General features: G+C 35.8%; 1 protein-coding gene across 1 annotated transcript; it reads left to right on the top strand.

Annotated features, from left to right (window-relative positions):
* Positions 1–30,998: 30,998 nt before the first annotated feature.
* On the top strand, positions 30,999–36,265 carry LOC113271481 (DNA replication licensing factor MCM2-like). Its single transcript, XM_026521361.1, has 17 exons — positions 30,999–31,259; positions 31,378–31,580; positions 31,741–31,913; positions 32,008–32,197; positions 32,293–32,512; positions 32,610–32,817; positions 32,911–33,045; positions 33,142–33,333; positions 33,416–33,588; positions 33,683–33,871; positions 33,951–34,067; positions 34,491–34,575; positions 34,661–34,813; positions 35,014–35,139; positions 35,244–35,426; positions 35,629–35,790; positions 35,921–36,265. The coding sequence occupies exons 1-17, from the start codon at positions 31,063–31,065 to the stop codon at positions 36,035–36,037; spliced, it is 2,823 nt and encodes a 940-aa protein (XP_026377146.1). The 5' UTR covers positions 30,999–31,062; the 3' UTR covers positions 36,038–36,265.
* Positions 36,266–52,884: the final 16,619 nt, after the last annotated feature.

Genomic DNA, 52,884 nt, shown 5'->3' with positions numbered 1-52,884 from the left:
GAACTAGTAAACCGTCATGGCAGAATTGTGAAAGGGGGGCATCACTCTGTAGCTCTGCAGCTCGCAGGATCGTGAAGAGGAATTTTACCCCGTAGCCTTGCAGCCGGGACATGGAGTACGTGGCCCCATCACCGAAATGGTCGCGAATGCGTAATCCCATGGAAGTGAGGGACCACTACACCCTCTTTGCCGAAAACGAACAAGACACGGAAGGTGTCAAGGATTACTCTTACATTTGGGTAAGTTGCGTCTCGGCCCGCAGACAGCCGGTGTAAAAACTTCGTCGCACCCTTGGGGATACGGTCTTTCTGAGACAATATCCCTGCTCGACCCGGTACTTGCTACTGGAAAAGAGCTTAGGTTTTGGTCTTGGTTTTGGTCTTGGTTTTAGTTTATCTTCGCTTCGGTGGTCTTCAGTGGTCTTAAAATCCGGACTCACCTGGTTATTCAGACTCGTGAATCAAACATGAACAGAAACGTAGAAAATCAAACCAATTGAATGGAAATACTTCCCAAAAAAATCAAAAAGAAAAAAAGAAAACGAAATTTCGTGATATGAACTTTGAAATAGATTAAGACTTTGTGATGAGTGGTGTGTGATGATTTAACCAATCCCATGTACTTGTTTCTACCAGGGATAAGTTAATTAAACGTCCGTCTAATTGGGTGTTTGGATGTACCAGAAATCAGTTTGGAAAAGTTAGTTTTTTTTGTGTCAAAGTGAGGAATGAGGAATGTGTCAAAGTCAATGACTATCGACTTTGTCAATATGTCTTAGAGGTCAATGGTCATTGACAAAGTCATGTTATTTAGACAACATTAAATATGTCTGAATTCTATTGTTTGTGTATGTTAATCTTTACATTGAATACAATTTTTTTTTCTTTCATCTCTGATTTACAATTTTGTTTTCTTGTCTTGATTATCATGAGAACATATTAATTCCCATGGTATCAGACTACGTAACGATCCTACTTCAATCAATAATCAAAGTTTGGTAATTTTTCTCAACAATTTTTAGCTTCTATTAAAATTTGGGTAATACATATTCAGAAATATCCCCCAATTCGAATTTAGGGTTCATCCAAAAAATTTATGGTAACTACCAGATCTGGTACTTACAACAACAACATCATTAACAACAACAACGGCAATTACATTGAGATTCAAGCAAATTTGCAAAATAACTCATTCAATTACGAGATGTCGACTTCCGCTGGAAATGGTAATTCTTGCTCACCTCTCTTTACGAATACCACGAATTTTGTTTCTTTGGAATTAGATGGGTCAAATTATATGCTATGGCGTATCAATTTGAGGGAATTTTGGTTTCTACTAATCTTTTTGGTTATGTAAATGGTGAGTTAGTAGAACCACCACAAAAGATAACTGTTGATGGTGTTGAGATTGTAAATCAAGAATGGGTTTCATGGAGAAAGTTAGAACGATTTATCTCAACGTGTCTTAAAGAAACCTTTACTGCAATTGCGAGTGGTGATGTTCTTGGTCTTGCAACATCGAAAAAAATATGGGATTTTCTTGCAACAAGTTTCCAAACCCAATTTCTTGCTAGGAAAAATATGTTAAGAACACAATTGCATGGAATTAAAAAGGGAAATCAGTATATTGTAGTCTGCCTTCAAAAGATAAAAACTACAGTTGATTCATTAGCAGCAATTGGAGAAAAATTGAGTGATGCAGATTTAGTGATGTTTATCATGAATGGGTTAAGCAGTGACTGTGATATTTTTGTGATCTCTTTACAAAATAGAAAAAACCGTATAATTTTGTTGAATTAAAAGTAAAGTTACTTTCACATGAACAATTTCTGGTTGAAAGACAACAATAAAATATCAACATATATGATGGACAGAGAAGAAGCAGTTCAAATGGCTATAACAATAACATAAGAAATGGAAATGGTGGAAATTTCAAGGATAGTCAATATCAGCATGGATCTAGTTCAAATTGGTCTATTGGGTCTAACTCAAATTTTAATGGAAGACCTTATATAGAGTATTTTAAGACATTCTGTCAAATATGCAAGAAAAACGAACATTTGGAAACAAGGTGTTTCTTCATATATCATCCCCTATTAACCGATTATTCAAATAATAATACTCAAGCATACTTTGCAAATACTGATAATGGAACAATTTTTTCTACTGGAATAGTGAATAATTCAAATTATACTCAACATGCTTTTACAGGAATGAATGTTAATAATGTTGCAGTCAATGATGATCCTTCTTATTCTTCAAATACTATGTGGATTTATGATAGTGGTGCTTCAACTTATATGACTGGAGACAGGACATTGCTTAAGAATACTTCTAATTACAAAGGAAAGGAAAGTGCCATGATTGGCAACGGTAAGAAAGTATCAATTTATCTTACTGATAATATTGTACTTAATATACCAAAAACCAGTTTTAGGTTGGATAATATTTTACATGTGCCAGACATGAGACATAATTTATTATCAGTATCTAAGTTTACAAAAGGTAGTGCTTGTTATGTTGAGCTTTAGACTTCACGGCGTTCATCGACTGAAGACGAAGATCTACTGAGGAGATCTTGGAGGAACTTCATCAACAAAAAGTATGTGGAGACTAAAACTTGTCTATCACTCAAAAGCCTATTCTATTTTATCTTCTAATGAGACTAAATCGTATAGCTATATAGACTTTTATATTATACACATTTGATATTTCGAGCTGAGTTTATCTCGCTATCTATTTCTCGAAATGTGTGTTGGAAGCTTTTTGGTTTAACTATTGTTAGAGCACTGCTCGGTCGAACTCGCAAGCATTGTTATCACAAGTTTGTTTGTCAAGTTTAGTTGCCAAAACAATAAGTCTTGATTTCTAGTCTACTTATAGCTAAGTCTCGGATTAGGATAGTAAGTGTAATTGAGCTTTAGACTTCACGACGTTCATCGAATGAAGACGAAGAACTACTCAAAGGAACTTGTAGAACTTCATCAACAAAATGTATGTGGAGACTTGAACTCATATATCACTCAAAAGTCTATCTACTATATCTCCTATTTGAGACAAAAAGTCGTAGTGCTATATACACTTCTATTATACGCATTTGGTATTTCGAGTCGAGTTTATCTCGATTATCTATTTCTCGAAATATCTGTTGGTAAGATTTTGCTTTAACCAAGTTCATCTTTTATTCTTGATGAAAGTCAAAAGATGATCATGTGAAAATCGCCTTGGAATGTTTCGTATTGATCATTCAATCACTTGAAAATTGCTTCGAAGCTAATAGTATATGTGAGACAGATATCGTCGTCTTCCAATAATGTTTCACTGATTGAAATGAGGGTTTATAACATGTAACCATGATTGGATATAAACATAATGTGTATTCACATTTGTGTAAAGTTCAAAACCAGGAACCATGGTATGCGTACCCGTATGCATACTGGTTGGTTGTTGGAAGTCTGGGAACTAAGTATGTGTACCTGTACGCGTACTGGCGGAAGTTCAAGTTCCGTGAATTTTTGCTGGAGATTGGAAGTGTTATGGCGTAACCAAACTCAATCTGGTTACTTAGGTATGCGTACCCGTTTGCATACTTTAGTAGGTTGTGTTCTAAAATCAGTTTGTTCATTAACTAATACATTTATATAATAAGGAATGCAATCTTTTGCAAACTGTGGCTATAATGTTCATGAAATGATTCATTTGAATCAAAATCGATTTTGCTTCAATTGTGTCTTATATACTTCTATGATAATATAAACAATTGAACAACTCTCTAAATAGTTTCATTTGAGTCATTTGAACTAATTATGATAAAGATGAATAAGGTTGATATGAAAGTGCTCATATGACTAACCATTGGTTAACTATTGTTGAACCAACTAGGTGTACACGTTTAGGTACGGTGTACAAGCTAAGTTCGATCTAACATTATAAAGATATTAGCTTGAATCTAACCAGGTTTTCACCTAACGGTGATATTGAATGCTTTGTTACCAAGGTAACATTAATTACAAACCCTGATTTGAAGATTATATAAAGGAGAACTTTGGCAACTGGGAAACCTAATCCCCACACCTCTTGTGTGATACTAGTTGCGACTAGAGTTGATTCTCCTTTAACCTTAGGTTTTCACGAAACCCTTTAGGTTAGCGACTTGAAGACTTCATTGGGATTGTGAAGCCAGACCCAACTATTTTCTCTGTAGTTGCATGTTCTGATCTTGTTGTTTTCTATCGTGATTGAGTATTATCTTCTTTAAGATTTTCTCGAGATTTATTTTTCGATGGGAAAGATTGAAAAGTAGTTAAAAACATCTTCGTCTCATCGTTTGTGATTCCATAATATCTTGTTTCGTTAATCGATTAAGATTATTGTGAGGTGATTGATAATACTAGGCTGTCCTTCGGGAATATAAGTATGGTTTATCAGTTGGTTCATGTTCTCCTTGATTTATCAAAAGATGGAAAAAAACTCATGGGTATATCCGTGGAAGGCAGATTTATCTATTCAATAGACTTTTTTGTGTGGGACATATTTTTTTTATCAAGTCTTCGACTTTGGGTGGTAGCAAGTCTTAGTTGTGTGTAAGATCATCTAAGAGAATCAAGTGCATAGAATTCGGCGTGGTTCAAGAGGCGTAAGAAACGCAATTGTACCTTGATCAATGTGAGATTGGTTAGGGCTCAACTACATTCCAGTCCGAAGTTAACTTGGTAGTAAGCTAGTGTCTCTAATGGCTTAATACAGTGTGGTGTTCAAATCTGGACTAGGTCCCGAGATTTTTCTGCATTTGCGGTTTCCTCGTTAACAAAATTTCTAGTGTATGTCAGGACCCATCTTGGGCTGCCAAGTTCAGTTAAGGGCTGACCAATTATTATGGGGTATCTCAGTAGGTTAGTGGTAATTAGTAGTCACTGTGTGAGCCACACGTGCTGCTAGTTTATGTTAGTCTTTATATTACTGTAGTTCTACAGATTGTGGTTAATGAAAAAATAGTAATCAAAAAATATCTTTTCTCTTTAAAACTTTATGTTCTTCCCAATCTATCTCTATCCTTAGAGATCAAGAGTAGCTTCTGCGCTAATTTGTAAGGCAGGTCTTACAATTGGTATCAGAGCACTCGATTCTTTATGACCGAGTGACAATGAAAATCAACATAGTTGATTTTGAATCTGAAGTGAAGAATTCGATTGTTGAATTGAAGATTGTACTGGAGGCTTTCACTACTGGGTTAAGGGATGTGGCTGATTGTGTAAACAAGTTGAAATCAGATGAAGATTCACTCAGACCCTCATCTGATGATGTTGAATCAAACTCAGTGAGTGATTTTACTCTCCATTCTTCAACTCCTATAGATTCAAATCTAGCAGATGAAAGAAATTGTAAATCTACAACCAAAACTCAAATCTCTCATATGGATGAAGCTGTTTTTGAAGTTGAATCCAAGAAACACAATGGTGATTCAACGTTTCTAGCTTATCAGGAAGGTAAACCCTTCAATTCTACATATGAATTTCTTAATGTTTTTGTGGAATCTCAAGGTACAGAAATAGGGTTCATCAGTAGAGTAATTACAACACCTTGAATCTGCTTTCCAGTGAAAATTTTCGGCAGTTTGATGATTGGAAGTTCATTGGTGATAATCTTAAAAAATTTACTTCTTACTTATTCAAAATTCTCAAGGTATTTTCTATCCCACACATAATTCAAATTACTTATGTGATTGATGTTTCACCTAGTTATGAGTATGGTTGTATGATTTTTGATCGCGGTAAAGAGTTTGTAGTTGGTGAAATGTGTTCTAATTATGCTACTGCTAGAAGAGTTTTCAAATTCTGTCTTGAGATGCTTGCTTCTCGTTTGGCTATTCCAGTTGAGAAATATGATGAGAAATCTTTTTATGAGCTTATTCTTCAACATGGGTACCAATTGGATTCCAGATTTACGAATTTAGTAGTGTTCATATTGGTTAAAGACGTTGATAGCTGCTACCACATGAATCTGTTTGCGAAAATGTCACTCAGAAACAGTATCACATGTTATGCCTGTGATTGTATTTTGTTTGTTCCAGGAATGATCGAACTGGGGTATGTTCATATATTTGAAAGTAGTACAGACTGTTTTTATAGTAGCATGGATTTTTCTCAAAGGGTATTTGATCTGGGAAAAGAAATTGATGTACCGAGAAGTGGAAATTGTGTATATGATCTAATTCTAGGAGTCGGGTACCGTTTTGAAGTGTTATTTTAGTATTTGTATGTGTTTCTTTTTGGTATAAATGGTGATAGTGGAAACGCTAGTATGATGGTTGGTAAAATAACGCAGCTAGAGTGTGCTCCTATGGATAAATTGATACTCCAGTCGACAATGAACAACAAGTCTGGTAATGAATGGAGTTTAAGTGGCCAGGAATCCCTTGAAAGTGTAGTGGGAATCAAAAAGATGCTTGTAAAAACAAATGGTAGTGGTTTAAAATGGTTTTTAATGCTAATACTTGGATCATCAAGCCTTATCATTTGTGGCAGTAGTGCTAGGAGTTCCAACAAAGTGGAATCAGTGCTTCAAATGTCAAGGGAAACTGAGAATAGGCTTTCACAGGAATTCTTTGAGCAATTTTTGGTTAGAAAGGTTAGTTTTCCAACTCATATGGGAGAGGTTCAAAAAGGTTTGTTTTCAACAATTTCAAATTCAATTCAACATTTACTGAACTGCACAAGCATGAGTATTGGTGGGTTATTTCTTATATGTGCAAGATGTGGTAAATGTCTCTGCAATAGCCTGTTTATTGCTAGAACTCTATTTGATAGAGGGAAATTATTTGAAGCCATCAGTAGGGATTGTGCTGGAAGGGTGTTCTATTGAGGAAGGTGGTTAGGAACTGATTACAGGTTGATCCAAATGGTTCCAGGTGGTGGTATAATGGATACAGCTACAGCTTTTGTGAAGACTCCTCGAAGTTGTCGTGGATTTTATAACCCATTCCTTTTTGTGCTAGCAAAGTTGTTAGTGATTGCAAAACTGAGATGTGGTATATTAAAAATGCCTGAGAGTGTAATGGTGAATATGAGCAGTAGAGAATATGTTATCCTCTTTCCACACAAACATGGATTATTTGATACTGCAGAAGACATATACGCTGAGTTGATGAGGAGTAATGTGAATAAGCATCAACATAGAGAGGTACTACGCATTCTGGTGTTAAATCCTAAATATTTGACCATGCTTCATTGGGTGATTCTCACAAAGACGAAATTATATGTTTATCTCTTGTGGTCAGAATATAAAGTATTTTGTTTTTGTTTATGGAGAATGGGAAATGACAAGGGCTGTGTGTTGATTGTCAGTAAGTTACATAATGGCAGTGATTATGACTTGATCGTCATGGAGATGTTCGTAGTGTTTAAAGATGGTGAGAGCATAACAAAAGAGTTGCTGGAATAAATGTTTAAAGTATTGTGTTCTCTTACTCAGTTAGGAGTTGCAGTTTTGAAGTTAACTTGGATACGCAGACTTATTAAAGCCTTGGGAGCTATCTATAAAGAAGATGATGTGGTGAGTTTACAGCTCAAGGATGTTGTACTTATGGATAAATAAGTTATATGTAGGGGTTCAGGGAAGTAGGATGCCAATGATAATGTGAATGAGCCTGGCCATATATTAATGATTCAGTTAGAGGTTGTCGCGTTATCTTTAGACTCGGGGATTGTTAGTCAATTGTGGCAGGTGGTGTTTTGTACCATGACCAGTATGCTCAAGTTTGAAGAGTTATTCTCAACTGTCAGAAGAAAGAGTCTGGTCAAGTACATTGTGCTGGCAGATGAATACCTTCTTGAAAAGTGCCAACTTCTGAAGCAACTGAAGCTCTCCACATCCGATGCCACGGTACCACAAGGAAAAGAAGAGTCTTTCAACTCCATGTTAACAAATGAACTTCGGAAAAGCTCATTTTGTACTACAACCACACCTCCTAATTCAGTCTTGGATATGGGAATCTTACAAATGGGTCTAGATGGATATGACATTTTTTTATCCATTGAAGTGATGAAGGAACATAGATATGTGAATAATGGCCTCAAACAGTTGAGAATTCCATCCATTGTGAAAGATGAAAAGCTCGAGTCACGTGTCATCAATGAAATTTTTATCTCCTTCATAAGAGACGGGCTTGTTGTGTTGGTAGTGGGGGTATACTTACGACTGCGGATCTATATGCAAGCTAATACTCATTCCTCAACTGGTAATGAAGGAACATCTGCTGCGCGCAAAGGTGCTTCTACAGTTAATTGGAATGAAAGTTTTGAAGTTGTTGGTCATAGCTACGATGGGACCATAATTGAGACTGTTTTGGATGCAAGTGTTGTTCTTATTAGTACCCTTAGATCCAAGAATTACGAAGCTACTGAGTCTATTTTCTTTGGATAACTAAGCACAATAGATTTAACTGCATCAATCGCTTTTGAAGGAGGAGTACAACCAATATTGATGCCTATATTTCAGTTAAAGACCTTGGTGTTGAAGTTTGTGAAGTTCACACTTATTCGAGATAGAGCTACGAGTCGCCATCAGATGTACTCTTTATGGGTTGAGCTAATATCTTATCCTCGAGGACAAGGATGATCTGAAGGAGTGGGATTTGTCAGTACTCATCTTGGGATGCCAACTGCAGTTAAGGGCTAACCAATTATTATAGGGTATCTGAGTAGGTTAGTGGTAATTAATAGTCACTGTGTGAGCCACACGTGTTGCTAGTTTAGGTTAGTCTTTATATTCCTGTAGTTCTACGGATTGTGTTTCATGAAAAATTAGTAATCAAAAAATATCTTTTCTTACTAAAACTATTTGTTCTTCCCAATCTATCTCTATCCTTAGAGATCAAGATTAGCTTATGTGCTAATTTGTAAGGAAGGTCCTTACAGTGTCTGTGTTATTTCTTTTCCGCATTATATATGTTTATGTAATTGAAATATCACAGGTTGTGCGTAAGTTCAATCAATTGTGAATCCAACCTTTGGTTGTTGATTAAATTGATTGACACTTGGATATTGGTTTTTGATACCGTCCAAGTTGTTTCTTATATTAATCAGGCTCACGGATTTCTATCTGTTTGATTTGCTGATTACATTAAGAAGATATATAGCTCTTTGATATATTTCTTGATTGAGCTCGCTTTATTAGTTGGTGCTCTCATAATTATATCGGAGTTAGTCCATACAAATTGCTAAGCGAAATATTGATGGTAGTTGTTAAACCCCCGCTTTTTCAATTGGTATCAGAGCAGGCAAACATGTTTAAGACCTCATAAGTCCATGTTTGTAGCGACGTGACTCTATGGAAAAAGGTGTTATCTCTATAAACATACCACCAGTCTTCGATGACTCGAATTACTTATGGTGGAAAATTATTATGCGTGCCTTTCTTCAAGCACGTGATTTTCAATCATGGTTTACGTTGTTAATAGTTATGATCCTTTGGTTGTTACAATAGGCACTGTAACTGTTCTAGAGGATATTAGTGATTATGATGTTGTCGAGATTCTTGCTGCAAAGCAAAATTATGACGGATTGAATGCAATCATCCATGCCATTACCCCAGATCTTCAGCACCATGTGACTACGTGCACTCGGGTCTAAAGATGCTTGGGATATCTTAGAAACCGTATTTGAAGGGAATACCTGTGGAAAAGAAGTTAGGATTCAAAACCTAAATTCTGATCGGGAAACCTTTTTATGCAAGATGAAGATTCATTTGATGAGTTTAATCACAAAGTGTCTGAAATTGTTAATGCATCAGTTGCATTGAGTAAGACTATTCCTGAAAAGGACATTGTGATGAAAATTCTCAGATATTTTCCATCTAGGTACGATCCTAAGAAACATACCATCGTAGAAGGAAAAAACCTTGATGTACTTTCTAGAAATACTCTGGTTGGGAAGTTAAAGATCTTTGATCATGAGCATGTATCCAAATCTGGAAAGGATATTTCTTTTAAAGCACAAAAGAACACTAAATTACTTGATAAAAGTAAAAGTGTTGGCATCTCTGAAGATGATCATTCTGAGACTGATTCATCAGCTGAAGATCTTGACAAGTCAGTCTCTTTGATCACAAGACAGTTTAGAGATCTTCTTTTGAAGAGAAGTAAACGGTTCACTAGAGATAAACCTAAGTCATCAGCTAAACCTCATAATCATGTTCCTCCTAAAAAAAGGGATATTGACGATACCGATGACGAGGATATGCCACAGTGCTTCAAGTGTAAAGGCTTTGGTCATTTTGCAAATGAGTGTCCAAATCGTAGAAAATACAGTGGAAACAAAGGTCTTGCTGCAACTCTTGATGAAAAGTCTGATCACTATGATTCAAATGAAGATGAAAAATCAAGTGTTGCGCTCCTTGCTGAAAACATTAATTTTGATAATTGTAGCAATACTCACATCAATCTTGATATTTTTCCTGAAGAGACTTCTTCAACAGTTTTGGAGGATAAAATTTATTTTTCCCTATCTACTAGAGATTCTATGTCTAATGTTTCAGGTACCACAATTTGTTTTGCAGCCTGCTCCGCTATTGTGTCTGAACCATCCTCCACTTTGACATATTCTTACTGTACTCTTAAGGGTCACGCACTCTCAAATTGTTTCAAGTACAAGCATAAAGTAAGATATGTCAACAAACTTCAACGGAGAGAAAATCGATTAGCAAACAAGCTTAAGCTTGTTCAGAAATCGTCCGAGGTATGTAAACTAAATCCCTCTCCGAAAAGGTTAATTTCTAAAGAACCAGTTAGAGATCTCCGGAAAAAAACAAGGTCTAAGCATTTTGTGGAAGAAGTAGTTAGGAACTCTTTCCAAAAAGTTCATGGTGGACAAATCATTGTTCATCCCAACACAACTTAATTGTGTTGGTCGTGCATCTTGTCTCAAGTGCATGATTTCAAAGAGACAAGAGTGATGCACATTCAAGTCTTAAAAATTAAAAAAAAAATCCTCTTTCTTTGGTTGTTTACTTTGGGTTCAATAAAAAATTGGTTGATTTGTTCATATCACAAATTGGTATTGAAATGGTCTTTCCCTTTTCATCAAAAGAAGGGTTAAAATCGATAATTCTACCATCTTTAAGGCTGAGAATTGAGCGTACGTGAATCCTTAGTTTGTATAAAGGTTCTGTAACCCTACATTCATTTTTCCTTCTCAAAAACAAAAACTCTTTTCATCACAAGTTTGCTTGTAGAGCTTGTTCAGTGATTTTCTCTCACAAACCATTTTTATGGAGACTCCATGCATCACGACTTCTGATGGAAAAGATGTTAATATGATTACTAAGCCGTCAATCATGAAGGAAAAAGATAAATTGGTATCTCCCTTATACCCTCAATTTTGAAAAGAAAAAGGAGGAATGTGAGAAAACCAAGGGTTGTTCCTTTAAATCTTCATAATTTTTATGGTGTTCTTGAAGAGTTGAAGGAAATAAGAAAGGAGATGCAGCAAATAAAGGATTTTCTGTTTAAGTATCTTGAAATTCAGAAGGCCCTAGTTCGGCATCGGTCAATAAGGTTCGTTGAAATTGACTCTTATCTCCATGAACCTTATGTTCCAATGGCTGTTGACGACAAGGAGTTCGAGGACGATAAAGAAAATTTTAAAGGTCTTAATGTCTAGGAAACTTCTTATGAGAATTTATTCTTGTGTTTTAAGAAGAATAATTAGGGTTTGGAATAGCCATTATTGTGAGTACACATAGCTATTTCCAACAATTTTCATCTTGCAATGTTTTTAGATTTATTTATTTAAATTCTAAAGTTTATTTGGAAGATGATTTTGCAGTATTAATCTTTATGGTTTTATATATTGGAACTTGGTATGGGATATGTGTGTTTGCGTCCTTGAACTATGATTGTCCCATACATGGTCAAAAGTTAAGTCTTTCATATGTCATTATGCAAATATTGATAAAAGATTGAATGAACTTTTGACAAAAAAAGTTAAGCCTATTATGTCATTATGCAAATATTGATGGAAGATAGGAAGAATTTTTATTTACAAAGATTAAGTCTATTATATGTTTCTATGAAAAAGCGGGGGTCTAACAACCACACCCAATATTTCGCTTAGAAATCCGTATGGACTAACTCCAATATACTTTTAAGAGAATCAACTAGACAGTCATACTCAATCTTATAAAAAGTATATCCAAGAGTTATATCTTAATTTCTCGATTCAATACTTACTCAAGCAAATAGAAATTTGCTAGTCTAATTGAATACAAGAGAAATCACTTGAACGGTACCAAATACCAATGTTCAAGTATCAATCAACAACCAAAGGTTGGATTTACCAATTGATCGATTCAACGCACAACCTGTGATATTTCAATTATATAAAAAAATGTAATACGGAAAAGAAATAACACAGACACCATAAGTTTGTTAACGAGGAAACTGCAAATGCAGAAAAACCCCGGGAGCTAGTCCAGATTGAACACACATTATATTAAGTCGTTGCAGACACTAGCCTACTACAAACTAACTTCGGTCTGGACTGTACTTGAAACCCAATCAATCTCACACTGGTCCAAGATACATTTGCGCACCTTACGTCTCTGATCCTAGTAGGATACCACGCACTTGATTCTCTTAGCTGATCTCACCCACAACTAAGAGTTGCTACGACCCAAAGTCGAAGACTTTAATAAAAAAAATTGTATCACACAAAAAAGTCTACATGAATAGATAAATTTGTCTCCCACAGAAATACCTACGAGTTTTGTTCTGTCTTTTGATAAATCAAGATGAACAAGAACCAATCCATGACCCGTACTTATATTCCCGAAGAACAACCTAGAATTATCAATCACCTGACAATAATCTTAATCGACTAGCGAAACAAGATACTGCGGAATCACAAACGATGGGACGAAGAGTTTGTGACTACTTTTCTATCTCGCCTATCGTAGAAATCAATCTCAAGCCAATCTTATGATTGTACTCAAATACGATAGAAAAAACAAGATCAGATCACGCAACTACGGAGAAAATAGTTGGGTCTGGCTTCACAATCCCAATGAAGTCTTTAAGTCGTTAACCTACAGGGTATCGATAGAAACCCAAGGTTAAAGGAGAATCGACTCTAGCTTACAACTAGTATCACAATGAGGTGTGGGGATTAGGTTTCCCAGTTGTTAGAGTTCTCCTTTATATAGTCTTCAAATCAGGATTTGCAATCTAAGTTACTTTGGTAACAAAGCATTCAATATTCACCGTTACATGAAAACACGATTAGATTCAAGCTAATATCTTTCAACCGTTATATCGAACTTAGATTGTTATACACACATGAAATGTAACTTCATTTAGGTTTGAGTAATCGTACCTAAACATGTACAAGTCGTTGGTTCAACAGTAGTTAACCATAGGTTATCCATATGAGCACTTTCATATCCACCTTATTCTTCTTTACCACAACTAGTTCAAATGACTCAAATTAACTAGTTAGAAAGTTGTTCAATCGTTTAGATCTCATAGAAGTATACAAGATACAATCGAAACAAAAACAGTTTTGATTCACTCGAATTGATTCATGAACATTATAGCCACGGTTTGCAAAGATTGCATTCCTTAAAATATAAATGTCTTAGTTCACCTATTATGTGTACTTAAGTACCCGGATTAAATTCGTTTTTCAGTTCACAAAATCCAGCAGAAATTCACGGGATATGAACTTCCGGAAGTACATGTACTGGTACGAGGACTTTAGTTCCGGTTATCCTGAGCCGCAAAGTACGCATACTTTGGTTCAAGGATATTGGACTTACACGCATATGAGTTGTCTCACAATGTTTATATCCAACCATGCTTATGTATTCTAAACTCTCATTTCAATCATTGAAACATTCTTAGAGGACGTTATATAGTTGTTGTTCATAAACTATTTTTCGTCAAAGGGATTTTCAAGTTTTTGAAACTAATATGACTTTCGTCACTAGTAAAGATGAACTTGGCCAAAGCGAAAGCTTACCAACACATATTTTGAGAAATAGATAAGCGAGATAAACTCAGCTCGAAATAGTACATGTGTATAATCATAGTCTATATAGCAATACGATATTTGTCTCAAGATAGGAGATAAAGTAGGCTTTTGAGTGATAGATAAGTTCAAGTCTCCACATACCTTTTTGTCGATGAAGTTCCACCAGTTCCTTGAGTAGTTCTTCGTCTTTGCATGATGAACACCATGGAGTCTAGAGCTCAACTATATTTTATATCCTAGTCCGAGACTTAGCTATTAGTAGACTAGAAATCAAGAGTTAGTTTTGGCAACTAAACTTGACAAACAAGCTTGGGATAGCAACACTTGCGAGTTCGACCGAGCAGCGCTCTAACACTCTATGCAAATATTGATGAAAAATAAATTGAATCTTTGAATATTCCGCAATATTGGTTTTCATGATCCACATCTTTGTGTAAATATTGTGCGGCTCCATACGTTTTCTTACGTTGAGCATTTGCGATTAAATTAATCATGGGTTCCCTTTTGGTTAATTTAATCGAGTATTTTGGATATAAATTCATATTTCATGTGATTTGTTAGTGTCCAAAGAAATCCTCTTTTCTTGTGAAAGTAAGGTATCTCTTGTTGTTCTTTCGGGAATGACATTTTATGTGGGAGAGTTCTTATTTGAACTTGTGCTTAATTACCATATCTTTGTGGGGAGTACGGTTGTGGAATATTACAGGGGTTATCTTGTATCTTCCTAAACTCCTTGATGAATGCATTTATCTTCGGCTATATGATTGCATCTAAATAAAGTTGATATGTGGTTCTCTTTTGGTCATGAAGTATCTCTATGGAAATTTCATTAGGATCCCATTAGTTTTCGTACCTTTGCCAATTTATATTGACAAAAGGGGGGAGAATTAATGTGTAGTTCACATTACAAATATATATGGTTTACAAATCATTATATAAGGGGGGGTGATTTTCATGTGAGATGAGGTATTGACTAAGGGGGAGTGATACATATCACCATAGTATTGTTGTTAAAGTTGTGATACAATTGAACTTTGATGTTGTATAATAATACTATGACACTGTATAACAATGATTAAGAGTTATTGTTTTCTCATTGTTATAACTATGGATCTTCAACAACTATGATGCAGAGTTTAACACATTTATAATCATTGGAGTACCTGGAAGTGACGAAGATTTCGAGTAATGTTGAAGAACCAAGGAGATCAAGCATTTGGATGAAAATCTACAAAGTTTATTTATTTTGTAATCCATATGTACTGATAGTTTTGTCACTAAAATTGACAAATGGGGAGATTGTTAGAGCACTGCTCGGTCGAACTCGCAAGTGTTGCTATCTCAAGCTTGTTTTTCAAGTTCAGTTGCCAAAACTATAAGTCTTGATTTCTAGTCTACTTATAGCTAAGTCTCAGATTAGGATAGTAAGTGTAGCTGAGCTTTAGACTTCACGGCGTTCATTGAATGAAGACGAAATATTACTTAAGGGAACTTGTGGAACTTCATCAACAAAAGGTATGTGGAGACTTAAACTCATCTATCACTCAAAAGTCTATCTACTCCATCTCCTATTTGAGATAAAAAGTCGTATTGCTATACAGACTTCAATTATACACATTTGGTATTTCGAGACGAGTTTATCTCGCTTATATATTTCTCTAAATATGTGTTGGTAAGCTTTCAATTTAATCAAGTTCATCTTTTATTCTTGACGAAAGTCAAAAGATGATCATGTGAAAATCGCCTTGTAACATCTTACATGGTTTGTGTGAGACAATCATCTGATGTAAACTTAGAATGTTTTGAATTGATCATTCGATCACTTGAAAATTACTTTGAAGCTAATAGTTTGTGTGAGACAGTTATTGTCGTCTTCCAAGAATGTTTTAATGGTTGAAACGAGGGTTTAGAACATGTAACCATGATTGGATATAAACATAGTGTGTATTCATATTTGTGTAAAGTCAAAAACCGGGAACCGTGGTATGCGTACCCGTACACGTACTGGTTGGTTGTTGGAAGTCCGGGAACTAAGTATGCTTACCCGTACGCGTACTGGAGGAAGTTCAAGTTTCGTGATTTTCTGCTGGAGTTTGGAAGTGTAAAATGGTGTGCGCACCCGTACGCGTACTGGCGTAACCAAACTCAGTCCGGCTACTTAGGTATGCGTACCCGTTTGCATATTTAAGTAGGTTGTGTTCTAAAATCGGTTTGTTCATGAACTAATACATTTATATAATATAAGGAATGTAATCTTTTGAAAATCGTTACTATAATGTTCATCAAATGATTCAAGTGAATCAAAATCGATTTTGCTTCAATTGTGTTGTATACTTCTATGAGAATATAAACAATTGAACAACTCTCTAACTAGTTTTTTTTTGAGTCGTTTGAACTAGTTATGATAAAGATGAATAAGGTTGATATGAAAGTGCTCATATGACTAACCATTGATTAACTATTGTTGAACCAACTAGGTGTACACGTTTAGGTACGATTACCTTTATCTAAATGATGGTACATTTCATTTGTGTATAACAAGCTAAGTTCGATCTAACGGTAAAAAGATATTAGCTTGAATCTAACCAGGTTTTCATCTAACAGTGAATATTGAATGGTTTGTTACCAAGGTAACATTGATTGCAAACCCTGATTTGAAGACTATATAAAGGAGAACTCTAGCAATTGGGAAACCTAATCCCCACACCTCCTGTGTGATACTAGTTGCGACTAGAGTTGGTTCTCCTTTAACCTTAGGTTTTTCACGAAACCCTGTGGGTTAACGACTTGAAGACTTCATTGGGATTGTGAGGCCAGACCCAATTATTTTCTTTGTAGTTGCATGTTCTGATCTTGCTGTTTTCTATCGTGATTGAGTACTATCTTCTTTAAGATTTGCTCGAGATTTATTCTCCGATAGGCAAGATTTAAAAGTAGTCACAAACATCTTCGTCTCATTGTTTGTGATTCCACAATATCTTGTTTCGTTAATCGGTTAAGATTATTGTGAGGTGATTGATAATACTAGGTTATTTTTCGGGAATATAAATCTGGTTTATCAACTGCTTCTGTTCACCTTGATTCATCAAAAGACGAAACAAAACTCATAGGTATATTTGTGGGTGACATATTTATCTATCCAATTGACTTTTCTGTGTGAGACAAATTTGTTTATCAAGTCTTCGGCTTTGGGTCGTAGCAACTCTTAGTTGTTGGTGAGATCAGCTAAGCGAATCAAGTGTGCAATATCTGTCGTGGTTCAAGAGGCGTAAGGAACGCAACTGTACCTTGATCAGTGTGAGATTGATTAGGGATCAACTACATTCCAGTCCGAAGTTAACTTGGTAGTTGTCTAGTGTCTGTAGCGGATTAATACAGTGTGGTGTTCAAATCTGAACTAGGTCCCGAGGTTTTTCTTCATTTGCGGTTTCCTCGTTAACAAAATTTCTGGTGTATGTGTTATTTCTTTTCCGCATTATATTTGTTTATATAATTGAAATATCACAGGTTGTGCGTAAGTTCAATCAATTGTGAATCCAACCTTTGGTTGTTGATTACATTGATTGACACTTGGATATTGGTTTTTGATACCGTCCAAGTTGTTTCTTATATTAATCAGGATTTTCAATCTGCTTGATTTGCTGATTACATTAAGAAACAGAGATATAACTCTTTGATATATTTCTTGATTGAGATCGCTTTATTAGTTGGTGCTTTCAGAATTATATTGGAGTTAGTCCGTACAGATTGCTAAGCGAAATATTGGGTGTGGTTGTTAGACACCCGTTTTTTTAATTATGTTCATCATTATTCTTGTAGAGTTTAGTTGGAGACAATTTATTTGTTGGAAACTAAATATTAAGTCAAAAGATGATCATGTGAAAATTGCCTTGAAACATCTTACATGATTTGTATTAGAGTATTGCTCGGTCGAACTCGCATGCGTTGTTATCTCAAGCATGTTTGCGAATGTTGGTGATCAAAACTATAAGTCTTGATTTCTAGTCTACTATTAGCTAAGTCTCAGACTACGATAAAAAGTGTAGTTGAGCTCAAGACTCCATGGCGATCATCATACAAAGACGAAGAAATACTCAAGGAACTGGTGGAACTTCATCGAATAAAAGGTATGTGGAGACTTGAACTTATCTATCACTCAAAAGTCTATCTACTCTATCTCCTATCTTGAGACAAAATTCGTTTTGCTATATATACTTTGATTATATACATTTGCTATTTCAAGCCGAGTTTGTCTCGCTTATCTATTTCTCGAAATATATGTTGGTAAGCTTTCGCTTTGGCCAAGTTCATCTTTACTAGTGACGAAAGTCATGTTAAGTTTCAATCACTTGAAAATGGATTTGACGAAAAATGGTTCTATGTGATACAGATTTGTTTATTAAAGTCTTAGAATTTGGGTCGTAGTGGGTGAGATCAACTAAGGGAATCAAGTGCGTAGTATCCTATTGGGATCAGAGACGTAGGAGCGCAACTGTATCTTGGATCAGCGTGAGATCGATTGGGGTTCAACTACAGTCCATAATGAAGTTAGTTTGTAGTAGGCCAGTGTCTGTAGCGGCTTAATACAATGTGTGTTCAATCTGGACTAGGTCTCGGGATTTTTCTGCATTTGCGGTTTCCTCGTTAACAAATTCCTGGTGTCTGTGTTATTTCTTTTTCGCATTATATTTTGTTATATAATTGAAATATAGCAGGTTGTGCGTTGAATCAATCAATTGGAAAATCCAACCTTTGGTTGTTGATTGAAATTGATTGATACTTGAAGATTGGTCTTTGGTACCGTTCAAGTGATTTCTCTTGTATTCAATTAGACTCGCAGATTTCTATTTGCTTGAGTAAGTATTGAATCGAGAAAGAGAGATATAACTCTTTGATATACTTTTATTAAGATTGAATCTGACTGTCTAGTTTATTCTCTTAAAAGTATATTAGAGTTAGTCCATACAGATTCCTAATCGAAATATTGGGTGTGGTTGTTAGACCCCCGCTTTGGCAAGAGTGTTATCTCTGATAAACGCATCGCTAGAAATATAAGTTTTGTCTCTACTATATATATTAATGAGAGAGATTCTTCAATCTCAAATATAGACGAACCTAGTGTTTTAACGAGACAGATAGACACTGACATATGTTGTTCCGAATACCCTTCAAAAGAGTCTATCTCCATTAATGAAAGGGAAACAGATGAAGGGAGTGAACTGATTCTAAATATTGTTAGAATCTAATCTGATAGATTTAATTGGTTCAAAAACCATGTCAATGTCCTTCTTAGTATAGTAAGAGACTGCAATTCCAAAAACATTGAAGATTAGTCTTCACGTATCCTACTTGAGGCAAGTCTTAAAAAGGATGTTTTGGAAATTGAACATATCTTGAATAAACTCTCTATTCAAGGTCGTTTCATAAATCCCTCTATACCATCTACTTCTATTGAAACCAAAGCTCCGGGTTCAGAAGTAAATTCAGAATCCCTTCCTGATGAAAAGGATGTGCCTCAAATCTCCATTAATCAAGGATGTTGCACATCAAATGGGAGGAAGAAATCTTCAAATGATGATGTTAAGACAAAACCTTATAATTATCCTCATGATCAGAAAGTATGTCTCTTTTGTGATTCGAAAGGGCCTTTTAAGCTAAAGAGAAACTCTAGGTTGAATAACAATTTCATTGTTCAACTTCAACACATCTTAGACTTAATTCTCAAAGGTGTAACTGGCATTCGTATATCTAAACCAATTGGTTTTCGTACTTACCCTGTGTATGCTACCAGGAAGGTCAGTTCAATGAGTTCCTCGAATGAACAAAAGCAGCACATACGTCTTAACAGAAATCGTCTAACAAAAGATCAAGTCCTTTCTTCTGCCAAAAAGGGAGATAATGATACAGTTGATGTGAACAAGGTCCCAGGAGAAATGAGGAAAATTGATGATATGAGAAACAACCTGAAGGAGATAATTGATAAAGAAATTGTCAACATGCTGTCATCCTCCTCAAGTCAAAATTCTTCTGGTAAGAACTCAAACTATGTCTCATATTTTGATGACAATAAATTTTATGATGCATGACCAATTGAAATGATCACACTCTTGTGGCAATTTAGTTGTGTATTCCGATTGAATTAATCATGGGTTTTCTTGTGGTTAATTTAATTGAGTATTTTTGGATTCAAATTCATATTCGTATGTGATTTTTTATGTCCAAAGAAATCCTTATTTTCTTGCGAAAGTAAGGTCGCTCTTGTTGTTCTTTCGGGAATGACATATTATGGGAGAGAGAATTCATAATTGAACTTGTGCTTAATTGCCAAATATTTGTGGGGAGTGCGGCTGTGGAATATCATAGGGGTTGTCTTGTATCTTTATAAACTCCTTGATGAATGCATTTAGCTTCGGCTATATGATGGCATCTAAAAAGTTGATATGTGCTTGCTTTTGGTCGTGAAATGTCTCTATGAAAATTTCATTAGGATCCCACTAGTTTTCGTACCTTTGCCAATTTTTTTTAAAAAAAGGGGGAGAATTAATGTGTAGTTCACACTACAAATACATATGGTTTTCGGATCATTATGTAAGAGGGAGTGGTTTCCATGTGAGATGGATTATTGACTACGCGGTAGTGATACATATCACCATAGTATTGTTATCGAAGTTGTGATACAATTGAACTTTGATGATGTATAATAATACTATGACACTGTATAACAATGATTGAGAATTCTTGTTTTCTCATTGTTATGACTACGTATTTTCAACAACGGTGATACTAAACTTACAACCTTTTGGATCATTGGAGTACTTGGAAGTGACGAAGATTTCGAGCAATGTTGAAGAACCAAAAATATCAGGCATGTGGAAGAGAAGCTACAAAATTTTGTTATCTATTTTTGTATTCCATATGTATTGATAGTTTTGTCACTAAAATTGACAAAGAGGGAGATTGTTAGAGCACTGCTCGGTCGAACTCGCATGCGTTGCTATCTCAAGCATGTTTGTCAATGTTAGTGATCAAAACTATAACTCTTGATTTCTAGTCTACTATTAGCTAAGTCTCGGAATAGGATAAAAAGTATAGTTGAGCTCAAGACTCCATCATACAAAGACGAAGGACTACTCAAGGAACTGGTGGAACTTCATCGACTAAAAGGTATGTGGAGACTTGAAATTATCTATCACTCAAAACTCTATCTACTCTATCTCCTATCTTGAGACAAAAGTAGTTTTACTATATAGACCTTGATTATACACATTTGCTATTTCGAGCCAAGTTTATATCGCTTATCTATTTATCGAAATATGTGTTGGTAAGCTTTCGCTTTGGCCAAGTTCATCTTTACTAGTGACGAAAATCATGTTAAGTTTCAATCACTTGAAAATGGCTTTGACGAAAAATGGTTTGTGAACAACAACTATATAACATCCTCTAAGAATGTTTCAATGATTGAAAAGAGAGTTTAGATTATATAACCATTGTTGGATATAAGTATTGTGTGGTAAATCACACATGTATAAGTTCTTATTCCTTGAACCAAATTATGCGTACTTTGCTGCTCAGTAAAACCGGAACAGAGTCCGCGAACCCAGTCCGCGTACTGTCGGAGGTTCTCTTCCCGAGAAAATCTGTTGGAGTTTGTGAACTATTTACAAACTTATTCCAGGTACTTAAGTCCACGTACTTAAGTTGGTTATTTTCTAAAAACGATTCTTCGTGAACTTAAACTTATATAAACTAAGGAATGCAAGTTTGCAAACTGTGGCTATAAAGTTCAAGAATCAATTCGAGTGAATCAAATTTTTTTTGTTTCAATTGTGTCTATTATAAAGATATAAGTAATTGAACAACTCTCTAACTAGTTCATTTGAGTCATTTGAACTAGTTGTGGTAAATAAAAATATGGTTGATATGAAAGTGCTCATATGGCTAACCATTGGTTTACTATTGTTGAACCAACTAGATGTACATGTTTGGGTACGGTTACACAAACCTAAATAAACGTGCATTTCATTTGTGTGTAACAAGCTAAGTTTCGATCTAATGGTTGAAAGATATTAGCTTGAATCTAATCAGGTTTTCATCTAACGGTGAATATTGAATGTCTTGTTACTAAGCTAACATTGATTGCAAACCCTGATTTGAAAGACTATATTATAACCGAGAAATTAATCTCCCACTGTGGTCGCCAATTGTTTGAAGGTGAAAACAGTTTTTGCTGGTTTCGGTAATTTTTGTGATGTGGGTGAGAAAAAAATCTAAACCCTAAACAATGTACTGCAAGGGAGTACTTTAGATTCGAGAGATCAATCCGTACAAGTCCGTCCTAAACCAAGAAATGGGCGTTCCCGACTTGCTTCGGTCACAAAGTGGAGGAGAAGGGTTGATTTTGGGGAGGGAAGCAAAGAGAGTGTTGAGACCAGAATAGTTGATTCTGCAAGAGTAGTTGTTTTGTGACTTGTATCAGAAAGTGGGAAGCTAAAAGGTGGGAAAGCTAGCAAACGTTTTCTGAGTGTTGTATTCTCCTGACTAGAACTTGTTGTTCGGTGGAAATAAGTAATGCCTATTTATACAAGTCGAAGTGAAACGTACTCTGGTCTCATTAAGAAATGGAAAAAGGGTGAGTAAATGGGAGGAGGTGGTAACCGGTAACGCTTGGAATTGATGTTCCATAAAAGAAAGCATTTCACCATTACTCCCTGTATTTACTAATTGCCTCATCCTTATGACACTTTCTTATAACGATCGTAGTGTACGCCGCACGCTGTAAACCGCCAAACCAATACCCAATGAGAATCCCCCAGTTTGTGACATGTGTTTATGTCTCGAGTGTTTTCTTGGAAAACATGTAGCATGTTGTTGTTGTCTGGCAAGTTGAGCTTGGAAGACTTGCCGGCTCAGTGGTGACCTTCAACGGTCGAGATTTTGCATCTTAAGAGGAAAGTAGTCGTTGATTATTGCCTTTCGTTTGGTAGCCAGTGGCATGAAAGTATGATCAGTATGGCTTTAATATGGCCCAGTTTAGGCGCAACCAAAAGTTAGGGTTTTGGCTTTGTTTAGCCGCGACCAAACTAGGGCCAAAGGTTGCCATGCCTTAGCTGGTAACCTTGGATGGCTAAGATCTGCATCTTAGATGAAAAAGTGGTCGTTGATTGTTCCGGGCCTTCGTTTTGGTAGTCGCATAGGGAAGGTCGGCATGGTATGGCGTGGCAAGGTGGTTGGCATGCCATTGGCACATGTGGCATGGCATGCCTTGGCGTGGCCAAAACTAAGGTTTTGGGCCAAAGGTTACCATACGTTGTTTGGCGACCTTGGACGGCTAGGATTTGCATCTAAGATGGAAGGGTGGTCGTTGATCGTCCCACGCCTTCTTGGTAGCCGCATGGGGAATGTCGGCATGGTATAGCGCGGAAAGGTGGTTGGCATGCCATTGGCACATGTGACATGGCATGCCTTGGCGCGGTTTGGCGTGGCCAAAACTAGGGTTTTGGGCCAAAGGTTACCATGCGTTGTTTGGCGACCTTAGACGGCTAGGATTTGCATCTAGGATGGAAAGGTGGTCGTTCATCGTCGCACGCCTTCGTTTTGGTAGCCGCATGGGGAAGACCGGCATGGTATGGCGCGGCAAGGTGGTTGGCATGCCATTGGCACATGTGGCAAGGCATGCCTTGGCGCGGTTTGGCGTGGCCAAAACTAGGGTTTGGGGCCAAAGGTTACCATGCATTGTTTGGTGACCTTGGACGGCTAGGATTTGCATCTATGATAGAAGGGTGGTCGTTAATCGTCGCACACCTTCGTTTTGGTATCCGCATAGGGAAGGCCGGCATGGTGGGACCAAGGCCAATGGCGCGGATGGCTTGGCATAGTGGGGCCAAGGGTTTGATACGTACGGCTTGGCACGGTGGGGTCAAGGCAGGGTGCGGTTGGCTTGGCATGGTGGGGCCAAGGGTTTGGCATGCCATTGCGCATGGTGTGGCTAGCATGGTTGGGGCCAAGGCAAGGCGCGGTTGACTTGGCATGGTGGGGCCAAGGGTTTGGCATGCCATTGGCGCATGGTGCGGATAGCATGGTTGGGGCCAAGGAAAGGTGTGGTTGGCTTGGCATGGTGGGGCCAAGGGTTTGGCATGCCATTGGCGCATGGTGCGGCTAGCATGGTTGTCATGCCTTGGCGTGGTAGGCGTGGCTGGCATGGTTTGCCATTGGCACAGTGGTGCGGCTGGCATGGTTGGCATGCCTTGGCGCGGAGACGTGGCTGGCATGGTTTTCCATTGGCACAGTGGTGCGGCTGGCATGGTTGGCATGCCTTGGCGCGGAGATGTGTCTAGCATGGTTTGCCATTGGCACAGTGGTGCGGCTGGCATGGTTGTCATGCCTTGGCGCAGAGATGTGGCTGGCATGGTTTGCCATTGGCACAGTGGTGCGGCTGGCATGGTTGGCATGCCTTGGTGCGGAGATGTGGCTGGCATGGTTTGCCATTGGCACAATTTGTGTGAGACAATCATTTGATGTCGACTTGGAAAGTTTCGTATTGATCATTCGATCACTTGAAAATTACTTGAAGCTAACGGTTTGTGTGAGACAGCCATTGTCGTCTTCTAAGGATGTTTCAATGATTGAAATGGGAGTTTAGAACAGTTAACCATGTCTGAATACAATACGGTATGCATACCTAGTATGCGAACTGTATTGTTATAATTCAGGTCCGGGAACCTTGTTTGCGTACCTAGTATGCGAATGGTTTTACCTGTAAAGGTCCGAGAAACTTTTTTGCGTACCTAGTATGCAGACGGTTTCACCTGAGTTAGGTCCGGGACGGCTGTTGGCATACCTGGTTTGCGAACGGCTGGAAAAGACCAAGGTTCATAGCTGTTGTTTGCGTACCTAGTTTGCGAACACAGTGGTTAAGTTATAAAATCGGTTAAGTATGATTCTCATATTCATGAACTAATAGTAGTTCATATTACACACATATGATTTACAGATCATTATGTAAGGGGGAATGGTTTTCATTGTGAGATGAAGTATTGACTAAGGGGGAGTGACACATATCACCGTAGTATTATTGTCAAAGTTGTGATGCAATTATCTCTTTGAGAATTTAATAGTATAATGACATTGTATAACAATGATTGAGAACATCTGTTTTCTTATTGTTATGGCTATGGATCTTCAACAACAATGATGCTGAATTAAACACGTTCAGAATCCCTGGAGTACTTGGAGTAACAAAGAATTCAAGGAATGTTGAAGAGACAAGGAAATCAAGCATGATGCATGAGAATCTACAAAGTTTATTTATTTTGTAATACATATGTATTAATAGTTTTTTCACTAAAATTGACAAAGGGGGAGATTGTTAGAGCACTGTTCGGTCGAACTCGCAAGCGTTGCTATGTCAAGCTTGTTTTTCAAGTTTAGTTGATCAAAACTATATACTTGATTTCTAGTCTACTTATAGCTATGTCGCGGATTAGGATAGAATATGTAGTTGAGCTTTAGACTTCATGGCGTTCATCAATTGAAGACGCATATCTACTGAGGAGAGCTTAGAGGAACTGCATCAACAAAAGGTATGTGGAGACTAAAACATATCTATCACTCAGAAGTCTATTCCATTCTATCTTCTAATGAGACTAAATCGTATAGATATATAAACTTTTACATTATACACATTTGATATATCGAGCTGAGTTCATCTCGCTTATCTATTTCTCGAAATGTTTGTTGGAAGCTTTTTGCTTTAACTATGTTCATCATTATTCTTGACGAGTTTAGTTAGAGACAATTTATTTGTTGGAAACTAAATATTGACTCAAAAGATGATCATACGAAAATTGCCTTGAAACATCTTACATGATTTGTGTGAGACAATCATTTGATGTCAACTTAGAAAGTTTCGTATTGATCATTCAATCACTTAAAAATTACTTGAAGCTAATGGTTTGTGTGAGACAGCCATTGTCGTCTTCTAATGATGTTTCAATGATTGAAATGAGAGTTTAAAACAATTAACCATGTATGGATACAACACAGTATGCATACCTAGTATGCGAACTGTATTGTTATAATTCAGGTCCGGGAACCTTGTCTGCATACCTAGTATGCGACCAGTTTCACTTGAGTTAGGTCCGGGACGGCTATTCGCATACCTGGTTTGCGAGCGGATGGACAATGCCAAGGTCCGGTGTTGTTGTTCGCGTACCTAGTTTGTGAACACAGTGGTTAAGTTCTAAAATCTGTTAACTATGATTCTCATATTCATGAACTAAACATTTATGAATTACGGAATGCAATCTTTGCAAATCGTGGCTTAATGTTCATCAATTGATTCTTGTATAAGTACTTTGTACAATTACGAATCAATTCGATTTTGCTGCAATTAGTTCATATATATTTTTATGAGATAGTGAACAATTAAACAACTCTATTTGAAACACAATTAGATTCATTTGATTATCTTTCATGATTGATTGATCATCATATTTGATCTATAAGTGTTAAATGGATGTGGTTAAGACAAAAGTGTTCATATGGCCGACTTCGGTTAACTGTTATTGAGCCAACTCAATATGCACGTTTAGGTACGGTTACCCGTATTTAAATGAAGGTATATTTCATTTGTGTGTAACAAGCTAAGACCATATGACGGTGGAGATTGATTGCTTTATTTTTAAGCAGACTTAGCTTGAACATTAAATCAAGATTTCATATAACGGTGAATATTGAATGCTTTGTTACTAACCTTTAGATTTGATTGTAAGCAAACCCTGATTTGAAATACTATATAAGGGAGAACTCTAGCAACTGGAAAACCTAATCCCGACACTTTCCTATGTCCTAGTTGCAAACTATAGTCAATTCTCCTTTAACCTAGGTTTTTCCAAAATCAAATTAGGTTAACGACTTGAAGACTTCATTTGGGATTCGTGAAGCCAGATCCAAAAATTTTCTTTGTAGTTGCATATTGATTTTACTTGTTCTATTGTGTTGAGTACTATGTTCTCTAATATTTGCTCGAGATTTATCTCTGATAGGTAAGATATAAAAAATAATCATAACAGTTCTTCGTCTAAGACTGTTGTGATTAGGCAATAATTTTTCTGTTAATCAGTTGGACTATTGTGAGGTGATTGATATTTCTAGGCCGCTATTCGGGAGTATAAGACCGAATTATCAATTGGTTCCTGTTCACCTTGATTTATCAAAAAACAAATAAAATAAATGATAAACATCTATGTAGGAGACATATTTGTTTATAAGTCTTCAACTTTGGTTCGTAGCAACTCTTAGTTGTGGGTGAGATCAGCTAAGGGAATCAAGTGCGCAGAATCTGGCGTGGTTCTAAGGGAGTGGGGAACACGACTATACCTTAATCGATGTGAGACTTGGCTAGGGATCAACTACATTCCAGTCCGAAGTTAACTTATAGTAGGCTAGTGTCTATAGCGACTTATTACAGTGTGGTGTTCGAAGCTGGACTAGGTCCCAGAGGTTTTCTGCATTTGCGGTTTCCTCGTTAACAAAATTTTTGGTGTCTGTGTTGTTTCTTTTCCGCATTTTATTTGTTTATATAATTGAAATATCACAGGTTGTGCGTAGTGTAATTAGTTGATAAATCCGACCTTGTTTATTGGATATAACTTGATTGACACTTGGGTATTGGTCTTTGGTATTGTCCAAGTTATTTCTCATATCAATCAGGCTCACGGATTTCTATCTGTTCGATTTGCTGATTGTATTGAGAAATAGAAATAAAGCTCTTTGATATATATCTTGATTGATCTCGCTTTTAAGTTGGTGCTCTCGGAATTATATTGGAGTTTAGTCTATACAGATTGCCGAACTAATTATTGGGTGTGGTTGTTATACCCCCGCTTTTTCACCAAATATTCCTTCTGAACCAAAAAGTTTCAAGATGGAAATGCAAGATCCAAAATGGAAAGTTTCAATGATGGTAAAAATGATGCATTACAAATAAATAGTACATGGGATTTAGTTGATACATAACCTAATACGAATATACTAGGTTGTAAATGAGTGTATAAAATAAAATTAAAGTCAGATGGGACACTTGACATATTCAAATCAAGGTTATAATCAACGAGATGGAGTTGGCTATGATGAGACTTTTAATTAGCCATGTAGACCGTAGTAAAGTCAACAATAGTTAAAATAGTGGTATGTATTGCTATTAATAGAGGGTGGCCGATTAGACAATTAAATGTATCAAATGCATTTTTACATGGAGATTTAACAGAAAATGTATACGTGAAACAACCACCAGGTTTTGTTAGCTCAGAATTTCCTAATAAAGCCTGTCATCTGAAGAAAAGTTTTTATGGTTTAAAGCAAGCTCCGAGAGCTTGGTTTCAAGAGTTTAGCTATTCTATGATTTCTTATGGGTTTGTCAGAACAATGTTAGATTTTTCTATGTTTGTTTATGTTGTTGGTTCAGAAATGATGGTGTTATTCTTATATGTTGATGATATTATCTTAACTGGTACTTCAATTGCTTTGCTTGATCATTTGGTTCGGTTCTTAAGTTATGTTTTTGCAATGAAATAATTGGGTGATTTGAATTACTTCTTAGGCATAGAGGCTTTGGAGACATCAAATGATATTTTGTTAACACGACATAACTATAAGTTGAGTTGTTCAAAAAAAACTAAAATGACAGAGTGTAATCCTTGTAGTACTCCAGTAGCTAAAGGACAAAGAGTGTCTATTAATAAGGGAATTTTGTTACAAGATGTGTATGAATATAGAACCATAGTTGGTATGCTACAGTATTTGTGTTTGACTAGACCTGACATTTGTTTTGGAGTTAATTATGTAAGTCAGTTTATGCATGCTCCTACAAATGTTCACATGTTGTTAGTTAAAAGAATACTTAGATACATGAAAGGTACTATTGATTATGGTATTACTTTAAGGAAAGGAGATACTGAAAATTTAACAACCTATACCGATTCATATTGGGGAAATCGTCCTGAAACAATAAGATCAACAAGAGGTTATGCAATTTTTCTGGGTAATTCATTAATTTCTTGGTCTATAGCTAGTAAAAAGCAACCAACTGTCTCAAGATCCACAACCGAAGCAAGATATAAATATCTCTCTGCTGCTACTGCAGAATGGGAATGAATTTCTTCTTTATTCACTGAATTACACATTTCCTTAAAGCTACCTATTACTCTTTACCGTGACAATACAAGTGCAATATACTTGTCAGCTAACCCGTTTCTCATCACGGGACAAAACATATAAAGATACACTATCATGATATGAGAGAATTAATTGCAAGTGGATTTCTCAATGTTCAACACATAGCATCGGAACATCATTTAGCATATTTGTTTACCAAGGGTTTACGTGCTCATGTATTTACTTCTGTTCTTCAGCAATTACTTGGGATTACTGTTTTTGCAGTGAGTAATAATTGTGTATCTACTTCAACATTGTCTACAAAGAGTACTGATGTTGCGTCTTGTTCAACTGAAAATTGTCAGCTTGTTGTGTCCGGCAATTTTACTTATGCAAGTCATATTTCTTTACCTGCTAAAACTAAACATGTTTCTTTCTATTTGTCTTAGGTTGTTGTTGCAGTTTTACTCCTTCTTATGAGTTGAGTCTTTGTTGTTTGTCAAATATTCAAACTGTATAATGCCTAAAATTATCAGTTTGAGGGAAGCTATTAGGAATGTCAATGTTTGTCAAAGTCAATGATTATTAACTTTGTCAATATGTCTTAGAGGTCAATAGTCATTGACAAAGTCCTTTTATTCAGACGACATTAAATATATATGAATTATATAGTTTGTGTACGTTAATCTTTACATTGAATACATTTTCTCTTTCTTTCTTTCATCTTTGTTTTACAATCTTGCCCTCTTACTTATCATGAGAACATATCAATTCTCAGTAAAATAATTTTACTTCTGACTTCTGCTTATGGTATCTAAACACGCTATAAATGAATAAACACCGACCAAATAAAAATGGAAGTCTAACTTGTAAATTCTAAGTATTTTTTAATTAATTTAATATTGCCGCCTCACTGATTACAAGACTTACACAATAAAATTTTAAACAACGACTCTAATAAAAATTTCGAGTAATCTTGAGTTTTCTAGCTATCTCCACTTGTTGTATCTTCTATTCAACGCGCTCGTGAATTGTTTTTCCTTTGTTTTTGTAACTTTAGTTGTCGACTTTCGAAACTCGAATTCTTTTTCGTTTTTAGTTGATCATTTTTCGGGATTAACTTCTAGTGGCATCATTATTCGCCTTTTACTATTTTTTTTTTTTTTTTTATAAATCAACACATATCTTATTACCATCATCTTCAAGTTTGGCTATGAAAAATTAAAATTCAAAACATTAGAATGAAATTAAAAGAATTTTATGCCGAGAAAATTCAAAAAAAGATCGAATTTTGGTGTGAGTTTCGATGTTTAAATGAGTTTATTATTTATTGAGGGAAAACTCTAACCATTTAAATTCGACCACTGTCGTAGCATTTAGTGGCCGTCGGCTCTTTTTAGTACGATGAACATTTTCTTTTCCGGATCTGAGTTTTGCCTATCTAGGTCCCGTTGGAATTGCCGTAAGAGCTTCAATTGGTTAGATGTCTAATGGTCTCCTGGACTGTGGTAGACTGGTAGTGCATTCACAGTTTCGTTCACACACACAATCGCCCGTAACTAAGCCCATTAAATTAGCCAACGTTTCTCAGTCAACAGCATCGTTATCATTTAGACTGTAACATGGACCGTTAGATGATAGATTACTCTTCATCGCCTACTTTATCCACTTGTAAGTAACCCAACGAACAGAATAGATAATAGGACGTACAAATAAGTTCGTAAGTCACTCTTACACGATAACCTTCCCTCCATCGCATCAGTTTTCGCGCCCAATTTTCCCGCCAAAAACCCCACTAATAATATCACAAGGAAAAAGAGAAACATAGGGAAGAGAACAAAACAAAACCCTAACTACAATCTTCTCAACGATTCAGAAGAAGAAAAATGGCGGATAACTCGGATAACCCATCAACTCCAGGTTCTGCTGGGTTCAGTACAGATCGACTTCCGCCGAATTCTGAAACCACCTATTCCGACGAAGAAGCCGAAGTCGATCCTAGAATCGTCCCAGATGAACCAGAGGGAGAAAATCTCGAAGAAGAAGAGGATGGAGAGGATCTTTACAATGATAACTTCATGGAGTAAGCAAATTCATTTCATTGATTTTTGTTTCATTTTTCATTGATTTTTCTATCTTCGAGTTTGTAGGTTTTCTGTTTGATAAAATGTCTTACTGAATCTATAAATGGTGAAATGTAGTGATTACCAACCCATGGGTGAACATGATCACTATGAGCGTGTGGGACTTGATGATTCGATGGAAGATGAGAGAGATTTGGATCAGATTATGGAGGATAGAAGAGCTGCTGAAGTTGAACTTGATGTTAGAGATGGAGATGGTGAGGATGGCGAAGATGGGCGTAGAACTAGTCGGAAGCTTCCTCGTCTTCTACATGACCAAGGTAAGAAAACCCTTTTTTTTCTTTTGTAACTTGAACTCGAGAAGCAGATTAAGGACCAAAAAAAGATTACCCTTTTGCTATTGTTTAATTAGATAATATTGGTAGGATGTATTGTGACTTTGGTTCACTTGTAACTAATGAATGTGGGGTTTGACTGCAGACACAGACGAGGATATTAGTTATAGACGTACAAAGAGGTCCAGAGCCAGGCCTCCAGAACCTAGAAGCTATGATGATGACGGTACACCAAGTTCACCTGGAAGATCTCAAGGTGGTGGACACTCAAGAGATGATATACCAATGACTGACCAGACAGATGACGAGCCATATGAGGTTTCTTTTATTTTTTGGCACTAAAAATTTCCTACTATTGTTATACTCATTTGTGCCTGTCCATGCTTTAACCATCAAAGATGCTGTTCTGTAGGATGATGATGACGATGAAGGTGAATTCGAGATGTATCGAGTCCAAGGGATACTGAGGGAGTGGGTTACTCGAGATGAAGTGCGTCGTTTAATAGCTAAGAAATTTAAAGAATTTTTGCTTACATATGAGAACTCAAGAAATCAGCAAGGAGACTTTGAGTACATACGACTTATAAATGAGATGGTATCAGGTAAAATATTTAGTATGTCTGGCAATAGATTGTTTCATGTTTCTTTAGTTTTCTTCAACTTTCCGTTTTATGAGTTAATTTGATCTCTTCCACAGCTAATAAATGCAGCTTGGAGATCGATTACAAGCAATTCATCTATGTTCATCCCAACATTGCCATCTGGCTTGCTGATGCACCTCAGTCTGTTCTTGAGGTTATGGAAGATGTTGCTAAGAGCGTTGTTTTTAATCTACATCCAAACTACAAGAATATTCATCAAAAGATATATGTGCGGATAACCAACTTACCAGTCTATGATCAGATACGTAACATAAGGTATCTCATCGTAGGAATTTTATCTTGTGATTTGATTTTGGGTGCATTTCATATTTTAAAACTTAATTCCTCCATTCACATTTATAATGAAATGCAGGCAGATCCATTTGAACACCATGATCCGTATTGGAGGAGTTGTAACACGAAGATCTGGTGTTTTCCCCCAGCTGCAGCAAGTGAAGTATGATTGCAGTAAATGTGGGTCGGTTCTTGGACCATTTTTCCAGAATTCGTATTCAGAAGTGAAAGTAGGGTCATGCCCTGAATGCCAATCAAAAGGACCGTTCACCGTCAATATCGAGCAGGTGAGTGTCCATGAAATTTCCGTATCTTTGTCACGCTCAGTTGGCAATTAAACTAATAATGATGTTCTTCTATCATGTTATGGCTTGTTACAGACAGTCTATAGAAACTACCAGAAGCTTACACTTCAAGAGAGTCCAGGGATTGTTCCGGCTGGTCGGCTTCCAAGATACAAAGAAGTGATACTCTTAAACGATCTTATTGATTGTGCTCGCCCTGGAGAAGAAATTGTAAAATTCCTTGGAACCTGACTATTTTTCTTCATTCTGACGGTTCTGTCTAGTGTCATCAATCATCATACTGATATCTTATCATGGTTTATGCAGGAGGTCACCGGCGTATATACAAATAATTTTGATTTATCTTTGAACACAAAAAATGGCTTTCCTGTTTTTGCCACCGTTGTTGAAGCAAACTATGTCACCAAGAAGCAAGATCTTTTTTCTGCTTACAAACTTACCCAGGAAGACAAAGATGAAATTGAGAAGCTGGCCAAGGATCCCAGGATCGGGGAAAGGGTGTGTTGTTATTTTATTTTAGTTTCATCATCATATGGTTGTTGGTGAGTTCATCATATATAATTCATGTTCTTATTTTCAGATTGTTAAGTCCATTGCACCATCAATCTATGGGCATGAGGACATTAAAATGGCGCTTGCTCTTGCAATGTTTGGAGGCCAAGAGAAGAATGTTGAAGGTAAACATAGATTGCGAGGGGACATAAACGTGCTCCTCCTTGGTGACCCTGGAACTGCCAAATCACAATTTCTCAAGTAAGATCCCGTGCGTCAAAAACATCATCACTGTTCCATGTTCCGTGTTTTTACTGGGACAATCATCATACAACTTGTAAGCTATTGTTTTCAGGTATGCTGAGAAAACAGGGCAGAGGGCAGTTTACACAACTGGTAAAGGAGCTTCTGCTGTTGGGCTCACAGCAGCAGTGCACAAGGACCCTATAACACGAGAATGGACACTTGAGGGAGGGGCTCTTGTCCTTGCTGATAGAGGGATTTGTCTCATTGACGAGTTTGACAAGATGAATGATCAGGATAGGTGAGAGAATCACATCATTGTATCTTTGAGATTTATGCTTCTATTCTTTCTGCATTGTAATTTCTTAATTAATGATCAGGGTGAGTATCCATGAAGCCATGGAGCAGCAAAGTATTAGCATATCAAAGGCTGGAATTGTCACTTCTCTCCAGGCTCGCTGCTCTGTCATTGCTGCTGCAAATCCGATTGGAGGAAGGTATGAGTGGATGGAGTGATATTTCACGAGGAAATATGCAAAATTCCTCCCTACGTATTAGCTTCATTTTCATTTGTAATTATTTATGTAGGTTGTGCAATAAATTAGTGATCCCTTAAATGTCCCCTTCTTGAGAAACTACTTCCTTCAAATATTAAATGTGTAATAGGCTCTAGAATGAATGTCTTCAAGCATGACCATCAGATAAACACTAATGGGCATATTCTTTGTCCAAGTGATGTCTAACTGATGTCTTCCCATCCCTGGTCAATTAGCCATACAGGTTTTGGACAGTAGGGAACTCATTTCCCAAGTGAATCCAGAACGAAGTCAGTCTAAATAGTAAATATTAGTTGCATTCTCTTATTTGTTTGGGGTGACTTTATATCTTTACGCTAACACTAGTTACTCATCTGTTTCTAGATATGATTCTTCCAAGACCTTTTCGCAAAATGTTGAATTGACAGATCCTATCATCTCTCGTTTCGATGTCCTCTGCGTTGTTAAGGTCATTCTCTATCCGTTCTTGTAATATATAATTTTCACTTCACTTGAAGCTGTTGATTGATACGGAGGATGGTTGGTAATTGCAGGACGTGGTTGACCCAGTGTTGGATGAGATGCTTGCTGAATTTGTTGTTGAAAGCCATTCCAAGTCACGGGCCAAGGGTGCTAACTTAGATGATATGCCTGTGAGCAATTCCCAAGCAGATCCTGATGCATCTGCTGAACCAGTTGATCCTGAGGTATAGACATCTACTGAGGGTCTATCTATGTTAATACTTGAGGTTATTCACTCAGTCTTAGCTGTGAGGTTACAAGCCAATCAGATGCTTATTATTTTGTTTCTCCACTCAGTCTTAGCTGTGAGGGTATCCCATGGACTGTGATATCTCAGAGTGTATTTACTATTGTAGCTTAATCCTGAATGTCTCTGTTTGGCTAGATACTTTCGCAAGATATGCTTAAGAAGTATATAACCTATGCCAAGTTGAACGTGTTCCCAAGGTTGCATGATGCTGACTTGAACAAGGTCACAGAAGTTTATGCTGAACTGCGTAGAGAGTCATCGGTGAGATTCCCTTGCCTTTTTTTAATGATTTGCACCACTGTGCTGTATGTTCTGATTTTCTTTCAAGAAAATGTTTATAATGTTATTGGTTATGGTCTTTGTAGCATGGACAAGGAGTTCCAATAGCAGTGAGGCATATAGAGTCGATGATAAGGATGTCTGAGGCACATGCAAGAATGCACCTAAGACAGCATGTGAAACAGGATGATGTGGACATGGCAATTAGAGTTCTACTTGATTCCTTCATTTCAACACAAAAGTTCGGGGTCCAGAGAGCTTTACAGCAGGTCAGAAGAAACTCCAAAGTTATCTTCCTCATGTTAACTCTGTGGCTCTAATAATTCCTTATTAGTTATTTGACATCAGTTAACTATAGATAGAAATATACATCAAATCACAGTTTAGCTATAGTTTAATGTCATGTGCTGCTTTGCATCTCACATGCCTTAAAAATAAGCCGATTTAACATTATTGATAACCTTGTGACAGAGCTTCAAAAAGTACATGACATTTAAGAAGGATCACAATGGTATTCTCATCCACATGCTGCGTGAGCTGGTGAAGGATGCATTGCACTTTGAAGAACTTGTAAATGGGTCTACTGCTGGACTTACCCAGATTGAAGTCAAGGTGGAGGAGTTGCAAAGCAAGGTATCAAGACCTGAATTTGTCACGCCTTCCATTTTCATATAATTTCATCTACAGGTGACAGTTTGAAAGCGTATCTAGCTGATGGGTTTACTTTTATACTGATGTATTTTCTTATTTTTTGTGGGTACAGGCACGGGATTATGAAATATATGATCTGAAGCCCTTCTTCAGCAGTCCCCAATTCTCTACAGCCAACTTCCACTTAGATGAAGAACGGGGAGTGATAAAACATCACCTTGCTGGATGAGAAAGCACAAGACGCTGCGGCATGGTTTCCAAGTAACTTGGTTGTTGGATGATAGTGGATTTGTTTGTTAATCTCGGGAAACTTGTCCAGAGGGTCTATCTAGATGGCAAAGTGGAAAAGTTTCAAATATTGGAACTTGGGATTTTGTTGCTTGTACATTCAAATATTACTGGCCTGATAACTGTATGTCAAGTTATATCTATTTATGAACAATTAGTTTAATTCTTACATGGAGATTTACTCAAACTGGACGGCACTAAATCTGAAAATTAAATGACTGAAATTGTAGCCACAAATGTTGCTAATTTGGAAAGAAAGATGCATGAGAATTTTCCAGGAAAAATCAAAAACCAGTTTACAAGCCTCTTTAGCAATTCTGAGACATCTTAACTTTTAGTCCCATAATGCAGACACGTGATGCAAACCAATGCAATGCTAATCAGGAATCAACGTCTCAGTTGTTAATTCACTACCCAACTGCAACATCAGCTTGGAACACCTTATTCACTGCTATTAGCCTTACCAAACTCCAACTATAACCCCACATGCCCTTTAACGTCTCAAACAACCATTTCCCAAATTCTTCAACAATCAGCACCAGTATATGTCATATCTTCTGTCTGTTTTCTTTTCTGGACCTTATGGTTCGCCAGAAATGAACTAATTTATCGCCAAAAGCAAACAATATCAGAAGAAATCCTAACTTGGGCGAAAAAACAACAACAACAGTATTCCGTGGCAATAGATCCTCATCTCCTATGTTACCAGGAGATTCACCGGTAATTAACCACTCAAAAATGCCAAAATAATCTCAACAATTTCGGTAGGATGGTCCACACCAAACTTGAATTGGATTAAGATTAACACAGATGGGGCGGCAAGGGGGCATCCAGATTTCGCAGAAGCGGGTTTCATTTGCAGAGATTCTGAAACACGAACAATTATGGTTTTAGCTCAACCTCTAAGAATTACAACAGCCTTAACTGCAAAAACTAGGGCTTTGCTTTTGACATCAAGAACAACAACAGAAAGGCAATGGCCAAAAGTTCTCTTCGAAACGGACTCAGAAAACCTTGTGCTCTTTGTCACATCCGCGACTGAACCCCCTTGGCACATCTCAGGGATGATTGAAGAAATAAAGTATAAAATACGACAGATTCCGCAGGTACCTATCCAACACACAACTATAGAGAAGGAAATCAAGCAGCGGTTAGCTTGGTCAATCAAGCGGTAGATGGAAGTCGAATAGAGAACTTTTCAACATAAATTTGGGACCAGGCAATCCTGGTTTGTATTAGTCAAGTTATCTTCCATGACTCTGTGGGTACCACATACCCACGTCAAATTGTAACCTAATCTTCTATTAATAAAATGCATGCTTCAAAAAAAAAGTGATGTAATGCAGACACATGATGTTCCTGATTATTACGGAATAGTTAAAACTCTGGTTTTAGACTAAACTCTGCTTCTCTAAATACTCCTAAATCAATATACAGTGAGATCAATTTTGATTCTTCTTGGATTGATGAACTTTCACCCGCATGATACCGATCTGATTTAAGTTCAACTGTCCAACCTAGAAGAACCACCTCTCTCTCCCCCCTAGAAAGCTCGCCGAAAAAAAAAACTCCTTCTCAACTACAACCACGCTGCTCAGATCTAATCTGTTTTGGGGCGGGCTTGAGCAGTACCTTGTGTTTTCAAGCGGTTCAAACTAGTTTCAGTTAGCTTAGGTAGATTTTAATGCTAATTGAGATTTGTTTATCTTCTCTTTTGAGTTAATTGCCGACGACGAGGTTTCCCCGCTTTCATGGAAGCTTTATCTGTGCTTTCCAAGTTGGTTTAATGACTATTCTCAATTGGAGTTCTTAGAGTGGAAGTCGAAGTGCATCAATGGTGAGCTTCGGCAGCCGGAATCTTCGTCACTCCATTCCAGATTTAGGGCAAATCACTCTTTATTAGGAGTATTTCTTTGGCAAGAGGAAGATTGTTATAAAAAATGGTGGATTTGTAATCCAAAAACCATTTCTCTTCCGATTAAATCAGAACTAATTTTATATGTGTTTTTAGTCGTTTTCCGGCGTTCCTCTTCTTTTCTTGTCAGAATATTCAGGTTTGTACCGTTACACCATGAAATTTCTGTTACTAAGTGTCTTTTGTTCTTTGATGGACTCTGTTACTAAGTGGCTTTTGTTCTTTGATGTGCTCAATTGTCTCTTTTTAACTTCTCCGACAACCAACTGTCCAAGTTATATCTGGGTCAACTAATGCTGAAGAGGCAGAAGCTCTAACTCTGTTAGAAATAACTCAGCGGGAAAATAACATGGATTCTTAATATTTTTTTGAAGGAATGCGTAGGGTCAAGCGAATGCAATTAAATGGATAAACCAATGGATTATATCTGAAGCTCTAAAGATATTAGTGACATGTGATTTTTCATTTGGATCATCATAGAAGTAGTAACAATGTAGCAAACATTTTAGCAAACCAAACATATGTCTATATGGTCGAAGCCATACGACCCATATACCCAATTGTAAAAGTATTGTTATCCAAATGCAATTCAAGTAAATGTACTAAAACCTGACCAGTTGACTATTTGCTTTTTTTTGGCGATATATGAAACCGTATTTTTTTAGATGAATACGATATTGAGACTTTTTTCCCAGAGCGCAACTGATTTTGAAGATCATTTCCGACTTTTTACTGGCTAGTCCCGGTAAACATAGTTCCCACAAAACATCAATAGTGTAATATGCCAAGTTTTATTTCTTTTGCTATGTTTTTAGATATTTAGTTTTTAGTTTCCAATCTAATTTCAGTTCTCTTATCTTAGGAAGAAACTTTATTGGCGGATACCAATATTTCAGCAGTTTATACTAAAATAAGGACGACCAACAGTTTAGATGGCATGTTAAAAAAATTTTTGGGTACTTACATACACTTGTAACCTAAAAAAGAAGTTTGATTCTTGTATCATATAAGATCTTACAAATTATTATCACCAGATGTATCTTACAAAACAGTCAAAGATTATGATAAATATAAGATCTATGTAATGGTAAATGTGTTTGTCTGATGTTATAAGTATGAATTAGTTTTGTATTATTGTTGACAGTATTTTTTGGACACAAACGATGAGACATATTTTTCTTTTCCCCTTGTTTGACAGTGAGCTATGATCATTAGGTTGACTATTTATTTTTTTTGGAATCTATATAATAAGATAAAATTATTGTAGTAGGAATATGAAAGAGACAAATAAGTAGGAGAATAGATATCATATCTTATTCATGAGACAACCTTAGTATTACATAAATTCATTCCTTTAGTATAATATAAGGGAAACCCCTAGCTAGCTAATTGGCCGCACACACATGGGCCCAAGGCCCTAAACGCTCTTGTTAGAGCATGGATCGGTTGAACCCACCAAGCATTGGTATGTCAAGGTTGGTTGTCATATTTTAGTAGAAAAACTCAATTAGAGTCGCTTGGTTAAGATTACTAGAGTCATCTTCTGTTTATAATAGACTATAAAGTGTATGATTGTTGAGACATATAAGTATTACTCTGAAGACCTGAAGAACACGAAGACATATCGACTAACATGAATAAATCATTTTCTAATTGAGGTTAGTAATACTGGCTTGACTTGTTTCCATTTCTATATTTTCTTTCAAGTCGTTTAAGATTGAAAACATGACATTCAAGGTTATATATGATACTTGGTCATATTATTATGACCAAAGTATCAAGGAAGTATATACCATTTGCTGAATGCTTTGATATGGTATATCGAATTACGAAGTATAACGTTTATCTTTTTAACTTCGTAAATGCGACATCGACATAATTTATGTAACTTGTTACTTGATTGTGTATTGGATATAGATTTGATTTAATCCTAGGAAACTATGTTTTATTACATTACTTTAAAGGAAGTAGATATACTGAATTGTTTCGTAATCGAAAGAACATCAATAGGTGTGTTGGTGCGGTTTTCTTAGAAGATCTATTAGATGACCAATTCGTACCTAAGGAGGAATTAAGGTAGAATCAATATTATCTTATGTTGAGAGTCAAGGTAGGACCGATCCCTACCTATCTCGGGATACATGGTGTAACCGATCCTATCCTTTGTTGAGATTTTTGGTAAAACCGATCCCTACTTATATTAGGAATCACGGTAGAACCGATCCTAATTTTTGTTGGGAGTCATGGTAGAACCAATCCCTATCTATATTGGAAGTCATGGTAGAACCAATCCTAGCCTATGTTAGGAGTCATGGTAGACCGGTCCCAAGCTCAAGACCGATTTCCGATATTCACATATACTTTAGGGTTTGTGTGAGTTTGTAAGATATGAAAGTTTATAGATGTCAACACAATTTGAGCATGTTCATAATTCTTATTTTTGATAATTCAAAGATATTCCTTGGTACTCAATGTGATCCTAAACTGAAATATTGGAGAATCTTTTGATTAAGATTTTCGAATTATATGTTTTTGATTTTCCAGCAATCAAAACATATCTCTTGAAAAGCTATATTGGTCAAGTGATAAACGAATATTAGAAATTTTGTAAGATATATTTCAAGAATTACAGGTTGGATATTATTTCGAAATACGGAAATCGAAATCAGGCATTTTATTGCATATCTTGAGAATCTTTTCGGTTTTGGAATTTCCTTGTTGTCCAAACATCATTGGTCTATAAATAATGAAGTTTTTTCTTCTTGCAAACTATCTTTAGCTAGGAAAACTTCAAATTTTTGTTGTTTCTGGTGGAGTCGACTAATAGTATTACAAGTAATACTCTATTTCGGAGAGGAGAGTACCCTAATTAGTCGAAATCTCTTAGGTCACTTGTTTAAAGACTTCTGTGGGATCAAGAAGCTCTAAAAATTACCGTTGGTGGGAAACTAGATAATTGCATTATTATTTCAATTTCTGATCATTGATTCGATTGACTAATGGTTGTTGAACCTTTGATTGCACCTAGTTTGGTTATTCTTGAGAACCTTCTCTTCTCAAATAAGATCATTCAGACTAGATCAAAGGATTGACGGGATATTCAGAAATGTTATTTGATCCGAAGACAACTTGTGATCATACATTGTTAACAGACTCTGTTCTGTGTGCTATAAAGTAGATACAAGAAAATAAATGACAGTTTTCTTATTGCTTTCGCATAAATGAAATAAAGTTTTATGTGCAGGTACAATTGAAGAAAATTGAATATTTGAAGACGAGAAGATTTTTCTTATTGCTTTCACGTCTTGTGATATTTGTGCACACATCTTGATCAATTGGAATCCGACTAGTATCTTATTTATCTTAATTAGATTTGATCAAGTAGTCATATAGATCGGAAACTAATATTTGATGGTATTCTTCAATATCCGAATCAGATAGCTTGTGAATCTAGGTCTGGTTATTTCGTATTTTGGTTGATCTTACCTGACAAAGGAATTTACTTGTTAAACGGAAGAGCCTTTGTCAAATACTCAACATGTTTGTATTCAAAGATTAATAGAATGATTACTAAACATCTATGTTTCTAAACTATTTGGAAGACAATCAAAATGAGTTGAGTACTTAAGACTTTAAATCGGTAAAGCAACTCAAGATAGTGGTTTCTGTCTTGGGTATCACTTGCGTTGTCCAGGAGGTTGTAAGCATAGGGATACCAAGGGAACTAAGGGTAGATTACTTGGTCTCAACTATACCAATTTGGCTTTGTTCTTTGTATAGAAAATTAATTCTGAGAGTATTCAAAACTTAACTACATCCCGAGGTTTTTCTGCTTTTACGGTTTCCTCGTTAACAAAATATTGTTGTGCGATTTACTTTTATATTTCGTAATTATAATTGTTTTATTATAATTAAAAGTAAATACACTAGTACGTTAATCCAAGACACCTGATAGTGATCCTATAGTATATCGGTTTTATATCATACCTATTACCAAGTGTATACCTTGTTGTTGTATTATCTCGACTTTTTCCATAGACAATCACACTAAATATTGGACTTATAGGTTGATATCGAAAAGATTGTCGTCTACTTGGGTACCATCGTCATTTCAACTCCTCCTTTTGTGGTCAAATAATAAGGCTTCATACATAGTGCTTTAGATATAATACTTAACATCTAGTTTCCCTCATCTATTACCATTGTATCTATGCCAACTGCCTCGTTAAAGCCTCACCACTAAAATCCAAAGGGGTAAAACCTGAACTAAGGTGAAAGAGTACAATATTAAGAAACCTTAACAAGGAAAAACCTAGTTGGTCCAAACCTTGACGAACGGAAAAAGAGTACAACGCGATAAGTCCAGCAGTACGCTTTTGCACAATATTAGTATCACTACCACTAGTTGACTTGTGTTGAACTTTTTTGCCACACTATCCTTGACTCGTTGTGTTGATTCTGGAAGTGGTATGTCTAGACAAACTATCATGTGTTCATTTCTTTGATTGCCATGTTGTTCAACAATATCAATGTGACTTTCAAGTCTTTAACTTTTAACATATACCTAGTGTGGATATCGTTGCAAAAACCTTATCGAGTAACAAAACCATGTTGGAAAAAAAAATCTCGATCGAAGGAAAAAAGTGTACAACACAATTTTACCTTTTCAAAGTAAAATATATCAACATGATATCCTTGGATCCTCTTACTGATTCTATTGGACTTTTTAGAAAAATCCTTCAGTCATGTGCTTTTCGATATTAAATCTAGGTAATATATCTGTAAATAAGTATACCATGTCCCACTATGGTCAATTTCATGGGATAAAAAATTATTGTACTTTATAATAGACAACTTCCGTCATATACTTTATAGTTTCGTTCTTCAAAAAATAATAATTAGGATCACACATCCATTAGAAGTCTTCTTTATGGCTTCGCAGAGATAAAACAAACAGATGCCTATAGTTTCTTTTAAGTAGATGATTATATTCATTATACCATTCCAATGATGCTAGCTGCTTCGGCGCTAATATATATATATATATATATATATATGTAACTAACAAGTTCATTGAGGATGAAATATTTAGTCGAGTACATTATGCTATATAAGTACAACAATGCGTCTTACTTATTTAGGGATTCATCTCCCAATGCATCTTTTTCATCTTCCGTTAGACAAAATGGTCAATTGCTTTTATTTCATGTACTGTTTTTATTCACGAAATGAACCTTTAACCACACTTTTTCTCTCTCCAATTTTAGTGTTTCAGTCATACCTTGTTCGTTATACATTGGAATTAAATGATTTTTGGCTTGTTGGTTTCATATTTTCACTTACTATAACATGGAAATATTTCCAAGGTAAGTGGTTATTCTCACTAAAGTTTAAGGCTCAAATCTCCTAGGGTGTATACACAAAAGCATAATTATCATCATAGTAATTGTTCCAGAAAGTGAGTACTTTGTTTCGATAGATAAAGAGGTAGAATAAACAAGAGAATCAAGTACTTTTTATTAAGGTTTTACCTAAATACCACCCACACTTTCCCTAAATACCACTCATAATTAAAATCTTAGTAATTTTATACCCAATCTAAATTGGGTAGTGAAAACTCATCTTCTTCCCTAATACCCTACCTTGTAATGGCTGCCGCCCCATCGCCACCACTTCCACTACCTTCAATTTAGTCCATAATAACGTACAAGATCAAGATCTTAATTATTAAGATTTAATCCTACATTTTAGTCTTAATCATGATATTGATTTTAGAGATAAACTAGGTCTTAATTTTATCTCATCTTGAATTTAAGATAAAGATGGTTTAGGGATTTAATTTATGCCTACTTACGATTCCATAGGGTGTTAGACATTCGCAAATGGTTTTAACATTGATTTAGTTTTCTCTTACAAACCTTGTTACTGAATAGGTAAATTGACTAAATTCCACTAAACATGATCAAATTAAGATGGAAAAGAGAGCATCATCAGTCAAAAGAATAAATTTAACAAGGAAAACCACCTACATTTAGCATGAACCATTTGAATAATCTAATGTTAGCGCACAAAATACACTGAAACATAAGAACAAAGATCAGGACATTTTGAAACTTTATAATTAAGATCAATGGATCTGTCAGGTGGGGGTGATGATAATGGCCGCGGTTAGTGGAAGTGATATGTTTTTATTACCCAATTTAAATTAGGTCTACAATTATTATGTTTTTAGACCACAAGTGGTACTTGGGTAAAGTGCGGTTGGTATTTAGGTAAAATATTTTATTAATATTTAGTTAAATTCTCGTAAATATCTTTGTGTAGTCTCCAATCTCCAGTTTTCAAGGATATATTTGATTCGATACTCTACTACTTAGACCCAACCTATTCTAAAACTGATTTTAGCATTCAAAATCAAGAATACATTTTGACATTAAATTTAAAACTGACTTGACATAATAACGCCATTGGGTTCAACCAAGAAAAGCTCTAACTCAAAAAAAAAAAAAAAGGATGATAAAAGACGACATAAAGATTTCAACTCTCATCTGAATTGCAAACAAAAAAGAAATCGAAACAGAAAATACAAGGAGAATGGAGAAGAAACTTCCAATAAAATTAAAAGAAGGAATCAAAATAGGGAGAGATGAGGAGGCGGTAAATGGAAGAATTTACAATGATAATTAGGCTTTCAAAAAAAAGTTTTGATTATGTTATTACGCTTGTGCACCATTTTTCACCAAGGTTGAAGAAGATAATATAATCAGGGGAAGAAAATTTAAGAGAATAAAATTAGGGTCGGGAGAAAAGTTTCCAATAAGTTTGAGTATTCATCACCTACCTATTTCATGTGCGTCAAAAACCACTGTGTTAGAGCATCGCTCGGTTGAACTCACCAAGCGTTGGTATGTTAAGTTCGGTTGTCATATTTTAGTATCAAAACTCATCTAGAGTCGCTTGATTAAATATTAGAGTCAACTTCGTTTAGGTTAGACTAGAAAGTCTAGGAATGTTGAGACATACAAGTATTACTCCGAAGACCTGAAGAATGTAAAGAAGTAACGAATTACAACGACGACATCATCCTTTCACTTGAGGTTAGTAATATTGACTTGAACTGTTTCATTCCTAACGTATCTTTCAAGCATGCTATATTGAAAACATAACTGCGAAGATGTATATACTGTACATATTATGATCATAGTATTAAGAAATTAGACCACGAAGTATCATACTTATCTTTTGAACTTCGTAGATAGGGCATCGACATAATCTTTTATATATTGTTATGATTATGTGAACAGGTTATGGTAAAGATTTCATCTTAGAAAACAATGTTTTACATTTGTTTAAAGGAAGTACTTTCATGAACTTGTTTCATGAATCGAAAGGGAAATCAATAGGATTATTGGTCCGACTATTCATTGCAAATCTTTGGATGACCAATATGTGTGAGTTAGTAGAACCGATATAAACTCAAGGTTATGTATCCTGGTATAAATAATCACAATGCCCAGAATTATGATTTGGAATGAATGGTTTGATAATTGGTGTAACCGATCCTAAGTAATCACCATGTGATGGTATGATCCATCCTTTTAATTGGTGTGACCGGTCTTAGTAACTGATGCGACAGATGATGAGTGTTGTGTGACCGATCCTTGTAATTGGTGTAACCGGTCCTAGTAACTGGTGTGACCGATCACAAGTAATACCATGTATAGATGGAACCGATCCTTGTAATTGGTGTAACCGATCTTAGTAACTTGTGTGACCGATCACAAGTGTTTCCATATTTAGGTATAACCGATCCTAGTGATTGGTAGAACCAATTGAACCCAAGTATGTGATTTGGTATTTTATCAATCACATAGTTGTCTTGGAATACCTATTTTACACAATTATTTTAGTCATGCCTTCTCCTCTTTACTTTTTATATTGCCATAACTAATGATTTCAATGGGTTTATAGGGATCAACAGGATTCAAGGAAACCAATTCTAAACTTGTTTGGAAGTGTGGTATAACCGATTCCAAAAATATAAATCCATGTGAATATGAAATAAGGATTTACAGTGAAAAAGATTTCAACATACTTTGAACGCGCGCATTAACTCTTATATTGTTCAAAGATATTCCTTAGTACTCAAGGAGATCTTGTGCCATAATAAATTGAGAATCTTTTAATTAAGGTTTTTAGTTTTATATGCTTTGATTACCAACAATTAAATGCACATCTCTAGAGAATAAAAATTAGTAACCAGAAATATTGGACAAGCATTTATTGGAATTAGGAAAACCGAATTTTGTTATTCATTACATATCTTGAGAATATCTTCGATTTTGAAAATTCCTTGATGTCCAACCATCCTTGGTCTATAAGTACCTAAGTTTGCATTTCTAGCAAACTATCCTAAGAGCCAGGAAAACTTCATTTCTTTTTGTTTCCGATAGAGCCGTCTATTCGGAGAGGAAAGTATCCTAATTGGGTGAAATCTCTTACAAACACTCATTTAAAGACTTATGTGGGATCAAGAAACCCTACGAGTGAAACTAGATCAAGAAGACTCATTTAAAGTCTTTAAATGAGTCTTTAAGATCCACTCATTTAAAGACTCATTTAAAGACTTATCCTAATTGGGTGAAATCTCTTACAACCACTCATTTAAAGACTTATGTGGGATCAAGAAGCTCAACCGATAGAGCCGTTGGTAGGAAACTAGATGATTGCAGTGTTAATAGTTTTCGATTAATTTGATTGACCAACGGTTGTTGAAACTTTGATTACACCTAGTTTGTTTATGCTTGAGAATCTTCTCTTTTGATATAAGATTCACTCAAACTAGATCAGAGTATCGACGGGGTGTTGGAAATGTTATCAGTCTAAATACATCTTGTGATAATCCACTGTTAACAGACTCCTTTTGTCCGTGATTGATTACAAGAGATTAAAGTGGTGTTGTGCAGGTCATTGAAGATAAAAGAAGATTTGAATACGAAGAAGATTTCTTATTAGTTTTCTTATCTTGTGAATCGTGTGCACAAACCTTGATCGGCTGGGATCCAACTATAATCGATTTATCGATTGATTAGTTGCGTGAGATCAGCATTCTCTTTATTTCTCTTTGAGATTTATATTGATTGAGTGCGAATCTGTACTTTACTATTTCGGTAGTTATAGTTAGATTGATCTAACCATACAAAGGAGTTTATTAGATTCAACATAAAAGCCTTTGCCAACGACTCATCTAAATCTTATAGTAAGATTGATTAGAGTAGTTACCAAACAGATTATTCTTTTGCTGTTTAGAATACGATCCAAATGACTTGCTATTCACGCGCGTGACTCTAGAAGTTGAAGGCGCAGTGATACTGAGGGAATTAAGTATTTAGGGGTAGTCTGCCTGGTCTCAACTATACAAAGTTGGTATTAGATTTTGTATAGCGGCTTAACTGAGAGTATCCAAAACTGGACTAGGTACCGGGGTTTTTCTGCATTTGCGGTTTCCTTGTTAACAAAATCTTGTTGTGTCTTTTACTTTGATTTCCGCATTATAATTGTTTATTATTATAAAGTGGCATACACATATACGTTAACTCCACAATACTTGATAGTGATTTTATAGAGTTTGGTGATTTCCGAACCTATTATCAAGTATCACACATTGTTGTTGTATTGTCTCGATCTTGTATCTATAGTCAATCACACAAGTTATCTTGTTGTCGTACTGTCTCGATCTCGTATCCATAGATGATCACACGAAGTGTGAACCGACTTGTCGTATTGTCTTGACTTTGTCCATAGACGATCACATTCGGTTGAGGACTTATAGGTTGAAATAAAAAGATTATGGTGTATTTGGGTACCCTCGTGTTTTTACACTGAAAAGAATTCAAAACCCATTAATCCCATGGGTTTGTATTCTCCTAAGCGGGGCGCCTAAAATCTCTAGAATTTGAGTTTCATTCGGCTTTCAGCCACAATTCTCTATATTGTTCTCAGATTATATACACAATATAAAATGTATCTCATTTTTGGTACCTTACATCTTCACGATTTGGATGATTTTGTCTTCGCTTTCAAATGGATTTTTTTTTATTTCCTTTAATTGGAATCGATCAATATTTGATGGTTGGTTTATGTCTTCTTATTATATTTTCAACAACACCGCCAATTTAACACCGGATCGTTTTGAATTCATTTAGAACATTGGATTTTTCATTCAAATGTATTAGATAAGGGCTAAACATTCCCTCTTCTCTTAGTATTTTTTTTAAAGATGAACACTTAGAATGACCGAAATTGATTCCAAAATATATCTTTTTTTTTTGCCCATAAAAATTGAGTTCTTCTGCTGTATTTTGCTATTTCGCTTCGCAATTTACATATACCGCATTTTTTTTAATTTGTATTAAGATTTGGATTTGATGTTCCTGTGTTTGAATGTTCTTTTTTTGGTAAAAATCACTTATTTGAATTCAATGAAATGTGATCGTGTTGTTTTAACTTTTTCTTTCCTTGTATTTCGGGTACACTCAAAAATCAAAACCCCTTCCTAGAATAAGTAGTGATCACGTACCAATTCTCATCAATACTCGGAAAACTATCCGCAGAAGAAAACTTTCTAACAAGGTTGAATACAACTGGATGGACCATCCTGAATTCAAAGATGTGGTGATTAATGCTTGGTCTTCTCAACAAGTGGTACCATTAGCAAGTTGGACGTTTTTGGTGGAGCCCTTAACAAGTGGAGCAGAAAGTCATTTGGCATTATTTTCCAAGCAGTGGAGAATGCGAAGAATGATCTTCTTAAACTTCAGAAGAATGCACACCTAAGTGATACAAGAGCTGATGAGAAACTCCCCAGTGACAAGATGGAATCTCTAAACCAACTTTAGTAGAAGTATTATGAACAAAGGAGCAAAGTTCATTGGATCCCCAATGTTGACAAAAATATTCACATATTCCATCTTGCGGCTACTCAAAAGAGGAGGAAAAACCAAATATTTGCACTTAATGGCTGATGGAAGTTAGGTTACTTGTTAGAGCATAGCTCGGTTGAACCCACCAAGCGTTGGTATGTCAAGTTTGGTTGTCATATTTTAGTGAACCAAAACTCATTTTAAGAGTCGCTTGATTATTTACTAGAGTCAACTTCGTACAAGTTAATTAGCTAGAAAGTTATTAGGATATGAGACATACAAGTATTATTCGAAGACTTGAAGAATGTGAAGAAGTAAAGAGCTACAACGACGACATCATCCTTCCTCTTGAGGTTAGTAATATTTTGGCTTGAAATGTTTCATTCCTAACGTATCTTCCAAGTCGTGCTATATTGAAAACGTAATTGCAAAGCTGTGAATGATTATACTCTAGTTAGACGTAGTATTAAGGAATTATAATACGAAGTATAACGCCTATCTTTTGAACTTCGTATATAAGACATCGACATAATCGTATGAATTCTATTGTGATTATGTGTATGTGTATGGGTGAAGATTTCGTCCTAGGAAACAAAGTTTTACATTCATTTAAAGGAAGTACATTCATAAACTTGTTTTGTGAATCGAAAGGGAAATCGCTAGGCTTATTGGTATTATTATTCATTGAAAATCTTTGGATTACCAATATATGTGTTTAGTATAACCGTTCATAAATTTTTTATGTATCTTGGTAAAATTATTCACAATGCCTAACTTATGTATCGATATGACTTTTATTAGTGAAACCAATCTTAAGTAATCACCTGAGATGGTATGATCGATATTTATAATTGGTGTGACCATTCCTAGTCATTTGGTAACCGATCCTAGAACTTGGTGGGACTAACCACAAGATGTGTAATCGATCCTTGTAGTAGTTTACAAGTTTTAGTAATTGGTGTAACCGATCCTATAACTTGTGCAACGATCACAAGTAAGTACCATAAATATTGCTAACCGATCTTGGGACTTAGTTAGCCATTTTATGGAAACTAGTGTGACCGATCCTAGTAGCCACTTGGAGGTAGAACCGAAACTTGTGTTTGGTAGAACCATTAAACCCATGAATGGTGATTGAATGTTTTTTATCAATCACATAGTTCTTGGAAATCATATGAACCAATTCTAAACTCATTTGGAAGTGTGGCAAATCGGTTCCAAGCAAGATTGTAAATATGAAAAAGGATTTGCAAAGGAAATATGTCGACATACTTTGAACATTTCCAGTAATTCTTATCTATTATTGTTCAAAGATATTCCTTAATAACTAAAGGATAATCCCGGATCGAAATAAATTGAGAATCTTTTAATTAAGGTTTTTAGTTTTATATGCATTTAATTTCCAGCAATTAAATGCATATCATTAGAAAAAATAAAATGGTAATGTGCATTTACTAATTTGAGATTTTCTATTGAAATTTTGGTCAATATTTGGACAGAGCATTTCCAGGAATTATGAAAATCGATTTGGGCGTTTATTGCATATCTTTGAGAATATTCGATTTTGGAAATTCCTTGGTGTCCAAACTTCCTTGGTGTCCAAACTTCCTTGGTTTATAAATATTGAAGTTTGCATTTCGAGCAAACTAATCCTCAGAGCCAGTAAAACTACCTAGTTGTGTTGTTACTAGTGGAGCCGTCTATTCGTAGAGGAAAGTAACCTAATTAGGCGAAATCTCTTACGACCGCTCGTTTTAAAGACTTCTTTGGGATTGAGAAGCTCTACAAGTACCGTTGGTGGGAAACTAGATAATTGCAGTTTATTGTTAGTTTTCGATTGATTTGATTGACTAACGGTTGTTGAACTTTGATTGCACCTAGTTTGTCTATGCTTGAGAATCTTCTATTTTGATATAATATTCACTCAAACTAGATCGAAGTATCGACAGAGATCTTTAGACTGTTTGTAGATCTAAAGACGTCTTGTGATAATCCATCGCTAACAGACTCCGTTATGTGCGTGATTGATCACAAGAGATTCAAGTTGTTTGTGTACATGTGTTTATTGAAGATCTAAGAAGATTTGGAGACAAAGAAGATTTCTTATTTGATTTCATAATCTTTGGTGTGCACAAAACTTGATCGGCTGGGGATCCAACTATAATCGGTTTATCTTTTGATAGATTGGATTGATTAGTTGCGTAGATCGGCATCAATACATTTCTTTGTGATTAATAGTATTGATTGCATAGTCTAAACAATTACTTTGGTAGTTGTTGAATAGATTGATCTAAGAACCCGACAAAGGAGTTTATTAGGATAAACGGAAGAGCCTTTTGTCAAACTCATATCACGTTGTTTGAAAAGAGTTGTTACCGAATAGATTTGTTGTTCCATTACTGTTTGGAATACGAACCAAAGGAATTGTTCCAAGTGCATGACTTATTGCAAGTTGGAGGCACAGGGATACTGAGGGAACTAGGTGAACTATAGGTTTAGTTGCTTGGTCTCAACTAGACGAAGTTGGTTTAGATTTTGTATATCGGCTTAATTATGAGAGTATTCAATTTTGGACAAGGTCCCGGGGTTTTTCTGCATTTGAGGTTTCCTCGTTGGCAAAATCTTGCTGTGTCTTTTACTTTTCTATTTCCGCAATTATAACTGATTTATTATAATTAGAAGTAAAATACACAAACGTTAATTCCTAATTACTTGATAGAAATCCTATAGTGTTTGGTTGAGTCCGAACCTATTATCAAGTAATCATACTTCGTTGTTGTATTGTCTCGATCTTGTATCCATAGTCAATCACATAAGTTATCTTGTTGTCGTATTGTCTCGATCTCGTATCCATAGATGATCACAGGAAGTGTGAACTGATTTGTTGTATTGTCTCGACTCAGTCCATAGACAATCACTTTCAGAGAAAGGACTTATAAGTACAATAATTTTATATTGAGGTATATTTGGGTATCCTCGTCTTTTCATTATTAGTACAGATGGTGTGGTGACTTACTTTGTTGATCACTTTTCTAATTTGTTCAAGAGGGATCTTAAAGAGGATGATTATGCTATCCAATTTCAAACCCCTGTCAAGTTAGATGCTGTCAACAATAACTTAATTACTTAAGTACCCTCTACTGAAGATATTGGAATGTTATAAAAAATATGACGAATCTTAGAGCTCCAGGCCCCGATGGGATGCCAACAGTATTCTTCATTCTTTGTTGTTTATCAAACAACTAAGTATTTCTTTGCCTCTGTGTCTCTTCCTTCGGGAATGAATACTAACATCAGCTTGATCCCTAAGGTAAAACACCCTATCTTACCTTCTGAATTTAGGCCTATTTCCCTTACTAATATCATGTATAAAGTAATAACCAAGATCATTGCTCAACGCCTAAAGAGACATCTAAATAACTTAGTAGATCATGTTCAATCTTTCTTCATACCAGGTAGAATGATTGTTGATAACATAGTTGTTGCTAAATAGATCTTCCACACTATGTCTACTTAGTCTTCTTTATTAGGCTCATTTGCTCTTAAATTAGACTTAAGTAAAGCTTATGACAAAGTGAGTTGGAGATTTTTAATCCACTGTCCTAGAGCATATGGTATTATTGGTAAATCCAATGATCTTATTATGAGTTGTGTGTCCACTGCTTCTTTCTTAATTTTTATTAGTGGACAAGATGAGGATTTCTTCACCAACGAAATAGGTTTACGTCAGGGATGCCCCCTTTCTCCGTATATGTTCATCTTGTGTACTCAGGGTTTGTCTTGGTTAATGAGAACAATGTAGAATAATTCCCTTTATAATGGTTATAAAATCTGTCGCAGTGCTCCCCCTGTCTCCCATTTAATGTTTGCTCATGACCTCATTTTGTATAGGAATCTCGACGAAAATAACATAAATACTCTTTAAAAAATTCATAATACTTGTGCGACATG

Source organism: Papaver somniferum, chromosome 4 (assembly GCF_003573695.1).
Source record: "Papaver somniferum cultivar HN1 chromosome 4, ASM357369v1, whole genome shotgun sequence".
Taxonomy (NCBI): domain Eukaryota; kingdom Viridiplantae; phylum Streptophyta; class Magnoliopsida; order Ranunculales; family Papaveraceae; genus Papaver; species Papaver somniferum.
Note: the sequence above shows the minus strand (reverse complement) of the source record. Positions and strands in the feature narration are given on the sequence as shown.

Coding starts and splice junctions, on each gene's coding strand:
- LOC113271481 (XM_026521361.1), top strand. CDS start 31,063: ATGGCGGATAACTCGGATAACCCATCAACTCCAGGTTCTGCTGGGTTC. Junction 33,872..33,950: donor AAGATGAATGATCAGGATAG/GTGAGAGAATCA, acceptor ATTAATGATCAG/GGTGAGTATCCATGAAGCCA. Junction 35,427..35,628: donor TCCAGAGAGCTTTACAGCAG/GTCAGAAGAAAC, acceptor ACCTTGTGACAG/AGCTTCAAAAAGTACATGAC.